This window comes from Nerophis ophidion, linkage group LG04 (genome assembly GCF_033978795.1).
Source record: "Nerophis ophidion isolate RoL-2023_Sa linkage group LG04, RoL_Noph_v1.0, whole genome shotgun sequence".
Taxonomy (NCBI): domain Eukaryota; kingdom Metazoa; phylum Chordata; class Actinopteri; order Syngnathiformes; family Syngnathidae; genus Nerophis; species Nerophis ophidion.
The window spans coordinates 56,732,991-56,797,389 of record NC_084614.1 but is presented as its reverse complement, the minus strand read 5'-3'; the positions used below and the strand labels follow the sequence as shown (position 1 = coordinate 56,797,389).

The window sequence follows — 64,399 nt, the reverse complement described above, 5'->3', positions numbered from 1 at the left end:
AATGGCCACAGGTGGTCTGGTGGTGACCGTGAAGGAGTCCACCATCGAAGTGGTCCGAGGTGATTTTGTCATCCTACCTTGTTCCTTCTTCACCTCCAGCCCACTTTCAAGACTCAACATCATCTGGACACTTGCTCCCTTCTCCAGTCCATACTCCCCCATTCAGGTACACTCACTACTACTACTACTAGTACTACTACTACTACTACTACTAATAGGCTCTTCTTAGCTGTAATGTCTGATGTTCAATGTGATCCAACCTTTCAGGTGATCGTGTTTGACCACGGCCAGATTATAGAAGACACTTCCCTCATTGGCAGGGTGGCTTTCACAGGTGTGTTGTGCATATTTCATAGTTATTTTCACAAGTGGTCTGAAAACTACGTTTGACGTTTCCAATGTTAGCTATTCCATTAAGTGGCGACATCATGGTGAATGACACGCGAGTATCAGATGCGGGCGTTTATCGCTGCATGGTCAACAATCCTCCCGAGACTGCAGATCCGGGCATAGGAGAACTGGTCCTCAGAGTTCTGGGTAAATCTATGCTGTACTGTATTGTAAACTGTACAACATTCACACTTCTTTGTGCAACACACTTTTATCATTTGACCAAATTACACATTGTATTCTTATTTTCATCATTCATGTATTACTAGCAATCATATGCATTGATAGTAAATATTTACCATTGATGACAAAAAGATCTCAATTTTTTTCAAATGAAAAAATTTATTTAATAAGAATTCTGTCATTTTTTGAAAAGATAAATTGTATTCTCTCAAGGAGAAAGGAAAAAGTCTTAATCTGCCATCAAAATAGTTTATTCGGTATATTAATATATATAATAACGTGTAAAAGTTATGATTGTGTCGCCTTCTTCATAGGAAAGAAGTTATGGTAATTAAAAAAGACAAGGGCTGTAAGATAATGTAAAAAAAATATTGTTGTGACGTTGAAAAAGAAAGAAATAATTTACTGTGAATATAAAGTTGGAATATTATGTCATATGGCTGTAATATTAAAAGAATGAATTAAAGTTGAGGAAAAAAATTGCAAAACCATGACAATAAAATGTTGATGAAAATAAAGTAATAATATGAGAGTAAAAGGTCAAGATTATGTGAATTAAGTTGACTTATGAGTATATATGAGGAAAAAGTTGTTTTAATATGAGAATAAAATTATGAGGGTGAAATTGTAATACAAAAATCAAGTTGTAATAGTAAGAGAAAATCTGTGAGGCAAAAGATGTAATATTTTAAGAATATGTTATATTATGGGCATGCAAATGTAATATTACAAGAATACAATGGTAACAATATTAAAGTTAAGTTGTAACATGAAAATAAAATGATCATATGATAACAAAATTGCAATATTGTAAGAATTAAATATTAGTATCAAAAAAACGGATAATTCAATCCAATCCAATCCACTTTCATTTTTTAGCACATTTAAACAACACAAACATTTCCGAAGTGCTGCACAAGAATATTAAAAACAATATTCAAATAGTATCCTTAGCTCCACCAATGACTGAATAAAAACAACAAAAAAATAAATATAAAAACTAATATGATTAGAAAAGATTTTAAAGGGTAAAACCAATCAAAACAATAAATAGAAATCAAAATTTCAAAACACAGAGGATTACACAAGTCACGTAGCGATAAAAGCCAGAGAATACAAGTGGGTCTTATTGTATTGTATAATATTCTAAGAATAAAGTTAGGATATTTTGAAAATGAAGCTGCAATATTTAAAAAAACAAGTTGAATTATGGCAAAGTAGTTTTTTGGTGGGAGGAATCATAAACTTAAAGAACTAAAGCAGTATTTTCATTGAGAAAAAAAAAAAGGGGTTCCCCTTGAGAAACAGTGTGAGAATGTACTTGCACTGCATGTATTACACGTACATGTGTGATATGTGCAGTACATGGCCTACTGTATGTCATGAAGGTGTACTGTGGGGTATACACTGTGGTGGTCTACCGAGCACTCCGGCTGACGTTTGATGTTGTTCGTCATCAGTGGCGCCCTCGCTGCCGGCGTGTGAGTGGGAAGGCGAGATGGTGGCGGGAGGAAGTGTCACCTTGTCGTGTTCTGTAGCAGAAGGGATTCCCAGTCCTGACATCCACTGGGATAAACTCAATCCTGAGGAGATTTCTCTTCCCATCAACATGGAAGGTCAGAAAACATTTGAAGCAGACGTAGGTCAAAGGTCGCATGGTTTCGTTCTTTCCTTTCTCAGACGATCTGTCCGGCTCCGTCCAAATCGTCAACGTGTCGTCTCAGACGTCGGGCTTGTATCGTTGCTCCGCCTCCAACGTCCTGGGGACCGAGAACTGCTACGTCAACCTGTCCGTCTACAGCGGTGAACATCTTTGATTTCCCATCATGCTCTCTGTCTCCTTTCCCAACACTTGGTGATTTGGGTTGTGGTTTTACGCTTAGCATTGGCCGGCAACTCCTCCGGGATCCTGCAGGGGGTGCTGTTGACTTTATCCATGGCTCTCATGCTGCTGGCCCTCCTGCTGCTCAGCTTGTGGCTTCACCGCACGGGTCACGACGGACGATGGAAGACCTCCGAAGAAGAGGAGGAGGAAGGTTACAATGAGATCCGCTACACTCCATCACTGATAAAGCGTTCCTTTGTTTGACCTGCTACGAAGACGCCATATTGGTTTAGAATAAACATTACTCTGACTTTCCTTCTTCTAACTCACACTGTAGCCATGGTCACAGGTATATATTATCAGGGGAATGGTGTGTTTGAATCTACCGTTATTACTGCCATCTAGTGGTGGAAGAATAATAAGCATCACAGTACTGTCTTACAAGCAAAAGTTAAATAGTATGAGACAAAAGCTTTTTTTTTTTTAGAAAGAAAGAAACATGAATTTGTGGTGCAAAATGTCTTTTACTCTTTAGTACAATTTTACAAAAATAAAATCCGTTTTATGAAAATGGAGTAATATTTTGATTATATTTTAAATACAACTTTTTCAAATCAATATTAACTAATCATGAGAAAGTTTTCATTTTTTATTTAAATCATTAGAAAAAAAAATCCTGAGTGAACTTTTAGTTTGAAAAACATTTTTTAAATAAACAAAATTAAAATCTTAGCCATATTTTAGCTTAATTATAAGACAAAAATGACAAAACACATTTCTTATATTTAGGACAGGAAAGTTAATTTATCACTTTTTTTTTATTTTTTAGAAAAAATCTTACAAGAATAAAACCTTGATTTTTTAAAGATAAAGCCTCAACATCTTTTTCCTGAAAAAAAAAAATTTACATATTTTTTTTATAAAACTAAGGTAAATTGACCTAACTACTAAAACTTTATAACAAAGAAGTCATAGGGTCAAAACTAACCTGAGAAAAAAAATCACAAACTTATTTTTTAGGGGAAAAAAAAGAAAGCAATCTATTAAGGAAAGTATTAAAATCAGAGAAACAAAGTATACATTTTAGGAGTAAAAGCAATTATGTTTTTTTTAGAACCATGTCATTAAGTTGTTTTGTATTACATTCACATTCCTTTTGGCTGGGTGTATATTTTAAAAAAATAAAACTGATTATATTGCTTGATTTAATTGCAGATTTCCTGGTGTAGTGGCTGAAAATGTTTAGAAGAAAAAATGAATTCAAACCAATTTGCAAACAAAAGCACAAAAACCTTTAATTTAAATAGGAGGGAAAAATCACTTAAAAAACTGTACAGAACATTGACTTAAATAAAATAAACCATTTCCAGAAGAACTCAAATAAAAGAAAGCAGATGTCTTGGTGCTAAAAAAAAAAAAAGGAAAACTAAATCTTCCCACCGCACAATTCAAATGTGGAGCTTTTCTCCAGTAACTCACCTCAAACTCTGACTTAGTGCCTTAAACGGAAAACAACCCAGGACTTCCAATTATAATAAAATAGATTTATTTTTTTGAAATATATATTTATATATGACACATGCTGTACATCATTGCAGAGATGATCAAATCCCTTTTTGAAGCTGATATTTAAACCGACGCTCTGACTTGTGCTTTGCTTTTTGCAAGCACACACAAAAAAGAAGATTTTACTGGCGACGAAGGTCAGGAGGGTTACTTGGAACTGAAGAGGGAGAATGAGGGCTGCCAGTGTTTGGACCCATTTAAGCCGAGATCAACATTTTGACTACTTTGGGATTTTTCTGTGATTCCTAGAGGACTGTGGGCCGCCAAAGTTATGCGAATTAAGATTTCAGTGGATCTGATGGCAGGAGACTACTTGGACTTAAGCAGTAAAATGTGGGATACCAGCAATAATGAATCTACTTGCTGCAATTTAAGAGACATTTAGCAGGAGAATGTGGGCTGCAAATATTGAAGCTTCGTGGGCTATCAATCAGCTATTTGGGATTTTGAAAACAAAATATAGTTCCTTGATAGTCCAGCTACTTTGGATTTTAAAATGAGAATGCGTGCGGTCAAAGTTCTGTCTATTTGGGATTTTAGCAGGAGAATATGGGCAGCCAACATTTAACAATTTTGGGATATTAACATGAACACTTGGTTCTCAAATGTTCCATCTTTTTGGTACTTCAGATGGAAAATAAGTGCCCAACATGGTTCCAGCGACCTGGGATTTAAGGGAGGTTTTAGCTGGAGAATGTGGGCAGCCAATGCTTAACTACTTGGCATTTTAGTAAATTACAGACATTCTACTTTGTGTTTCAAAGGGATTTTTGAAGGAGAATGTGGGCCATCAAAATTACACCAACAACACATTCTAGAGGAATTTTAACTGGAGTTCAGACTATTTTGGGAGAATACGTGTTCTATATTCCACAGATTGTTAGCGGGGAAAATACGGCCTTTGCCGCGTTCCAGCTACTTGGAGACTCTGGAAACTCAATGTTTGAGCTACTTGGGATTCTTGTGGGAGAATGCGGGCTTTCGACATTCCGCCTACTACAAATTTGACAGGAATTTTAGTGGAAGTTTGGACTATTTGGGTTTTTAGGAGAATAGAGAAAATATTTCAACTTAGAGAAAATATTAACTGAAGAATAGGGGCCCTGCACCGTTCTCGCTCCTTGAAATTCTAGTAAGAGACTTTGAACAAACAATGTTTGAGCTAAATGAGAGTATATGGGCCTTTTACAAATTTGACAGGGATTTTAGCGTAAATTTGGACTGTTTGGGATTTTACGACAATATGGGCCTTAATGTACTAATTCATGAATCATTTTAAATGGGAGAATACGGGCCCTGCTCTTACTTGGGATTCCTGTGGGAGACCGTGGGCCTTCAACATTTACCTTTTAGTGTAAGTTAGAATATTTCAGATTTTAGCAGTAAAAAAGCAACCTTTAGAGATAACTTGCTTTAAATTGTGCAACAAAAGAAAATCTTTCAAAGAGATGTTTTTTGGGGGAGATTGCTAATCATGTGATGGGCGGGGCTTATTAAAAGCCTGATTGGTGTACTACTGTGACATCTGCAACCAAAACAAGGATGTGGGAAGCAAAGCAAGCAACTTAAGGTGACTTCTCACAGTATTTCCAGTTAAGCACGCACGCACACACGGTGAGATGATGCAACAGGAACAAACTGAAAGTATCACACTAAATAAATCCCAATAAGACCAAAGTCCTCCAATAAATATTCCACTTTCTTTTCCAGTTTTCCAACTAAAACGCTGGATTTAAGTAGTAGTAGTAGAGTAGTAGGACTAGTACAAGTCACTTTGTCTGCTCGTTAGTATGGGGGCGGGGTCGCAGCAGTGAGCAGAAAGTATCCCCTCCCCTTCCCACGTGTTTGGATGTCTCTGAATGGCTAATCTTCAAGTTTAAAAACAACAAAAAAGGCTTCACTCGCGATTAGTCGCAGAGCGACCAAGCTGCGTCCAAAGATGGCAAACAAGCAGCGTGTGGCGGCTGGCGAGGAAGTGTCGCCGCCATGACGGTTGGTTGATCAACTTTCACTTTCTTGGCGTTTGAAAGTGGAGGGCGAGCGACTGAGTGGAGAGAGAGAGAGTGAACAAGGCTTCTTATGAAGCTCATCTTTTTATCTTCCACTTGAGACAAATCAACAATCCTCCAGCAAAATGGCAACAAAAAAGATCCCTTATGATTGCACTGGCCTACCTGGCCTGCAAGCGCGCGCGCACACGCACGCACACACACACACACACACACACACACACACACACACACACACACACACACACACGTGCAAAGTGCTCTCAGGCTGGTAGGGGAAAAAAAAGTAGTTTTGTTTACGTGGGCTGATTAAAACAAAACTCGGATGCGAAGATGGAGAGAATAAGTCCTGAAGGGGGCGCCATTCAGTGTGTGGGAGGGGGCTGAGGGCGTGTCCATCATCAGCGCAGGTGCTCAAGTAAAGGCAGCTCTGTGGATTGGTCAGGGGGGGTGACGGCGTCTCCTGCGTTCAGCAGGCAGGAATCCGCCGCTCGAGTCGCTCCGAGTGGATCTTGCGTGGGACTGGCGTCCTGTGGGAAGGCGGGCGGGGGCAGCTGTGAAAAGAAGACAAGTAAATATGAAGCAAAAGGACAGAATGATTGCAGCTGCAGAAGTGGGCGTGTCACCTGCGTGCGAATGGTGTGGACGCTTCCTGCGTCGCTCTCGGCCGCCGCCGGCCCGTTGAAGCCCTTCCTGCCAGAAAAACTCCACTTCCCGAAATGGCTCTCCAGGTGGAGAACGTTGCCCTGGGCGAGACCAGCCCGCTGGCCCGCTCTGTGACCCGAGTTCTCCAGGAAACTGGCGGCGCAAAAACGTTCGGGCACCGGCAGGGGGGGCGGAGCCACTGAGCCGCTGAAGGAGAGCAGGGAGTGCGACAGTTGTTGACCCAGCAGGCCTTGGATGGAAGATGGACGCTGGTGGGTGGGGTGGTGGTGGTGGGAGGACAGCAGCCCCGCCTCCATCCTGCCCTCTGATTGGCTGAGCAGGGCCAATGGGAGTGGTTGGGGGTGGTGAGGCCAGTTCTGGCTTGGACCGACTGGGTTGTCTGTACCTGGGAGACAAAATACTCAACTAAACAGCAGTTGTTTGACAAGCACTTCATAATTACCAATCTTTTTAATTACAAATGACGTTTTTTTATGTTTCATATGTTTGTCATTTGTTTTTACATTTTACTGAATTACATACAGAATGAAAACAACGCAGAATACCAATTTTCCTGTTTTACTTAAAGAACATCAATCTTTACATTTTATTACTAATTATAATAATTTATACACATATGTATATCACTTATGATAACTACATTGTATTACATTTTACATAATAGCAGTTTCACTATTTAGATCATATTTCTTCTGTTTACAATTCTGTTTTGTCACTTCACACACCCAATGTTTGTACAATTCCTTTGTAAAACAAATTATTTGTACAAAATCACGCAGAGTCATCTAGTGTGCTGAGGGGGCAGTACATCTAAGGACAGCTCCAGACTGGAGAAACTGATCAGGTGGGCCGGTTCTACAATCGGAATGAAACTGGATTCACTGGTGACGGTGGCAGAGAAGAGGACTGTGGACAAACTAGTGAGCATCCTGGATGATGCCAGTCACCCTCTGCATAGCGTTATCAGTAGCCAGAGGAGCCTGTTCAGTGCTAGACGGCTTCATCCCAAGACTCAAAAACTCCTTTGTCCCACATGCTATTAGACTGTACAACTCCTCTCTGGCGATGGGGGCGTGGGGTACTAGGATGACAGGGGATGCAAAACAATAACAGTGCAATACTTTTTCATAACATGCTCACTACTGCCTAGTTTATCTTGTTATATTCTTATTTTACTGTCATATTTTTATTCCCGTTGTTGCTTTTTATTTTTATTCTCAATGTAATATTTTTCTATTTTGTTTCCATTTATACCCCCATTATTTACTTTTTACTTTTTAAATTGATCTCAACTCTGTACACTGCTGCTGGAATTTTAATTTTCCTGAAGGAACTCTCCTGAAGGAATCAATAAAGTACTATCTATCTATCTATCTATCAAATTCCATCCATCCATCCATCATCTTCCGCTTATCCGAGGTCGGGTCGCGGGGGCAACAGCCTAAGCAGGGAAACCCAGACTTCCCTCTCCCCAGCCACTTCGTCTAGCTCTTCCCGGGGGATCCCGAGGCGTTCCCAGGCCAGCCGGGAGACATAGTCTTCCCAACGTGTCCTGGGTCTTCCCCGTGGCCTCCTACCGGTTGGAAGTGCCCTAAACACCTCCCTAGGGAGGCGTTCGGGTGGCATCCTGACCAGATGCCCGAACCACATCTGGCTCCTCTCGATGTGAAGGAGCAGCGGCTTTACTTTGAGTCCCTCCCGGATGACAGAGCTTCTCACCCTATCTCTAAGGGAGAGCCCCGCCACACGGCGGAGGAAACTCATTTCGGCCGCTTGTACCCGTGATCTTATCCTTTCGGTCATGACCCAAAGCTCATGACCATAGGTGAGGATGGGAACGTAGATCGACCGGTAAATTGAGAGCTTTGCCTTCCGGCTCAGCTCCTTCTTCACCACAACGGATCAGTACAACGTCCGCATTACTGAAGACGCCGCACCGATCCGCCTGTCGATCTCACGATCCACTCTTCCCCCACTCGTGAACAAGACTCCTAGGTATTTGAACTCCTCCACTTGGGGCAGGGTCTCCTCCCCAACCCGGAGATGGCATTCCACCCTTTTTCCGGGCGAGAACCATGGACTCGGACTTGGAGGTGCTGATTCTCATTCCGGTCGCTTCACACTCGGCTGCGAACCGATCCAGCGAGAGCTGAAGATCCCGGTCAGATGAAGCCATCAGGACCACATCATCTGCAAAAAGCAGAGACCTAATCCTGCGGTTACCAAACCGGAACCCCTCAACACCTTGACTGCGCCTAGAAATTCTGTCCATAAAAGTTATGAACAGAATCGGTGACAAAGGACAGCCTTGGCGGAGTCCAACCCTCACTGGAAATGTGTTCGACTTACTGCCGGCAATGCGGACCAAGCTCTGGCACTGATCGTACAGGGAACGGACCGCCACAATAAGACAGTCCGATACCCCATACTCTTTGAGCACTCCCCACAGGACTTCCCGAGGGACACGGTCGAATGCCTACTCCAAGTCCACAAAGCACATGTAGACTGGTTGGGCAAACTCCCATGCACCCTCAAGAACCCTGCCGAGAGTATAGAGCTGGTCCACAGTTCCACGACCAGGACGAAAACCACACTGTTCCTCCTGAAACCGAGGTTCGACTATCCGACGTACCCTCCTCTCCAGTACACCTGAATAAACCTTACCGGGAAGGCTGAGGAGTGTGATCCCACGATAGTTGGAACACACCCTCCGGTCCCCCTTCTTAAAGAGAGGAACCACCACCCCGGTCTGCCAATCCAGAGGTACCGCCCCCGATGTCCACGCGATGCTGCAAAGTCTTGTCAACCAAGTCAGCCCCACAGCATCCAGAGCCTTAAGGAACTCCGGGCGGATCTCGTCCACCCCTGGGGCCTTGCCACCGAGGAGCTTTTTAACTACCTCAGCGACCTCAGCCCCAGAAATAGGAGAGTCCACCACAGATTCCCCAGGCACTGCTTCCTCATAGGAAGACGTGTTGGTGGGATTGACGAGGTCTTCGAAGTATTCCTTCCACCTATCCACAACATCCGCAGTCGAGGTCAGCAGAACACCATCCGCACCATACAAGGTGTTGATAGTGCAATGCTTCCCCTTCCTGAGGCGGCGGACGGTGGTCCAGAATCGCTTCGAAGCCGTCCGGAAGTCGTTTTCCATGGCTTCCCCGAACTCTTCCCATGTCCGAGTTTTTGCCTCCGCGACCGCTGAAGCTGCACACCGCTTGGCCTGTCAGTACCTGTCCACTGCCTCCAGAGTCCTATGAGCCAAAAGGACCCGATAGGACTCCTTCTTCAGCTTGACGGCATCCCTCACCGCTGGTGTCCACCAAGGGGTTTTTTATCCATCAAATTAGTTTGAAAAAAACTTTTGATTTATATTCTGCTTTGATTAATCGTTTAATGAGTGTATATAATAGCAATGATACAATTCCCACCGCATGGAGTGCCCGGAACTTGAAATACAGTAGGGAAAGGATTCATATGACCCTATTCCTAGGTGGTCCTATGCAGTCTGCTTAAAATAATGGAAAGTGCCACTCTTCGTAGCAACTGACGCTGTGCTCAAAGTTGGAATTGCCACAAAACAGACTACTGCCATCTGGCGGCTAAAGTGGACAGTGCAGCCTCCCCAATTCGTCACGTTTCCTGTGTCAGGTAAACTGCGACAAATGGGGCTGAATGAATCCCCTTCTTTTGGGGCGGTATAGCTCAGTTGGTAGAGTGGCCGTGCCAGCAACTTGAGGGTTCTAGGTTCGATCCCCGCTTCCGCCATCCTAGTCACTGCCGTTGTGTCCTTGGGCAAGACACTTTACTCACCTGCTCCATGTGCCACCCACACTGGTTTAAAAACGTAACTTACACATTGGTTTTCACTATGTACAGCGCTTTGAGTCACTAGAAAAAGGCGCTATATAAATATAATTCACTTCACTGCACTGTACGTTGACATAGTTTCTGCATGACCGTTGTAAGAGTGGCGTACATTGGAGTGCTGGTGTGTGTGTTTTTAAGTTTTTGTCACTTAGAAAAAAAAAATGCACATATGTTAAGAGTACCATTTAATTTCTCAGAAAAAAGTGTGCCTGGCAGATCTTACCCAAGGAAGGTTGCAGCGTGGTGATGTGTGGCTGAGGAAGGCTGGAGGCTGGCGTGCTCTGTGTGGTGTGGATGGCGGCGTTGGTAGTTATGGATGTCGAGCCGCCGCCGCAGTCCGAGTCTTCGATGTTTCCTCCGCTGTTGCAACCAGCACCACATCCTTTCTGCATCCTGCAGAGAAACATAACTGTCACACTTGCCAGCCCCGGTTTGGTCGCGGTTGAAGACTTCGCACCTGTCCCAGCTGCTGATGAGCCAGTTGTAAATGTTGTGTGGGCTCACAGGCCCGCCCCACACCGAGCGCAGCTGAATGTGAGCGCCTGCGTAAGATGTCGTCAGGGGGGAGACGTAGATGGGGTATCCAATGGGCTGGTCGCAAGACGAGTTGATCATATTCCTCAGGGCCTGCTTGGCGTTCTGAATGCTGCCGCGCTCTGGGTTACGGTTACGCAGGAAGACCAGCTCCTGCTGTTGGCCCGCCCACAGCCCACGCACGCACTCTCTATTCACCTGTTGGGGGCGGGCACATGTGGTGAGAAAGCCTTAGATGACAAAAGACGAAGGAGGCGGGGTTACCTTGATGACCCGGAAGCTGAGGAACCTCTTGTTCAACATGATGATCTTGTACTCGTCGCTGCCGTCATCCATGATGTGCCGCAGCGCCAGCAGTGAGGGCATGTTTGCCAGGATGGCGCTGCGCCAAACCGGGTCGCCCTCGTGCGATATCAACATCTTCTCCTCGTTGGCGGTGATGGCGTCATACAGCACCGAGGGGTCCTCATACTCATCCGGGGATGTGAAATGGTCCTGGAAGAGGCGTGATAGGCGGGACATTACGGTCACCCCCTTGTGAAGAAGCTTCCTGCTGGTCAGAGGAGACGTACCTGATGCAATTTGAGGGACATCCGCACTCCGGGCGCCACCACTCGATTCAACAGATCCATATCTGCGAAGACCCACTCGTCGCGAGGAGACGTGATCCGAAAGTCTCCCTTGAAGAGCGCATGGAGGCCGTAGAGGAACGGCTCCAAGCTGAGCCAAACAAAATAAGTGATGGCAACAAAGTTGTGCACACGTGAAGCATAAACCAAGGGTTCTTAACCTTTTTGACCTTTGGTCCCAACTTTTCCAATAAAAAAGAGGCCCAGAGCCCACTTAAATATACCGGTAATCACACAAAAATATATTTACATACAATTATGTTATGCTAAAATAAATATAATTAATAATAAGTATTTTTCTTAACTAAAGAGTCAATACAATTTTAAAAGCAAATGAAAATACAGCTTCACAACTTCAGGCATACATTATGTGCTTAAGAAACTTCTCTATGACTTTAGCTCCAGACTTCTTCCGTTTGTTTGAGTCGTGTATAAACAGAGTATAGTATTGCCAACTCGGTTTCAGGCAATCTCCTTCATTGGTCAAATGAGCAATGCAATGAGTGCTACCAACTTTGAGCTAATGCTATGTGTTTGCGGCGCTTAGTCGTTAATTTTTTCGAAGTGTAAAAATGCCCTGTTGTGCAGCATGGGGCTGCTCCACGTTTGAAAAATTGTGGAAAGATTTTACGTCGCTTTCCCCACAACCTGGAAAGAAGACATGTATGGGAAGTGAAAGTTTGCCATCAACACTAAAGAGCCACCGATTACAGCATCTTATGCGAGGTAAACACACAAATCTAAATCTGTGTTTTGTTCAGAAGAGAACACACAGAAGCAAAGATAAATAATAACAGAAGAAATTAATACATTTAAAAGATGGTGCAGGAGCCAAATAGAGGGCCATACTTGAATTTATGTTTATTTTATTGTTTTTGAGTGATTCATGCGTGTATGTCAGTGTGCACCCTTTGCAGGTGGTGAAAAGTTCCCACGCAGGCCTATAAGGGGCAGGAGCGCGCTGGGCGCGTGATTTGGCAGTCGGGCACCAGCATACCGTCTTTGACCTCACCTGTCTGTAGACCTCACCTGTCTGTAGACCTCACCTGTCTGTAGACCTCGGCTTCATATAAGCTACCATTTATTTTGTTTCCCGAGTATTCTAACCCTTGATTATTGTAAATAAAACAATATTCAATTGCGCTGCTGGATCAGTTTGAATTAGTGGAGGGAAAGCGGGAAAAGGAAGAATACGTGACAAGGAAGGCTGTGTAAAAGGTGTGAGTCAGACAAGATGCCCGCGCCCCAAGTGGAACAAACATTTGAAACAAAGGGGTTATAGGAACAATCACTTTCAGTGTTTTATGCCACTACAAGTTGTCAAAGACGCGCTGTGAAAGTTGTCAAAGACGCGCTGTGAAATACAGCCGACAGGATTGCGCACCAAACAGGAAGCAAGGCCAACGCGCATGGTGCAGGAGAACAAAGGACTTCTTTCATAAGGTTTGTGATAAACCATCAAACTCATTCGTTAAAAGGACTCTATAGTAATATAAAGTGACTTTTTCTGGACATTATCATGCAAGAATTGTTTTTTTTTGGGACTGCGATCACCAAGTAATGATTTTTAAAGTTTGCATTACAAACATTTGGTGACGGGCTTGCGCGCGCGCTCCCGACGGCCCGTGAACGGACATTTAATTCCCAAAAAAGGAAAAAGATTATTTTTGGAACTTTTTATATTCACTTGGAAGTGCAAACGTTTTTTGTTTTACCAAGTGAATGATTTTTGTTGATTAAAAGAGGAAAATGTCAACTAATAATTCAGCCGAAGGAGGGGAAATGACGGCGATTGCGCAAGAGGCTTCTCGTGTGCGCGCCGCCAGAATAGGCAAAATGTCACACATAACAAGGCGAATGAACATTGTGCGCAATTTAATGGTGGATGCAGAGGCTTTAAAGGAAGTGAAAATAAATATGAGCAAGTTTAATGAGTTCTTAATGGAATTTAAATCTCTACACAAATCATATTCTGAAGCTTTAGAGCCAGATGACCAAAGGGATGATGACCAAACATGGTATCAGCCTAAAATTGCTCTAATAGATGCCTTTGAAGCTGAGGTGTCCCGATGGATATCAGATCTTGAAAATCGCTCAACGCACACCTGTGCTTCTCCACCTGAGGACATTGCTCTATTTAAAGACAGTGATTTAATAACTGGTCATTCTAAGGACAATTTAGGGGAGGCAGACAGCCTATATAAGCACAAACTAACTGGTCACCCAGGCATAATGTCAAGAAGGGAGGCATCAGTCAAGTCCTTCAGTTCAGGATGTTCGTCCAATAATTCCTCTTCATCATTGTGGATTAGAGCGGAGGCGGAAAAAGTTGCTTTGACAGCCAGGGCTGCAAGGTTGCAGGAAAAGCATAATATTGAAGAACAGGAGTTAATGTGCAGGAAAAAAAGAGAGGTTTTGGAGTTAAAAACAGAAATAGAGGCGGCTAATGCTAAAATTAACTACTTGAAGGAGGTAGAAGGTTTAGTGGTGCATGTTGCGGGGCAGAGAGCACCGGTTACAGGGGCAGCATTTGATCCATCAAGGTGTGGTTCACCTGTGGGAGGCCCAGTGGTTAGGCCCAAGGAAGGAGATCAGATGCAGTTCCCCCCTACTCTGTTCGACGCATCTATACCCCAAGTTCCACATGCCAGCCTCCAACCTCAGCAGGCCCCAATTCAGCATGCCAGCCTCCAACTCCAACCTCAGCAGGCCCCAATTCAGCATGCCAGCCTCCAACTCCAACCTCAGCAGGCCCCAATTCAGCATGCCAGCCTCCAACTCCAACCCCAACCTCAGCAGGCACCAGCTCAACAGCAGCAGGACCCAGTTCTACCTCTGCAGGCCCCAGGTCAGCCTGGCGGTCTCTATACCCAGCATTCCCCCGTTCACCAAGCTATGCCTGCCAGTTTCCAGTTCCAACCTCAACAAGCCAACCCCAGCTCAACGCTGAACAATCAGCTGATCAAAATTCTGGAAGCCCAAAATGAACTGACTAAGATGCTAGTGAAACAGCAGCTTCTGTCCACCCTCCCACAAGGAAGTGTTCCCTTCTTTGATGGAAACATCTTGGAGTACAAGTCATTCATCCATTCCTTTGAACACATGGTGGAAAGTAAAACAGACAATGACAGGGACAGGTTGCAGTTTCTCATACAGTACACAAAGGGCCATGCTCAAAAACTGATCAAAGGTTGTGAATATATGTCACCAGACAGGGGCTACCAGAAAGCCAAACGATTATTAAAAGAGAACTTTGGTCATGACTTTAAAATTGCCTGTGCATACCTAGATAAGGTCCAGACCTGGCCTCAAATTAAAGCAGAGGATTCCAAATCCTTGCAGGAGTACGCCATGTTCCTCAGGAGCAGCTGTAATGCCATGGAGGACACGGACTACATGGACAAACTGGACACAGTGGCCAATATGAGAAACATTGCGTTCAAGTTGCCCTTCAAGCTGAAGGAGAAATGGCGCAACAAAGCCTATGAGCAGCAGGAGGAGCACAACCGCAGGGTGAGTGTTTTAGACCTGGTTAGCTTTATAGAAAAGCAAGCTCGTGTGGCAGCCCATCCAGTCTTTGGAGAGCTAAGGGTACAGGAGCAGTCAGCCATAGGAAAGGCTAACGCTAGACCCTCTGTAAAGCCGCAACACTCAAAGTCAGCTGGTAGTAGTTTTGCCACGAGAATTGCTATTAGCCCAATGGAATCCAAGTCAGAGTCTGAGTCAGAGCCCATTTGTCCACTTTGTAAAAACAAACACCCATTAGAGTTGTGTAGACTGTTCATTAAGAAGAAGCATAGAGACAAGCTCAGTTTCCTAAAGAGCCAGGGCATGTGCTTTGTCTGTCTTTTAATAGGGCACATAAGTTCTGTTTGTCCAAGTCGTCAGACATGTCGACTGTGTAAAAAATCTCACCCAAGTGTCTTACATTATGATAGAAAAGACAAGGTATCAAAAGAGGTAGAAAAGCCCTCTAGAAATGTAAGTAGCGCAGGAGCAGAGCTTTGTGGCCATATAGGGGCCGGGGACCAAGAGAGTGTTCTGTCCATTGTCCCAGTCAAAGTTAAGACCGGGAAGGGCAGCCAGGTCCTATCAGTTTATGCTCTCCTTGACCCTGGATCCTCCGCTAGCTTCTGTTCTGAACAGCTTATGTCCAAGTTAAATATAAAAGGAATAAAGACCCATATCCTACTAAGGACCATGAATCAGGAAAGGTCTGTCCCAACTCACATGGTAGCTGGACTGGAAGTGTCTGCACTGGACAACAATAATTTCCTACCTCTTCCTGTTGTCTTCACACAGAAAGAAATGCCAGTCTCCACAAGCACCATCCCCAAACAGGAAGACATAGCACCATGGCCATATTTAGGCAACGTTATACTCCCGAGCATCAGTTCAAAGGTGGAGCTGTTAATAGGCACAAATGCTCCAAAACTGTTAGAACCATGGGAGGTTATAAATAGCCATGGTAGGGGTCCATATGCTGTGAGAACATTATTGGGATGGGTGGTTAATGGGCCATTTAGAGGTGAGAATAGTGAGGCAGTGAGTGCAACTGTTAACACAATATCAGTTGCAAATCTGGAGGAGCTTTCGATTTCCCAGTATAACCTGGAGTTCAGTGAGGTAGCATCAGAAGAGAAGACTGAGTTATCAGTAGAAGAAAAACAGTTTTTAGAGATAGCCAATGAGGCAGTCCTACAGGACGGACACTACAGCCTGAAATTACCCTTCAGAAAACCCACGGTCAACCTACCCAACAACCGCCCGAGTGCCAAACAGCGCCTCCACAGCCCGAAAAGAAAAAGGAAAAAGGAACTCCTCTCAGGTCAAACTGCCACCCGTTCACACAGTTACAATGTGAACAAGGAACTTAACATTTTCAGGACCACACTTGGTGGACAGAACACCATCTTTTGCGAGGCAGAGGCGAACCTCTCCACAGTCTCCCCAGATCCACAGAACTTACAGCCGCTGACCCCAAACCACATTCTCCTTCTAAAAACTCAACCCATCATTCCCCCGGGCACCTTCGAGAAAAATGATCTCTACGTCAGGCGCCGCTGGAAGCAGGTCCAGTATATGGCTGACCTTTTCTGGCACAGATGGACAAGGGAGTACTTGGCGCTTCTGCAAGAAAGACAGAAATGGACCCAAGTGAGGAACAACCTGCAGCCAGGAGATGTGGGCCTGGTGGTCGACCCCACAGCCCCAAGGGGCTACTGGCCATTGGGCAGAGTACTGGAGACTCGGCCAGATGGAGAAGGCCTGGTCCGGTCAGTCAAGCTCCAAACAAAGACTTCAGTCATCGAAAGGCCTATCACCAAGCTGTGCCGCATCCTGGAGGCTGAGGGCTGACTGGTCAGTCATGGAGACAAGACCACAAGAGAGCCAAAGGGACGTAATGTATATACTTTATTTTCTCTCAAGACTTTGCCTTTTGTTTATTATGGAATAGGCTCCTTTTTTTTGCATTAAATTAATGAATGTGATTGAGTCTGTAAAGATCAATCAGGGGCCGGTGTGTAGGAGCCAAATAGAGGGCCATACTTGAATTTATGTTTATTTTATTGTTTTTGAGTGATTCATGCGTGTATGTCAGTGTGCACCCTTTGCAGGTGGTGAAAAGTTCCCACGCAGGCCTATAAGGGGCAGGAGCGCGCTGGGCGCGTGATTTGGCAGTCGGGCACCAGCATACCGTCTTTGACCTCACCTGTCTGTAAACCTCACCTGTCTGTAGACCTCACCTGTCTGTAGACCTCGGCTTCATATAAGCTACCATTTATTTTGTTTCCCGAGTATTCTAACCCTTGATTATTGTAAATAAAACAATATTCAATTGCGCTGCTGGATCAGTTTGAATTAGTGGAGGGAAAGCGGGAAAAGGAAGAATACGTGACAAGGAAGGCTGTGTAAAAGGTGTGAGTCAGACAAGATGCCCGCGCCCCAAGTGGAACAAACATTTGAAACAAAGGGGTTATAGGAACAATCACTTTCAGTGTTTTATGCCACTACAGATGGTTTTACAAAAACAGACTCTTTCATTCTCAATAAAACTAAAATAATGCAATTGGGTAACAGCAGAAGGGAAAGTCAAACACAAACACAAATAGACAGACATTGAATGAATAAAACAAAACAGATTTTGGGGGTAATGGTAGATGAGAAAATGAACCGGAAATGTCATTAAAAATTTACAACATAAAGTCAATAATAAATAAAGCAAAATATGTTTTTGAACAAAAATCACTCCATATTGTCTACTGCTTGCCAGTGTTGCCATATCCGAGTTAATGTGCAAAAATATAGGGAAATAAGTAAAAAAGTACACTTCATTCACTTAACATGTTACAGAAAAGAAAGATCCGTTAGAATAATACACAATGAGTCATACATTGTGATTGCAAATACATGGGGGCAGCCACCACAGTTGTCATACTTCACACAAAAGTCATGATTTCTCAATGATTGTTAGTCCAAAGCTAATGAAAAGTTTAACAAAATTATGATAAGTTATGTTTTGTCATTTGGTATATTTTTTCACATGTATTGCACCGTCGGGTGTGTGTTAAGAGTGCCTGCAGCTCACAAAACACTACAGGAATGTGGCAACAGAGTGTGTCAATACCGCCACAAAATTATACTTTCATGAAATAAAAGCACGTTTTATTGTAGGTATATGAGCTGAATTATGATTACAACTATATACAGACGTATTACTTTGGTTTATTTCGTCAGAAAAACTAACGTCAAAATGACAGCAGTCATAGCGCTTGTTGTTTAGTTGGCCATACTCTTTTTTTACATGGATCTGGTTTGAGATTGTCATTATTGCCAAAAGTGGTGGAAAAGTGTGTTACAACTGAGTGGCCCATACGGACCACAGCTGTGAAACACATTTTTTTTCCGGCCCTGAGGTTAAGAAACACTGACATAAAGTATGAGTGGGTGGTCTCACCTTGCAGACATGCTGTGGGAGGCAGTGCCCAGCGCTCTTCTTCCCAGAATGCACAGCCCAAAACACAAACTGACTAACGGAGAATCTCTTTCACTTGGCACATGCTGCGAGGTACAGAAAGTAGCTCTTTAAGTGAAGCATGACGTGGTTGAGTACTACACATGTTATGTGTCGTACCGCTTGACGCCTGCTGTTGCAATACTGGATCCAGTCCAAGTACACCATGCAGAAGGAGGAGGGCGTGATGCCAGAGGCTCTGTGGTCATAGTCCTCGTCTATGTTCAGATTGAAGGTGGGGTCGCTGTCCACGTAATTGGGTCCAAGACACAGCCGCAAAGCATCCTGAATGGTCTCATTAGCCAACCACTCCTCCATCTTGGGTGACCGGCTCACATAGTAAATGATGCTCTATTCAACAATGCAAAAACATGTTTGTGTCATTTTGTTGAGGTTATGTTGCCTGGTAAATAATACATAGGAATTTCATGACTTGTACTTATATTGGCTCTTGTACTTGGTATTGCTAAAGTTGATATTTATACACAGCAGATCACTGTTGTCCTTGAACAAGACACTTCACCCTTGCTCCTGATGGGTCGTGGTTAGTGCCTTGCATGGCAGTTGCCGCTATCAGCGTGTGAATGTGGAAATAGTGTCAAAGCGCTTTGAGTACCATGAAGGTAGAAAAGCACTGTACAAGTATAACCCATTTACCTTTTTGTTTACATTCAGGAGTGTAAGCTTGCGATTTTTTCACGCACGTATAGTAAGTGTCCTCTACTGAACAATACTGCAGTCTAAAACATGACATTTTTCAATATAAACAAGAATCAATTAATTTTAGTGACATATTACTTACACATACAAAGTATCTAAGGCAGAAGTATTATTAAGTATACAGTAAGAAATGTGTCCGCATAATTTAACTTACTGCGTCACAAGCTTAATTTAATAAATTGTGACCACTAGGTGTTACCGAAAACAATTACCACTTTACTTCAAAAGTGTTATGAATAGCTTAGAAACAGAAAAAAGGGTGGGAACAAATAAACTCTGCTTCTTCCTATCTTTTTTCGGACATGTTGGATTGTGAAACTGTAAATATGTGACTTACTATATTGTACCTGTAGTGTATGCATGTTTGAAAGGAACTGAACTAAATTAATTGTTGCCTTCACTTTCCACACTTCCTTTAGTCAAGCAAGCTGGTAATGTTCAGTCATTTCGCTTTCTTTATGACTTTTATAATTAATCAAATGTCAATTATAGATTATCTCAGTGAGTCATACATAAAATGAAAGAAAGAGCATAAGTGGGCGTCTCACCTTGACATAGTACGTGATAAGGATCTTGCGGAGGTCAAACACTTGCAACATGGAGGCGGCGTTGTTGTCACTGATGCTGTAACCCTCCAGCACGTACTTGGTGGCCGCCACCTCCCAGGCGAGCCAGCGTTGTCCGAAAGCGGCGTTGAAGGAGAGCATGTGAGGCAAGTGGCCGGGCTCGCAGCAGCAGCATCCTTCATCTTCCTCCACGCCCTCCGTGATGGCCTCTACCTCCCTCTGCTGACAGTAGGTTCCTGTGAATGGTAAATGGTAAATGGGTTGTACTTGTATAGCGCTTTTCTACCCCTTTTTAAGGAGCCCAAAGCGCTTTGACAGTATTTCCACATTTACCCATTCACACACATTCAAACACTGATGGGCAGCAGAGAGGATGCCATTCATTCACTTTATTATAACAAGTCATATTTTCTTACATGGATGATTGGAACAAAATATTAGAAACACTTTGGTACCATTCAAACTAATTCTAATATAATATATTTGATATTAATAAATTACAATTTCCCATTTCATTTTAATCAACCCATGTCATCAAACTGGCCTCTTTATAGAATCAGAATCAGCTGATGCTCATATCAGCTCATTAATAACTGACATAACATGACCTGGTTTCTGTAAATAGCTGCTTTGGAGTGACAACACTTCATAAATACAAGCGACAACATTGCTGCTTGGCAGAGATTCAACTTGGTTGATCCCTGTAAGAGCTTCAGGCCAAATCATTTATTTTTACACTCCTCCAGTAATTTTTTCAGCTACTCCTTTACATGGCAAACACACCTCTGAATTCCAGACCCCGAAGCTGGAAGGTGACCAGGCCGTTGCCGATCTCGATGATGTGCACCAGAGCGTTGAGGTAGTCTGAGGCGAGGATGAAGCAGTCTCCGGTGTTGTAGTTTCCCCATCGGCCGAGCAGCAGGTCTCCGCAAAGGCTGTGCTGCAGAGAGCGCGTCAGGTGCTCGTAGAAAATGGAGTTCAGGTTGTTGTCGTCAGCACCTTGTAGGAAAGGAAGGCACCATGGCAATGGTTACACATATATGAACTACGTAGCCATGTAAATACAGTAGAACCTTGATTTACAAACCCCTCATTGTATTACATTTTTGATTCGCAAACTACGGACCGAATGAAAATATACTTTGGTGAATGAACCTTGCCTCAGTGTACGAACGTTTCAACCCACTCATTCTGTGCCCAACAGCACAGCCTAATCATTGTAGCGACCTAGCTGTTAAAGTTAAGGAGTTTTGTGATTTCAAACTGGGTGTGTGTGCGTGTGTGTTGGTAGGGCAGCTGAAAAAGAGGACAGTTAGGCTAGTTGTTATTAAATAGAAAGTTGATCTATCACTTTCTTGTTATGTTTGTTTGATATACAGTACTGTATAGTAATTTATAATGTGCTTAAAGTGTACAAACCTTTACTAAAATATGGAGTTTTATAGAGGCTGGAACACAATATTTATTTTTATATTGGGGAAATGTGTTTCAATATAAATTTGTTTCTACCTATGAACCTTGTTTAAGAAATAATGTAAATTGCGGTAGGGAAGGGAGGGAAGAGGGAGATTGATAATTTTGCAATGCAGTCTTCTGAAAATGATGGAAAGCGCCACTCTACATAGCCACTGACGCGGTGCTCAAAGTTGGAATTTCAACAAAACACATTTTAAGATAGTCAACATTACTGCCACCTGGCAGCTAAAGAGGATAGTGCACGCCCCAATTACGTCATGTTTCATGTGTCAGGTAAGCTGTGAAAAATGGGGCCATATGAGTCCCCTTCCTATTGTACATACAAGATGGCGGTAAATAAAAAAGTATACCTGGGTTACGGTCAAGCTGAGTGGCAAGTCTGGTGTTGGAGTGGTCCACTCGCTTGGTGCTGTTAACAATCAAGACTAGCATTAGCACTACTTGTGTGGAGTGTTGCAGTGTATTATCGCTGCACATTTATAAATAACTTACTTGTAGTCCCGCTCCCAGAACTTAACAGGTCGGGTGTATGAGGTAACAAACACAGCGCTACCTAGGACGGGGTTGAGAGGGGTGGAAAAGATGGCAGAAAAGATGGCCTGCAAAAACAGCACGGCAGAGTCTGTAGACAAATGGAGTTAAGGACATGTCATGATTGATATAACAAAACAGTCGCTGAGGTGTGTAACAGAATCGTTAAAGGATACGTGGCACAGCAAAGGGCTGAGCAAAGGCGTGGAAAGCCGAGCCCCATGTGATCTGCCAAGGAGCGATGTACGTCAAAACGAAGCGTAACTTATATAGCAGGTCCCACATCTGAGAAGTCAAAATAAGTAACATGATCACCGCACTACTCATAGCAATACAAATGTTGTGATATGACCGACGGCATGCGCCCTGACCTTGCTGAAAAGAATGGACATAAAGTAGTAGTCAATTAAAAAGGTCTCCGAAAAGTGTGGGTAGTCGAAGTGGAAAAAGAGGGTGGTGAAGCACAGCGTGACGTACTGCTGCGACGGGGCACAGAAGGACGACCGCAGCAACTTCATGCCAGCCACTGAGATGAAGAGCGCCCGGCTGCTGGAGAGGTCAAGGGGGACATGATTAGACATGCTCTAAAACTCACTTCATGGAGTATAACCCAATACTTTGACCCTTTCATAGCGAAATGAACACTACTAAATGAACATGCCCTACTCACAGAGATAACCACACCCTCTGCAGAACCTTGTTGCGACTTACTAGATGTCCAGCTCTTTATGGTCTTGACCCACAGCCCTTGCTTCTGTGGTGAGGGAGTTGAGCACGACGGCCGGGTAGATGAAGTACTTCTCCACACACTGAAGCCACGCATACAGCTTCTCAAACCACATCAACTGTGCAGCATCTGGCGACAAATAAAAGTAATATGTAAAAAAAACTAGGCCTGTGCCCATCGATCGTCCACCAACAGTATCTGGCCATTTTCGATTACCGCCTCAAACGCAGATCCCCTCTGGCTAATAAACTTATTTATTTTTAGTCCACCGGCAGACAAGCAAGCAGATAATTGTGGATCTCCATAAACAGTGTGGAGCCGCTCCGCTAAGCTAATAATCACCGCAATTACAGAAAATAAACGGCATTATTTAGTATGTTAAGTGTCTTTATCAAGTATTAAGTATTATCGCTGGAGCCTAAGCATGTTACAAACCAAGAGCCAGCATGCTAACAGCTAGCTAGAAACAACAGCAGAAACACTAAGTACTTAGTCAACTTTAGCAAGTGTAGATGGAAGCGTGTTACAGCAGAAAGTAAGCAGAGAATAGCAGGAAATGAACAAGTAGATTAATAAGAGTACAAAGATGAAAATATAACAACTATTTGCATGTGAGCATTGTCACAACCAGATGTACATAACACGAAAGAGGAGGGCGAATTGATCCATAAATTGGTAGTGTCAACACCAAGGGTACTATCAGCATTTGATCGATATGAGAGCGATTAAATCGATAAAAATTTCTAACAAAATTATTTTTTGTTAATTTTTACAAATTGAGATAATTCCCTGAAGGAGATTGAGACCAAAAAACAAATTATTTAAATGAGAAACAGATAGTAGTTTTTACTTTTGTTTAGTTATTGTGTAAGATTAGCTTTGATTTGCTTACACAATTGCATGTAAAAAAAAAAAAGAGAATAAAAAAACTAGTTTAAATATCGGGTTGATATTTTTAAAAGCGACCTATTACGCAAAACCAACTTTTCTTACCTATTGGTACCTGTGCTTGTGTATTTGGGATCTTCATAAGTCCCCAAAATTTGAAATCAAATCTTGTCAATTGTGACGTTTTTCCCCAATTGTAATGTCAGAAGGTATCACCATATATAGTAAAGTTTTACCAAAAGACCTTTGCGAGTCCACTTTTTCTGGGACAGACTGGCTCTTACATGCACATGCATCTTTTGCTGTTGCCATTTCTAATACAAACTTGCATAGAGTTTGAACTTATATCTGTCAGTAGACTTGATATAGGAGCGCTAAAAACTACAACATGGACAACAAGGAGAAGACGCAGTAGAAGTGGAGCCATGTAAATAGGACCGCTCACAAAATAGCGCTTCCTGAAGAGGTGGTCAAAAAGCGGCTTCAAAATGGTCTGTACAACAAAATATATGGAAAATGCTGACCAAAGAACCACCATTACATGCTGTGTGGACCACAACAAAAGTTTTATATAATATGATCCCTATAAACTGTCAATAGCGTTCACCATAAATACATTGAAAAAATAAAAAAGTTAATAGAAGTGATCGGTATCAGCTGATTTCACGCATGGTGGATCATTACCCGAAAGGGGAGCATTAATCCTTGATCAAAAAATCCCTAAAGAAACAACCAGTCATAATTGCTATTTTTAATTGTTATTATGAATAATAACAAAAGTAACTAATGACAATTAATACATCTGTAAAATCTAATGCCATTACAAAAGCTGTATCAAAATAAATTAAAAACATATTCCAGTGTAATGCAGTGCAGCACAGCAAAGATAATATATTTTTGTTAAATAAACATTGTGGTGCTGTTTCAAAAGTACAGATTTAAACTGATCCCACATAGTAAGCTCTGACATAGCTGCTGAAAATTTGAAGCTGTAAAAAATAGATTATCAGAATGTGGAATTCAAAATCCCTTAAAGATGATGGAGGTTAAACGCATTTTTCAGCACCACTTTAACCTGAGACCTTGCTGGTTTTCATTTAATCCACTGTGATGCTCACAGGGAGAAGCTGATAAAGCTCCTTATATTTTACAGTGACTTGAAAGTTAGCGGAAGAAGAGAGCAATGAGACACTCACCTCGGACCTCAAACTGACTGTACTCTTTGGACCGGAGAACAGGGTGAGCCAGGCAGAACCAAGGCAGCTGTTTGCGGAGCTGAGGCAGGAGATAGTGGGTAATGAAGCCAACCACTCCCGCTAGGATGTACAAGACAAAGCTGAGAGCAGGCTTCGGGGCGAGAGCACAAAAGAAGACTAAGTGAGCCTTTGCAACAAAATGTCTTGGAGAAAAAAGGGTCCAAAAACTTGTACTTACTTGTAGTGCAATGAAAACTGTGCTGGCACTGATGGCGAAGGTGATTACGGCCATGAGGGGACACATGACAAGGTCAGAATGAAGAATCTCTTTCTACAGTTGCGAAGGAAAAGGGTTTTAAGATGATGTTCAAATATTTCAAATAGCAAATGTGTCAGTTTTGATCATACCATTGAGTCACGCAGCTTCTCTGGCAAAGGGTCCTTGATCTCCACAGGGGGTTCTTCTGGTGAACGGTTCTCCAACTCGGGGAATAATTTGGATCGCACCAATGACCTGAAAATCAGAATATAAACTCAAATGTCAGACAGCGTCAAATATATAAACGTTTGGTTAGGTAATTAACCACAATTAACCCATCATTATCTGGAGTTAGACTGATTTAACATAACATGTTATCAATGAGCCGGCGTGTACACATTCCTTTCCGTGTTTGCTGCACTTCTGAAGTACAGAAATATATATGTAAATATATAAAAGTAGGCTTTGCTACACATCTTAAAATAAAGGATAAAGCTAGACATGGGCCGATAACAAATTTGGCTGGGCGATGTACTTAAAACATTTGTATGCATGTAAAACACTTAAAAACTTTAGTATATCAGTATGTGGAATTAAATTATGGAATGAAAAACTGTTCAAACTCAAAGTGTTTACAAAGTACAAAGAAGAAGAACTATAATAAACATTTTGAACTTATCGATAATTTTATTCACCTCACTATAAGGAGTACAACTTACTTAATTTTTTTATTTAAATTTTATTATTTATGCAGTATATTGTGAACAAATTAAAAACAGGAAGTGAACAAAAGTGTTGGAAATTGCTATGTAATGGAAAATGGGTAGAATTAAAAAAGCTCTGCTTCTTTCTACTCCTTTTCAAACATGTTAAAAAGAAACTGGAAATTGTGATGTATCATATTGTAATTGTAGGCATGTTCGAAATAAACACTGACCATAAACGATATATTGGCCCACAAATTATTGCCGAAAAACATTAGCATGCTCAGTATTATTCTAAGATCAATTTAAGCAGCAATCATAATCTATAATGATAATAATAATGCATGTAACCCTTTCAAACGCGATACACTATTATTTTTCATTATTAATTGTTATCGTAATAGAAAGGTCAAAACATTTTGGTTATTTGAAATAAGTAAACATTAATAAAATTGACTCTAAAACTCAATGTGCAAAAATTGCAATTAAATTAAATGAAGTAGTTATTTTCCGTCCGCCACTGTAAATTTCGAATACTGGGTTGTCCGTCCTTGTTAATGGACTCATCTTGCTCATTCGATTTGAAGCCAAAATATTCCCACAACAGGACATTTTCTTTACAATCATCTTTTTCTTCACAGTTTTTGTAACCTTGTGGTGCTTCTCACTGTGTGTGTAAGCTAGCAGTCCTGCCTCGACTCACAAAGACAAAGATTGTGAAAGACTGACAAGAGGATTCCCTTTGGTCATTTAATTCTGCTATTGACCAAGGCGCTCAGATGCCGAGAGCGACAAAAAGACTGAAACCTCTTCCAACCTGTCTGGACGCAAGAGACGGAAAAAATCCCCACACACGAACATGCGCAATTTATTGATGCCTGAGAAGTTATCAAGCTTATTTCAATTTATTGTTAAATCAATTGACTTATTGATTATGCGCCCAGGCCTAGCTATATTAAGTACTATCCTTCAGTAAGCTGCAGACGTGGGATCTAAAAGTTTGTTCATCCTTTTTCTTCAGCAAAGATAATGTTGCTTTTAACAAAATGACTGTCTATGTTAGTATTGCTAACGTTTGAGTCATCCTGTCCCACTCCTCAACGTTGTTGAATGTCATACATGGCATTAATTGGACACATGCAAAGTTACAATGTAAATGTAAAAAGTGTATTCAATACACAATAGGCTTCTTGGAACTCTGTTCATTAGCTATAAAACTACAGACACACACAAATGGCATGTTCCCAGTAGGTCTTATCAAAAGTTTTTTAAACTGTCTAAATTCAACGTTAGGAAATAATATAAAATATACTGACAACAGGATGGTGGGATCGCTGCTTTGACGGCTCAAGTGGTAGGACAAGGCCAGCAGCAAGCCGCAAAAGACAGAGAACAGTACTGGCACATGTGCGTCCCCCCATGGTGCCTTTGAGGTGAGAAAAACACAAAATCAGCTCTGGACCATGAAGTTTTTTCAACCACAGCAAAGTTTTTTTTATGTGGCACTTACATTGATGGCACCGAGGCAAAATCCATACAGCAGAGAGGCCACCAGCACGCTGCGTATGAGGCTGAACAGAGACGAGAGGGGGCTGGTGGTGGCTGAGAAGGGACAGAAAAATGAATCCAACATCGCATAAATATGCATTTAACAACCAACACAGAGAAGGCTGAAGAGACCCGATCTTACCTGTTCCACCAAAAACATGCATGTCGATCTGCTCCAACAAACACATGACAAAAGTATTGACCTGAGGTAGCCAGCCAAACAGGAAGATGACTGGGAAACACAAGGCCAACACTGCCAGGGTGATAAAAACACATTATGTGATGCATGTATTGTACAACCATTAAAATGTTAACCAAGGCAAATGTGCAGTTTTACCCAGGAGCATATCTCTGACGCAAAGCAGAAAGTGTGTAGAGAAGAAGGTGACGCCGTACAGGGAGACAGGTTGCACACTGCTAGAGCGGCCGGACAAGTCAAACACCCAAATCAACACGCAGCACAAGCAGAAGTAAACAGGCCGACTGTACACGATAATCCAGTTATGACCCTGTTCACAACAGAAAGAGTGTTGATTAAAGTCCCAAGGAATCAAAACAAACAAAGGTGAGCATAGTACTCACATGCATGGGAGAGGCTGCATCTGGTTGTACACTCTGAAACACAAAAAGGATGCTTAGAAGCTTTATGTATACAGTATGTCACATGGATTTTGTAGTAAATGTCTATGTGTGTGACATTTGTACCTTAAGTAAGGAGTATTGGCAGCTTGCAATGACCAGGCAGAACTGGAAGACCCAGATGTCCCTGAAAAAGCCCTGGAGCAGCAGTTGAAACCCCAAAAAGGCCACCAAACTGGCCAGCACAACAGCAAACACATTTTCTCCAACACGCCGATTCCTGACAACATGATAAAATAAGTCTTTATTAGGGCTGTCTACAGTAATGCATGTGATTGATAAAACATTTTTTATTGCGTTAGCAAAAATGAATGAAGATCAATCACAGTGTTTGATTTGACTGCCTAATTTTCTTCTTTGTTATTGTCAACGACCTATTTTCCCTTGACAAAATTAGGACGATAACGAATGAAAGCAAAAGCATACTAACTAAAACAATGACAAAATCATTTGACAATTTAGTCAACTAACTAAAACGAGATGAAAATGTCGACAGAGACAAAATCCAATCTTATTTAATTTTGTCCGGGTGGGACAAAATATTCAATCACAGTTGAATGTGGATGAGGGGCGGGTGGAAAAGCATGAAGGGTAGGGCTGGGCGATATTGGCTTATATTAATATCGCGATATTTTTATGCCATATTGCGATATACGATATATATATTACGATATTTTGCCTTGGCCTTAAATGAACACTTGATGCATATAATCACAGCAGTATGATGATTCTATGTGTCCACATTCAAACATTCTTCTTCATACTGCATTAATATATGCTACTTTTATACTTTCATGCAGAGAGGGAAATCCCAACTAAGTCAATTGACCAAAACTGTATTCATTAAATAGTCTTCATTCTCTCACGGGTGACTTTTTAAATGAAAGAACAAATTAATAGTGTTGCTACCTTTTTGTAATAACACTTCTGCTGCATACTTTGCATTGATTGATTGATACTTTTATTAGTAGATTGCACAGTACAGTACATATTCCCTACAATTGACCACTAAATGGTAACACCCCAATAAGTTTTTCAATAAGTTGGGGTCCACGTTAATCAATTCATGGTACAAATATATACTATCAGCATAATACAGTCATCACACAGGGTAATCATCATAGTATATACATTGAACAGCATATTGCTGTTGTCTGGTGAATATCTTCCCACATGGAGCCAAACCACCGCCAGATGATGGACCCCCTGCTCTTTATGTTGGGCATTTATTGTTCTTCCTCCAATTGTGATAAGTTTCGCACCATCTCTCTCTCTCTGATCGGTGAGAGCTATGACGCTGGACTTGCGAGAGTATGTGACGTATGTAAGAAGGCGGGCTTGTTTTCCGTATCTGTCAGAATGAGAGACGAGGAGGAGTGACAAACGGCAGTAATGTAATGCACGCAGCTAAAAGCAACTCGACCTGCCTCTGCTAACGTTAGCTCTCGGCGAGAGCGTATGACGCTAGACGCGCGACAGAATGTGACGTATGTAAGAAGGCGGGCTTATTTTACGTCTCTGTGAGAAAGACGGACAAGAAGGAGTGAGACACGCAAGTAATGTAATGCACGCAGCTTAAAGCAACGGTGTGAGAACATATAATCGAATATTACGATATAGTCATTTTCTATATCGCACAGAGACAAACCTGCGATATATCGTATATATCGATATACCGCCCAGCCCTAATGAAGGGTATCTAATCAGAACTACTGGTTTGTAAGTGTCTTGATTTTTCACTTGGGAAAGCAAGAATCAATACAAATGGCTGACGACTTTATGAAATTTTTTACTAAGAAAATTTCACTAATTACAAAAAAATTTAAAAATAACACAGCCCAGCTCCAACTTGGTTCTATTAACGCAGATACAAATGTATGTACGATGTATATTGCACTCCAAAATAATCTCTCTTTTACAAGAAATAACATTAGAGGAACTTCTGCAACTTGTAAATGGGACAAGACAAACATGTTTACTTAACCCACTTCCTGGAAATCTTATCAAGGAGCTGTTTGTAATATTAGGACCATCAGTGCTAAATATGATTAACTTTTCACTTTCCTCTGGTACTGTTCTCCTCGCATTCAAAAAAAGCGATTATTCATCCTCTGCTCAATAGACCTAACCTTGATCCTGACCTTATGGTGAACTACCGGCTGGTGTCCCAGCATCCCATTATTTGGAAAATCCTCCCCAAAAAATTTTGCACAGCAGCTAAATGAAAACTATTGGTATGTTAGACTTAGCCTTATCTTGGTTTAACTCCTATTTTACTGACAAGATGCAGTGCATCTTCCATAACAATGTGACCTAAGAGTATGTTAAGGTAATGTGCGGAGTTCCCCAGGGTTCGGTTCTTGGCCCTGCACTCTTCAGCATCTACATGCTGCCACTAGGTGACATCATACATAAATACAGTGTTAGCTTTCACTGTCATGCTGATGACACCCAACTCTACATGCCCCTAAAGCTGACAAACAAGCTGGATTGTAGTCACCTGGAGACATGTCTGAATGAAATTAAACAATGGAGTTCCGCTAACTTTTTGCAACTCAACGCAAAGAAAACGGAAATGCTGATTATCTGTCCTGCTAAACATCGGCACCTATTTAATAATACCACCTTAACATTTGACAACAAAACAATTACACAAAGCGACTCGGCTGCTAGACTTTTGGCAAGAACAAGAAAGTTTGATCATATTACGCCCATACTTGCTCACCTGCACTGACTTCCTGAGCACTCCAGATGCGACTTTCAGGTTTTACTACTTACGTATAAAACACTAAACGGTCTAGCTCCATCCTATCTTGCCGATTGTATTGTACAATATGTTCCAGGCAGATGTCAGCGTTTAAAGAATTCAGCCAGAGCCCAAAATAAGTCTGCGGGCTTCAGAGTGTTTTCTATTTGGGCTCCAATACTCTGAAATGCCCTACCAGTAACAATTAGAGATGCTACCTCAGTATAAGCTTTTAAATCCCATCTTAAAACTCATTTGTATACTCTAGCCTTTAAACAAACTCTTTTTTGGACCAGTTGATCTGCTGTCTCTCTTTTTCGCTCTGCCCGCCTCTCCTTTATCAGGTGACCACGGATCAGACTCCATGGAGGAAGCACTAGCTGTTCCAAATCGGGACCCAGGATGGACCATTCCTCTCTGCATCAGTTGGTGATGTCTCTGCGCTGCTGACTTGTCTCCATTCAAGATAATGCCCTGTTGGCCTGCCAATGGACTGGACTTTCACATGAAGTCGCGACCCAGGTGGACCACTTCTTATGCATCAGTTGGTGATGTCTCTTCACCCAGACGTGGCTCCATGCAAGAGGATCCCCTGCTGGCCCCACTTTGGACTGGACTCTCACATTATTAAACATATCCACTCAGCATCCATTGCACCGGTCACCCGGGAACGGGGGGGTTCCCATATCTGGAGTCCCTTCCAAGGTTTCTTGTCGTTTCCATTGGGTTTAGTTTTTTCTTGCCCCGATGTGGGATCTGAGCAGAAGATGTCATTGTGGCTTGTGCAGCCCTTTGAGACACTTGTGATTAAGGGCTGTATAACTTTGATTGATTAATACAATATGTCTTCGACGCCAGGAACAAAGAGAAAAGGCGACATATGGACTCACTTCACCTTTGCCGCGGTAGACAAAACATCATGTAAACCCAGTGGCTCGATTTTCTTCGGCAAAAATACAACCAAATTCAAGCGCCATCTGCAGACTTATCATCAGAACATATACACAACAGTAAGGAGGCTGAAGCTGTTACTCATACTGTACTAAATTAATGTTACTATTAAAGACTGTAGAGCAAAAGCAAAACTGCTTACTTCACCACATGTTGGAAAATAAATACTAAAAAACTAACTACTTTTGTAGCAGACAATGATGCCGCGAGCTAATAACTATACCTGTACAGTTCACTTCAATCTATGTTCAGCTAATGTTCTGTTTGGATATTAATTGCAAAACTTCACAACCCAAAAGACCAGATTTGTCATTTGTCAAGCTAACACACAAAGAAAGACAGCAATGTGAGACATATACCGGTATACTTTAGTTTGTCAACACTGGTTGCTGTATTTACACGGGACTGTTAGTTTTATGGTTGCTGTATTTATTTTCTTCAGTGATGCACTCCAAATTGCCAATATGTAAATAATGTAACACTATATTACAACAGTACCCATTACATTCTTAATTTTAAGATGAATGTGTCAAATACATGTTTGTTCCATTTCCATTATTTCCTGTTAAATAAATACCATTATTTTAATACAAGCGTACGCTATTCTACTGTCACACAGTTTTAAGCATATCAATGCTTTGCAGTTAGTTCATTAAACATTTAAAACATTTTTCCTGTATAACATTCAGACTACAAAATTGCATTCATTGTACCCAAACATTGGGGAATTTTCTTAAAAATTTTTTATATATGCAAGTAAATAAAAACCTGTGATTAATCATGATTAATCACTGTTCAAGAGTGTGATTAATCTGATTGAAAAAATGATCACTTGACAACCCTAGTTTTTATGTATTGACACTAATCATATTGCTGAACAAGGTGCCCAAAGGTAGCGGCGCTGGTCTGGCTCACCTGTCCAACAAGGCCATAAGAGCTAATCGATCATAGCGGACCCTCAACCACTTCCCAGGCAGCACCCAAAAGCGATAGTACTGTTTGGGTTTAGCTTTCTCCTCAATCATCTGTGTGTTTTCTTGGGATTCCTGCAAGGACTCATGATCCAGGTCAAACTGCAGACAGGTTGGGATGGGTTTGAAAAAAGTGCTAACATTGAGGATAAAATACAAGGACAATGAACACTAACCTCAGGCATTTCCAGAGGCACTCTTCGCACCTGCATGCCCTGTAGGACCACTGGTCTGGGTTGCAGCATGGACGACACTGGGGCTCCCTCCTGGACCTCTGTTGAGGTGAAGCTTGAGGACTGGGACTGCCTCTCCCTTTCCCTACAAGCAAGAGCTTCAGCTTTCAGCAGTGCTTTAGTTTATAGCTGAAAGATTAATTAAAAGCACTGTAACTTACTGAACTGGGTCTTCATAACCTCCTCCAGCAGGTCCAAAAGTGTAAGACCTTTTCACTCCTGATACACAGCAGAGAAAATCGTTTAATGCAATTTTCAGCAATTTTTCCCCTGCTCGAATTACTAAAAAGTTAACTATCCTCTCTCTTCCTTCTTAAAGGACAGACATGAGAGCTGCATTGATCTCTTCATTGCACAGAAATAGATAAGCTGCTTTTATTCAGGGAGCGTTGAACTTTATTCCCTGAAAGCAAAAGACGCACCGCTCTCATCAAAAAAGTAGTGCACGGCGCCCTCTGATGTGTCGTCAAAGGTGGAGGCCTCATGGATGCCGCTGCGGGGAAGCAGCAGTGATGAGGCAAACTGTAGGGCGGATGGGAGGGTGCGGGTCCGCGAGTGGGAGGAGGTCCGAGCCCTTTGTAGGTCCTGGAGGCTAATGGTAGCAGAACAAAATTGCAGTCTTTAGACTTTTTTACGGTTACACTTAAAAACACACATCAGATACTTTCTTTAAAAAGTGGGGCTGACCTGGGAGGGGACCCCATGGTGGAAGGAGGAGGTGTAGGGTTGGTCCCAGCATTGTGTCGCCTGCGGATAGCCTGGGTCCTCTTCACATTGCTGACAGAGTCGTGTTTGCCTCCTTCCTCCAGCGCCAGAGCTGAAGAGAACCCAATTGTTATGTTCAGTGCCAGGCAGAACACCAGTGGCTTAGGGCCTATATGTGCTTAAATGAAACATAGTGAACAACTGTATGGATTCTGGCAGTGTAGCGTTCTTCCACTCGACTAAGTCTGTAAGTGCGCGCCTTCATTCAACATGTGCGGTTTGGGTGGAGCGAGCCCTAAAGGTGCCCGTTCCCTGTCAAATCTGGCATTCTGCGTCTTCTCCCGTCGACTTAAGTACTTTTGTTCTCATGCTCTTTTGACGCAGTAATAAGTACAGCGCCCCAATAAGGTGCAGTTGAATTGCATGCAGTGTACACCGCACATAATAAAATGTTAAAGAAACTTCCAGAAAAATATCAAACCTATTCTGATCGCTTTAATTGAGAAACCTGGAAACATCCATTGAAGTGAGGATAAAAGGACCACTATCAAAAATCAAAACGCACATTGTTGTCTTGTGAGTGTGCCCACAGCGAAAGGGTACCGTGTGTATATCTGCCGTGTTTGGCCAACCTGGTACTAACCGATGTTCAATACATCCGGACAGTGATAATTGAACTATGTGACTATTAAATACAAAATGTATTATGTAGCATCTATCTATTGATTTTTTTGAGAGATATTATCAAAGTGTCACACTCCACCGCACAAGCACACACACAGCTGTCAATGCAAGGCCCTCTGAAGCGTCACGGTTTCCCAAACATTTGTACTAAACAGAACTCAAGTCAAACAAAATTTCAACTACGTATTATTATTCCCATCAAGCCAGGAAGAAGAAACTGGTGTAGTGTGCATATACACACTATATCACCATGACAACGTAAGTTCAGCTGGCAAGCACTGCTTGGATTGATATGGGCGGTTTAAACAAAGTGTTATCTTTTTCATGCATTCCAATGACATCAACGAGTGTTGATGGCAAAGCCCGCTTAGTAATGAACTCGCCTTCATTCCAAACTTAAGCACTTTTGCTTGACTTAGGTGTGTACGCAGGTTGGATGTGTGAATACCAATAAGAGAAAGGTGCGTAACTTAAAGCGCTAAAAAAACAGTTAACCGCAAATAGGAGAACAGGGCCCTTACTGTTCCAAACTCTTCTATGGCGATCGGAAGTGTAATATTTGTTCAAACATGACTTATCAGTTTTAAATTCTACATTTGGCAGTACTGACACCAAACAACCTGAGGTAATATATAGGTTACATCCGCTCACCTCCTCCCACCGCCCCCTCCTCAGTCAACTCCCCTCCTCGCCAACCCATCTGGTTGCCAGTCCAGGAGCCACCCAGGGAATCCAACCGATGATGATGAGGTCCTAGGAAGCTCTCCATGTGGATTGTGCGAGCCTCCAAGTCAGACTTGGACATGGTGAGAGTGCGTGGTGCAGGTGTGGAAGTAGAGGGCATGGTGTGTAGAGTAGAAGGCGGAGCTGTTGCGTTGTTTTGACTTGAACTTGCTCCGTCCATACTGAGCACCCTGGCGTGAGTCTTAGCGCTGGCTGTGCTCGACGAGCGCTGAGCAGCACGGGAATATGAAGGGCCACCGGGTTCGGTTAAATCCTCTTCCAGCGGAGTGGGCAGCTGAGCGGCCGCAGGCAGTGGTAATGCGGGGCCAGCATTAACGAGGTCTGGAGAGTAGCAGGAGGTGGAGGAACTGGAGTCGTCTTCATCTGAGCTATAGCGGCGCTGAGACCCCAGACTGGATGCTGCGCTCATATCGCTGCCATCGTCCTCGTCACTAGAATCCTCGAAGAGACTTTCACTGTAAGCCTTGGCGCCAAGTCGGTTGCGCACGGGGATGTAATCTCTGTGCTGTCTATGATTGTGGTGACGCCTGTAAGAACCACAGTCAAAACTACTACTTCCTGCGCCGGCCCGCCTTCGAGGAGCTTTCCGCCGGCCTGGCCTGTGGCCAACATTACTGCCACTGCCCCGCAGTAGCTTCAAGTCTTTGGGCCGCACAACCTGCTGGGCAGACTGATCTGACACAAGGAAGGGGGTGGAGGAAATGGGCAGAGCAGGCTCGGAGCACACTGAACCCAGAGCCAGCCCTGAGGGCACAGAAGTAGCTTGCCTAGGTGGAGGTAGGGGGGGAGCAGAGATGGTTCTGTCTAAGTCACAAACGTCTGAGTGGCCGCTACTCGAAGGGGAAGAGTTGTGGAAAATGGGGGCTTGTGGGATGTCAGAGGGTGCAGGTAGTAAATCGTCTCCTTCAACAAGTGTCCTGTCGAGGGCCTGGCTGGGGGAGACATCTTTGGAAGGTGAGCGTAGCAGCACACTGTCAGACAGGTTATCTGTGTCACTGCCATCCTGTCCTGCTGGGATCTCTGCAGCTTTGGGGACATTATCCCCCACTGCCAGCGTCGAGGTCTGTCCATCCGGGGGTTTGGGTTGGCTGAAAGATGGGCTTTCAAGCTGAGTGGAATCCGTCTTTTCACTGCGGTAGCTGCTTACGGTGCTCAGCGTCTCACGGTCAGTAGTGGTTCCACCTCCACTGAAGCAGCTGTCTGTAGATCCAGCAGCTAGAGCCACCCCACTGCGGCAACCTGGGTGCTCAGTCCCAGGCACAAAGACCACAGGATCAAGACCCAAACCCAAAAGATTTTCACTCAGCTCCTCATTTAAGCTAGTCTTTATAAGAGGACTAAGGGGGGTTTCCCCTAGACTCTCAGACTCAGCTGAGGGGCTGAGGGGAGAATAAGCTAACCCATTGTCCTTGGAAATCTTTTGAGGCGCCTCCACCTCCTGCAATGCTTCTTTATCGCCTCCGTCTTCTTGACTGGAAGGTGAAGGGGGTACAGACAGATATTCTCCTGGTTCTCCAAACCCGGAGGCTATTCCAGAGAGTCCCATAAGACCTGGGAAGTTACCTCCCAGGGCAGCAGCAATGCAGGACTGGACCATGCTCGGAGCCCCTGACAGAGAAATAGACCAAAATCAGATATAAAAGCAAGCTTTGTGCATTTATTTGGTTTTAGAGCAGCTTTACGTCCATGTAATATAAAGAACATTAAGCACTTATCAAATGAAAACGAATTGTGACTAAAAAAAGAGACTTACTGATGGTGTCCTGAGAACTTTGCCGCAGCATTTCGCGATGAGCGGAGGTAACGATCACGTTATTGCTTCTCTGTTCTCGCAATAACTCTTTCATATCTAAAGAAAACAAACATGGTTTAATTAAAGTACAAAAAATATAACATTACTTGAGGTATCCGTGAAAGGAAGAACACTGACCCTTTGTTCCCCCTGAATCCTCAAGCTGGGGTAAGAACTCCTGGACAATAAAAAAAACAAAAAAAAAACACAAAAAGCGACATTTTGCCGTAAATGATCAGTTCAAAAGGTGAAGTCAGAGGTAAACAGCTTTGGACGACATTGCTCACCGACACCTGGTTGAGTCCAAACAACGAGTGCTGAGAGCTACACCGCACTGGAGGCGTGGAGTTCACCTTCCGGAACACCGTCATCTCCACACCAGCATGGATATCCCTGTGAGGAAGACACACAATTAAAAACAAGGCCATCATTGGTAATGCTAATTACACTTTTGTCTAAAAGCACACAGTCCTCACCTGGGTTGATTCCCATCATTCGCACCAGAACCTTCGTCCCCTTCTTCTGTCCTTGGCGCATCGGCATAGAGCGAGGCCTGCTTCTTCTCAATAATCTCCCCGAGGTCGAACATGGTGTGAAGACGGTAGTTGACCACTTTGACGGCAGTAAAAAAGACCGCCACTGCAGCAGAGTACAAGCCTGCTACCACCAAGCTGGCTGGAAGAGCCTGTGGGGGAGTGAAACAACATTACATCAACAAATCAAAAATGTCTGTCGCATGTACACGTCTTATGTGATAACCCCACTAGTATATGTTTTAGGGGTGCGACGATTCGTCAACAATTTCAATAAAAAATTTGTCCTTGATAATAGTCAGTGATGTCATCGATCATGCAGAAGTCAGTGCGACCGGTAAACGACAGCGACAGGAAGAGAGAGGCCACTCGTAACAACACAGCGGGTGAAAACATGGGAAGTATGGGAAAATTTCACCGTAAAATTACCCCAAAAATTTGCTCAATTTTCAAAAGGGAACTTGATTGTCATGGCAGTAAGACTGTGCATTTAAAACGAAAACCTGTCAGATATTTGGAGGATGAGGTGTCCGACTGTCCTCAGTCAGGTAGTTAGCTTATTAGTCAACAACAGAGAGGCGAAGTTGTGTAAAAAATAGATTTAACTATTATTTTAACAAAAATTAGATACACCTCCAATGTTTCTCGTTGTATCCCATTAGGGCTGGGCGATATATCGATATACTCGATGTATCGCGGGTTTATCTCTGTTGGATATAGAAAATGACTGTATCGTGATATTCAAGTATACGTTTTCACGCAGTTGCATTTAGCTGATGGCATTACACTACAGGCTTTTCCCACTCTGTTGTCTCTCCTTCTCACAGACACACAAGCGCACCTTTTTACATACGTCACATACTGTCACGTCATACGTTACATACGTATACGCTCTCGCGGATGAAGCAGAGAGGTAGCAGCATGGGTAATGTTAGCTGTGATGCTAGCGGTAATACGAGAGATGGGTGCGAATCTGGTAACAAATGAAGGAAGACTTAATTCCCAAGAAAAACACCAGGGGGTCCATCGTCTGGCGGTGGTTTGGCTTCAAGTGGGAATATGTCGAACAGACAACAGTGCTTCAAATGGGAATATTTTGAACAGACAACCGTAATTTGTCAAGTGTGGTGCTAAAGCGTTGTTAATAAAAGTAGCACTACTGCTAATATGTAGCATCATTTGAAAAGTCACCTGCTAGACGATGAAGAGTGTTTACTCCGAATTTCAACAGAGACTATACGTTTAAGTTTTCATGGGATTTAGCGATTAGGAGTGACAGCTTGTTTGATAAACGTATAGCATGTTATTATTATAGCATATAATTATTTGAATGACTCTTACCATAATATGTTACGTTAACATACCAGGCACGTTCTCAGTTGGTTATTTATGCGTCATATAACGTACACGTATTCAGCCTGTTGTTCACTATTCTTTATTTTAAATTGCCTTTCAAATGTCTATTCTTGGTGTTGGGTTTTATCAAATAAATTTTCCCGAAAAATGCGACTTATATATATTTTTTTTCCTTTTTTTATTATGCATTATCGGCAGGTGGACTTATACTCCGGAGCGACTTATACTCCGAAAAATACGGTACTTTTTTTGGGTTAGCACTTTGACTGCCGTTGCTTTATATGGACAACAGTGTATTAGTATTATTTTGTAAAAGCTTAATGAGTAGCACATTTACACTATAAAACAGATATTTCTGAAAAAAGTTCATCTTTATTGTTAGTGTGCACATGCCTAAAATATCACAAGCTGAATTTAAAAATTGATGGCTAAATTACAGACACTAAAAAGATGTATACTGTGTAATCAGTAGGGGTGTAACGGTACACAAAAATTTCGGTTCGGTACGTACCTCGGTTTAGAGGTCACGGTTTGGTTCATTTTCGGTACATTAAGAAAACAACAAAATATACATTTTTTGGTTATTTATATACCAAATTTGTAAACAATGGCTTTATCCTTTTAACATTGGGAACACTATAACAATTCTACCCACGTAAATCCACATTAAACTGCCTCAAGTTGTTGCTTTGATTAAATAAAATGACAAAACCTTTCTTCTACATATAAAAAGTGCAACATTAAACAGTTTCAAGTCAACTTATCATGCTTAATTTATTACAGCATTTGGGAAGCCTGTAGTTGACTATTGTTATACACACATACACACACACACACGCACGCACACCCAGCAAAATGAGCTAACGTAACGCTAAAAGCTAATTCGCCTTCACCTCAACCCAGAACTATGAGCGAGCTGAGCTGCAGTTTAAGTTTCTAGAAGGTCAACGGGCTCATATTGATGTTTGTAATAGTTGTGACTGGGAAGTGTTTTTCATAATTTGGGGAATGTTCGATGTCAGCTGCTCACCTGCTAAACACTGACTCTGTGCTTTCTGAATACGCACTGCTGATTAGCTGTTACATCACTCTGAATACGCACTGCTGATTGGCTGTTACATCGCTCTGAATACGCACTGCTGATTGGCTTTGTATGTAACCAATCAGATGGTTGTGTGGGCGGGACAATGCTGGGTGCTCACTGCTCAGACAAAGGCAGAAAGCAGAGCAGCTTTTTAAGACTTTAGTTTACAAACTCGTTCGATACACCCTCGTACCGAACCGAAACCCCCGTACCGAAACGGTTCAATACAAATACACGTACCGTTACACCCCTAGTAATCAGACAAGACAACGAATTGTCAATGACCTGTCGATTATTGGCTTTATGTATTTTTTATATTAATTTTTGATGGTATCAGTAATAGCGAAAAGAATATGACAATAGAGAACTGAAAATGCAATTTATTACAACAAATGTATTTATCCTGGCTGCTCAGTACAAGAAGCCAACAGTCAGCAAAAACAGACGTCTATAATTAAAGCGTGTATGTATGCACTCTAAATGCTACACTTCCTACAGCAAGTAAGGGAGTATGTTTAAAAAAAAACACTTTTTATGACATTCTAAATACATTTTTCAACATTATGAGAGCCCTCTAGACATTAAATTACTCTTTAGTCAATGTTACACTCTTTTAATCCAATATAACAACGCTGCCTGAGGCTGAGCGAACCAGTGACAAAAATAATGAACAGTGTGCTCTAATTAGTTTGATCTCATCGAGGGGCCAACACTGCTGTAGCATTAATATTTTTAGTTAATTTAACTATGTTATGCTTAAAAATGCCTAATACAGGCCATAAACATTGTAGAATAGTGCTTTTTTTTTTTTTACCCGTGATGTGGTGAAGCCGCAAAATTGGACTTTATCTTTTTAACTTTATTATCTCCTAATGCAAAAATTATCACACTAACATATACTCCAAACAATTTTTGTCAGAATCAATATAAATACCGTATTTTTCACACCTTAGGGCACATTGGATTATAAGACGCATTAAAGGGGTCATATTATATTTTTTACCCTACATTTAAAGTACTTCCTTGTGGTCTATATAACATGCAATGGTGGTTCAAAATGTTGCATACATTATGTTTTACAGACCTTACCGTCTTCAAGCCGCTTTCTGACCATATCTTCAGAACGCAGCATTTTCTAAGCGCTCTTATATACGTGGCTCTACTTTGACTGCATCTGCTCCCTGTCATCCTTGTTGTACCGGTAGTTTTTAGCGCTTCCATAGCAAGTCTACTGATGGATATAAGTAAGAACTGTACACTACATTATATTAGAAATGACAACAGTGTAGGGTGTATGTCCCATAACAAGAGGATAGATGAAAAAAAGGAGCTTATTGACTACGGCGCAGACTGCGATGGCGGAAGCGCAAACATTCTCGGGACTTATGGAGATCCCAAATACACAAGGAAGTCATTGTGGCCTGTGCAGCCCTTTGAGACATTTGTGATTAAGGGCTATATCACTAAACTTTGATTGATTGACAACGGCAGGCACAAATAGGTAAGAAAGAACTCCAGATAATATGTCTCCTAATAGGTGCCATTTTGGGGTACTTCAAATGTACACACACCATGATAGTACGTCTGACTATGAGTAGCCATAATGCTTCGCGTTCTATCAAGCAGTGCGGCTTCATAGCTTACCAAAGTTGCACTAAAACATTTTGACAAATTTTTGAGTACCGTGTGTAATGTTCTATATCCTTAAGGAAACATAAATGTTTTGGTGTTGCTTGCTTACGGGTATTTTCTGCTAGAGGTGGGAATCTTTTGGCATCTCACAATTTGATTATGATTACGATTCAGGAGCTACGATTTGATTAAAAATTGATTATTGATGCATCATTCATTTATGTATATTGATGCAGTTTTACATTTCTTTTCATTTCACTGAATAAGCGTTTCAACATGTGCACCATTTAAAAATAGTACATTTGTAATAAGAAACAGTTAAATGAATTTCCATTACATTTATTATCCATCCATCCATCCATCCATTTTTTACCGCTTGTCACTCTTGGAGTCCTGAGGGGTGCTGGAATCTATGTTACATTAAATGTGTGCAAAACTGGCATAAGTGCGCTATAATAAAGGAGATGGTCGGATCTCTCAGTGAGGTAGCTCGTTTCAGTCAGCCAAATTTTAGAAACGGTCTGCATTAGATTATTTTCAATAAATACATCAAATATCGATTATTGACGTTTACTAATCGATTTTATAATCGCCCATGTCCACATTGCGATTAATCTACAAATCGATTATTTCCCCCACCTCTACCTGCTCCCGTCATTTATTGAACAGGTGTCAGTCATAGTGCAGTCCACACGTATCTCTTATGTGTGTCAGCCATCTACTGGTCACATTTATCATGAAACCATGAACCAAAAAAAATAGCTTCGAGGCCGGTAAACACAGCCTAGATTAGTGCGTACATTACATACAGGTTGTCCCCAGATTGCCAAGATACCTGTTGGGCTGTGGGCTCGGGTAGCGATGTGGTCAATATGACGTCATGACATTATTTACTATGATACATTTATTGTCTTTGAAAAGGCAAACAAATTTATACGTACATTTAAACAAATATGTTATTATTAATTATAGTATTAACATATATTTTTTCTCATATAATATGGTTTTGCTCTATTTTTCAATTGTTGCTACTTATTGTACTTTTTTTTTTTCTTTCCTAGAGATTTCTCCAATCCCCCTGGGCAAATTAAGGCCTTGGGGCCACAAGTGGCTCGTTAAGCTTTTCAATTTGGCCCATCAGACATTCCCAAATCATTTTTTTAGATCTTTAAGATGGAAACTGTAGCTGCCATAATGATGTGTAATGATGTTTTGAAATGACCACAAGTCTTGAACTATACAAAGTATTTCAATGGTTGGAATCTGCGATTTTGCATGATATACTAGTTATTATAGTAATCTAAGTCGCAGCAGCTCAGACAAGGCACCAACCAGCGTGGGTGGGGAGCATTTCCAAAGATTGTCAGCTTGAAATGCAGGTGTCAGGGACAGACGCGGAAGGACATTTTCACAACAAAGTTGTAAAGCTTAATGATCAGATCGTAGGTGGGTTTATTTTTTTACCCTTCACGTTCATTTTTCAGTGTTTGTTGCCTTTTTTTTGCGTTTCGCTTGATTGTAATACATGTCGATCGAGAGGGTGTGTGACCTTCATATGTAACTTGTCAATATTCAGTATTTTATCAATCATATTTAATATTGTAAATCCTGCATTCTTTATATTCATGTACATTCTGGGTGTCTCATTCAGTAAAAAAATGTAAAATTCCATTCCGTTTTTTTAAAGTGGTCTGTCATAACGTTTTTAGGTTTTCAATCAGACAATATTGTGAGGTTTTGTATTAGGGTGTTTAAAAATATATATACCGGCCCCCGGACACATTTTTTCTCTAAATTTGGCTACCGAATCATAATAATTGCCCATGCCTGTATTACACGCATGCACTTCTGAATGCACGTGCACAAGTTGTATCACAAGTCACAAATCTGGACGCGCTGGCTAAAATCTTACACGGCAGAAGTGTCGCAAAAGTCACATGTAAGAATACACACACTCGGATTGATATACAGAATTGGATTACACGAGCACAGGTAATAAACGTTCGCAAGTACTTTTGCTACAATAATAATTCCATAGATATCCTATGATGTAACTAAGGCAAAATACATCACTGAAGTCTCAAATTTCAGACGGCTCATTTGGAGCAAGTTTGAAAGAAGGCAAAATTGTTTTATAAATATCTTTGCCATGCCTCAATGGTTTGATTTAAAGTTTTCCTGATTTACAGGGATCTCAAACACACAAAAACAGGTATCAACAGGTAGGAAAAAATTATTTTGCATAATAAGAATCTCACCATGTACAACAGAAAGGGGAAGGCCAGCAGAAATATCCACAGGTAGAGATGGAAGCAGTTAGAGAAGGTGCTCTGATGAGGGTCCACATACCACCCCCCGGTAAGCGAGGCCCACACGCCCTGTCGTAATATCTGAAATGCTTGGGAGCCCATCTCTCCTCCTTCAGGGGGAACCCACAGCTGAAATAGTCGCTCCAACAAAACTGTGGAGTTGGATCCACAGTGTCTTGTGTCTATGATGGCAGTTCCATTGGTGATGGCAGATCAAGCGGGACTGTCTCATGGGGGACGAGAGTTCTGTGTCTCGAGTGTGTGTGCGCTTCAGTAAAGGTCAGGAGTCTCTGCACATCCTGGCACTTGCATGTGCTCCCTGCCTGCACAGACGATGCCACCCTTCGGCTTAATCCTTGACAGGTAATCAGGTGAGAGACTTTGTGGTACATTGGCAACCCTTGGAGTGTGTGAGAAAACACTCATCTGTAAAAGACAGAGCAGGACACGAGGATTATATATTTTGGGCAGGGCAACATTGAGTTCATAGTAAACTTTTGATTTGAGGGAAGACCTTGAATAGGTTTGAGCAAAGCACTAGGATACCTTATAAGTACACACTTGTCCATGCTTAACATCCATCCATTTTCTACCGATCGTCCCTTTAGGGGTCGCGGGTGGTGCTGGAGCCTATCTCAGCTGCATTCGGACGGAAGGCGGAGTACACCCTGGACAAGTCTCCACCTCATCACAGGGCCAACATAGATAGATAGACAGACAACATTCACACTCACATTCACATTCACATTCACACACTAGGGCCAATTTAGTGTTGCCAATCAACCTATCCCCAGGTACATATTTTTGGAGGTGTGAGGAAGCCGGAGTACCCGGGGGGAACCCATGCAGTCACGGGGATAAAATGCTAACTCCACACAGAAAAATCTCAAGCCCAGTATTGAACTCAGGACAACTCAGGACCTTCGTATTGTGATGCACATGCACTAACCCCTGTTCCACCATACTGCACAAAAAATCACAAAAATCAGGGATGGAGAGACATAAAGTTCTTCTCAAAGCGGCTATGTGAACATCTAAGGCAAAATAAATGGATTTTTAGTTCCTACAGCAAAAAAGTAATAGTAGTCTGGTCTGAGCAGAAACAAGGATCCCAACTTTCAATTAAAATTTTTTTCAATGACAAACGAGTCACAGCGTTAAATTTGAAAATTCCCAACTAAACTTTAACTTCTCTCTTACTTTCCATCCTGCACTTCCTTTCAAAATATTTCTATATTTACATTAAATCACTGAAAAATAATTTCTATTACCATATGTTACACTCGCGAATCAATACAAGCAACACTTTCCAACTTAAAGTCGCTAGTTTCGTGTTAAGTTTAACGGAGCCAAAAATCTACCAACAAAGTCAATTGGAAACACAAAAGTGGCACAAAAAGAGGTGTTGCATGGAGTACAAGCAGAGAAGTGCTATGCCTTAATGTTGCACAAAAGGTGAATTTTAGCCTGTTTGCATTCCCTCCCAAGATTGTGGGAGAATATTTTTTACAGTTTCTACACGTTTTCCCTGATCAGTCAATTATTTTTCAGGTGTTGCATGTTTTTCAAGACGAGTGGGGACCCTAAGAAAATGCCTCCAAGTATGCTGCAGAAAATTGTTTTTTTAGGGCGTACTGTATTTCATTCTCTAAGGGAAGGTTCACTGTGCTGCACTGGGACAAACCCTGAATGAAGCTCTCACAGCATATGGTGAATACAAATTAGTGTCTGGCGCCTTACATATGCAATTATGTGTGCCTTTTTTTATCCTGTGAAGCACTTAGTGAGCTTTCTCTATTAAAAGTGCGATAAAAACACATGTTAGTTACTAATCTAATGAAATCAAATACAAGTATCAGAAATAGTGCATTATGGGAAGCAGTTGTTCGGTATACATATTTAACTAAAATCAAAGACATGCACCTGGGGATAGGCTGATTGGGAACACTAAATTGGTTGTAGTGTGCGAATGGTGCTTGTCTGTCTGTGTTGGCCCTGCGATGTGTTGCGACTTCTGCCTGAGTTCACCTGGGATAGGCTCCCGCCCCCCACGATCTCGAGAAGGGTAAACATTAGAAAATGGATGTATGGATAGTCCAACATTTGTTTAAGTTTCAATTCCAGGTTGGTTGCATTCAGCACTCCTCTCTCAACTTCCCTCTTGCTTTTTTTTAGTTTTACAACAAACTTCTTTTTACACTTGCATTGAAGTTAAGAATACAAAAGGCATTCTATGCATTATGTTTTAATGCGAAGCGGCTCGGCTTTTATTTACTCAAATAAAACAAGGGAAGAAATAAAAAATTAAGGGATCACAATATCAGGGGCATATAACTGAGCATAACCTGCGCAGTGTCCGCCCTGAGATCGGTAGGTCGTGAGTTCAAACCCCGGCCAAGTCATACCAAAGACTATAAAAATAGAACCCCTTACATCCCTGCTTGGGTTGGAATTGGGGGTTCCATCCATCCATCCATCCAATTTTCTAACGCTTGTCCCTTTCGGGGTGGTGGGGGGTAATAATAAATAATAATAATGGATTAGATTTTATATCTCGCTTTTCTATTATTAGATACTCAAAGCGCTCACAGAGAAGTTGGAACCCATTGTTCATTCAGACCTGGTGGTGGTAAGCTACATTTGTAGCCATAGCTACCCTGGGGTAGGCTGACGGAAGCGAGGCTGCCAGTTTGCGCCTACGGCCCCTCCGACCACCACCTATCATTCATTCATCATTCATTCATCATTCATTCACCAGTGTGAGCGGCACCGGGGGCAAAGGTGAAGTGTCCTGCCCGAGGAAACAACAGCAGCGATTTGGATGTCGAGAGGCGGGGAGCAAACCTGTAACCCAAGGACGGCATGACGCAGTTGGAAGAGTGGCTGTGCCAGCAACCTGAGGGTTCCTGGTTCAATCCCCACCTTCCACCATCCTAGTCACGTCCGTTGTGTCATTGAGCAAGAAACTTCACCCTTGCTCCTGATGGTTCCTGGTTAGCGCCTTGCATGGCAGCTCCCGCTATCAGCGTGTGAATGTGTGTGTGAATGAGTGAATGTGGAAATAGTGTCAAAGCGCTTTGAGTTCCTTAAAAAAAAAAAGGTAGAAAAGCGCTATACAGGTATAACCAATTAACAAGTATAACCCATGAACTATTAACCCTCAGGTTTCTGACACGGCCGCTCTACCCACTACGCCAGTGGTTCTCAAATGGGGGTACTTGAAGGTATGCCAAGGGGTGCGTGAGATTTTTAAAAAATATTCTAAAAATAGCAACAATTCAAAAATCCTTAATAAATATATTTAGACAAAATATGAATGTAAGTTCATAAACTGTGAAAAGAAATGCAACAATGCAATATTCAGTGTTGACAGCCAGATTTTTTGTGGACATGTTCCATAAATATTGATGTTAAAGATTTCTTTTTTTGACCTACTCAGTGGCCTAGTGGTTAGAGTGTCCGCCCGGAGATCGGTAGGTTGCGAGTTCAAACCCCGGCCGAGTCATACCAAATACTATATAAAAATGGGACCCATTGCCTCCCTGCTTGGCACTCAGCATTAGGGTTGAAATTGGGGGTTAAATCACCATAAATGATTCCCGGGCGCGGCACCGCTGTTGCCCACTGCTCCCCTCACTTCCCAGGGAGTGATCAAGGGTATGGGTCAAATGCAGAGGACCACTTTCACCACATCTATTGTGTGTGTGACAATCATTGGTACTTTAACTTTTAACTTTAAGAAATGTTTAGAATTAAGTTCATGAATCCAGATGGATCTCTATTACAATCCCCAAAGAGGGCCCTTTTAGTTGATGATTACTTCCATGTGTAGAAAGATTTATTTATAATTGAATCACTTGTTTATTTTTCAACAAGTTTTTAGTTATTTTTATATCTTTTTTTCCAAATAGTTCAAGAAAGACCACTACAAAAGAGCAATATTTTGCACTGTTATACAATTTAATAAATCAGAAACTGATGATATAGTGCTGCATTTTACTTCTTTATCTCTTTTTTCAACCAAAAATGCTTTGCTCAGATTAGGGGGTACATGAATTAAAAAAAATGTTCACGGGGGTACATCACTGAAAAAAGGTTGAGAACTACTGCACTACGCCATACATCCTGGACAAGTTGCCACCTCATCACAGGGCCGGAGTTGGGGGTTGAATCATCAAAAATTATTACAGATGTACTCGATATATCGCGGGTTTGTCTCTGTGCAATATAAAAAATGACTATATTGTGATATCCGAGTATACTTTCTCACGCAGTTGTTTTTAGCTGTGGGCATTACAATACAGGCTCTTCCCACTCCTTCTTGTGTCTCCTTCTCACAGAGTGTAAGCGCACCTTCTTACATACGTCACATACTGTCACGTTATACGTCACATACGTATACGCCCCCCCCCCGCCCGGCAGATAGGTAGCAGAATGGGAAACGTTAGCTGTGATGCTAGCGAAGCCGTGCGAGTGGTAATATGAGAGAAAGAAGGCGCGAAGCTGGTAACAAATGAAGGAAGAATTAATTCCTAAAATAAACAGCACAGGGTCCATCGTCTGGCGGTGGTTCGGCTTGAAGCGAAATATGTCGAATAGACAACTTTAATTTGTCAAGTGTGGGGCACAAGCGTTGCTACCAAAGGTAACAATACTAATAATATGTAATATAATTTGAAAAGTCACCTACTAATAACTGTTTAATGAATACAGTTTTGGTCAATTGATTTAGTTGTGACTTCCTCCTCGGCATGAAAGTTTAAAATGAGTATATAATAATGCAGTATGAACAAGAATGTTTTAATGTAGACACATAGAATAATCATACTGCTGTGATTATATGTATAAAGTGTTAATTCAAGGCTAAGGCAAAATATCGAGATATATATCGTGTATTGCAGTATGGTCTAAAAATATCGAGATATTAAAAAAAGGCCATATCGCCCAACCCTATTACAGAGCGTAGCCATCGCTACTGCTCACTGCTCCCCTCACCTCCCAGGGGGTGGAACAAGGAGATGGGTCAAATGCAGAGGGTGATTTCACCATACCTAGTGTGTGTGTGTGTGTGTGTGTGTGTGTGTGTGTGTGTGTGTGTGTATGACTATCAGTGGAATAAGATTCCTCTACAGAATCTCCTCTCTGGTCAACAAAAGCACCTTGAAGATTCTAGCAGGAACTCTCATTCAACCCTTATTCTATTACGCTTGCACCTCCTGGTACCCCAGCACCTCCAAAAACCCTCAAATCAAGACTCCAAACATCCCAGAACAAGCTAGTCCAGTTACTTTTAGACCTCCACCCCAGATCACACCTCACTCTAACAGATTTCTCCAAAGTGGGCTGGTTCAGGGTGGAGGACAGAGTAAAACAACTTGCACTGAGCCTAGTCTATAAAATCCACTACACCTCCCTGATACCTAAGTACAGGTCAAACTACTTCCTTAACGTAAATGACCGCCATAACCACAACACCAGGGGGAGCTCCACAAACCACTTAAACCCAGATTCAGATCTAACAAAGGTCTTAACTCATTCTCTTTCTATGCCACATAAATGTGGAATGCACTCCCAACAGGTGTAAAAGTGAGTGCATCTCTATATTCCTTCAAAACCGCTCTAAAACAACACCTCCAGGCAACTTCAACCCTTTACTAATACCCTCCTCTATTCACATCCCATCTCCCCGGATTATAAATAACCTAATATAAATATTCAAAAGGTACTTCTAATGTATTTACTTGCTCTTATGCTATCTGAACTCACTATGTTCTCTGCTCGCTGTACATATCCTACCAAGTAAGACCTACACTGTTTCAATGTCCGTTTCTCTGTTGATGCAAAAACTTGATGACTGAAGTACTGATATCAACCAAAGCTCCTCATCCCACCCCCTGGATTGTAAATAATGTAAATAATTCAATGTATATACTATGATGATTAAACTGTGTGATGACTGTATTATGCTGATAGTATATATTTGTACCATGAATTGATTAACAAGTTAAAAAACTTATTCGGGTGTTACCATTTAGTGGTCAATTGTACGGAATATGTACTGAACTGTGCAATCTACTAATAAAAGTATCAATCAATCAAAGTTACTTTAACCTTTTATATATATACACAGTTGTGATCAAAATTATTCAACCCCCACACAATTTTGGTGTTTTAGCAAGTAGGACATTTATTCTGTATTTTGTTTATAGTCATATCAAATAAAGATGCATTAAATAGACACATACAACTTGAATTCCAACATTATATTTTGTAACATACCAAACAGTGTCATTTCTCTTAATATCTCATTGACAAAATTATTCAACCCCTTGAAGATCATAACTCTTAAGAACAGAATTTGAATAAGGTATTTTCAATCAGGTGTTGAAAACACCTGTAGATGTGATTAGAACCGCAACGAGCAACAATTAAACTGATTGAAAAAGACTGTGACGCTAAGCTTCTTGTAGATGGTCAATGGTGTATTTGCAACATGGTGAAGTCCAGGGAGTGGTCAAAGAAGTCAAGAGAGGAGGTAATTTTTCCTTATAAGAAAGGATATGGATATAAGAAAATAGCAAAGACATTACACATTCCAAGAGACACAGTTGGGAGCATAATTCGCAAGTTTAAAGGTAAAGGCACAGTGGAAACACTATCTGGGCGTGGTAGAAAGAGGATGCTGTGTGCAACTGCTGTCCGGTATTTGAAGCATAGTGGTGAAAAACCACCGGGTAACAGCTGAGGAACTACAACAGGACATTGCAGAGGGGGGAACGCAGGTTTCGTCCCAGACAATAAGGCGCGCACTACGAGATGAAGGCCTCCATGCCAGAACTCCCAGGCGCACCCCACTTCTGAATACCAGGTACAAGAAAAATAGACTCCATTATGCCAAGAATTATCAGGACAAACCCCAAAGGTTTTGGGAAACTGTTCTACGGAGTGATGAGACAAAACTGGAACTCTTTGGGCCTATGAATCAACGTTACGTCTCTAGGAGAAAAAATGAAGCTTACTAAGAGAAGAACACCTTGCCTACTGTTAAGCATGGTGGGGGGGTCAATCATGCTCTGGGGCTGTTTCTCTGCCTCAGGTACCGGGAATCTCCAGCGCGTTCAAGGCATTATGAATTATATTTCCTACCAGCTGCAAATGTCATGAAGTCAGTGACGAAGCTGAGGCTTGGGAGACGTTGGACCTTCCGATAGGACAAGGATCCCAAGCATACCTCCAAATAAACATCAGAGTGGTTGCAGAAAAAGGGCTGGAAGACTCTGGAGTGGCCTTCACAATCGCCAGACCTAAATCCTTTAGAAAACCTGTGGTGGAACTTGAAGAAGGCCGTTGCAGCACGCAAGCCCAAGAATATGAATGAACTGGAGGCCTCTGCCCAAGAGGAATGGGCTAAAATACCTGTAGATCGTTGCAAGAAGCTTGTGTCCGGTTATGTATCATGTTTCAAGGATGTAAATACTGCCAAAGGGTGTTTTACTAAGTACTAAAGATGCATGTAACTAGGGGGTTTAATAATTTTGTCAATGAGATATTAAGAAAATTGTCCTTTTTTGGTATTTTGTAAAATACAGTGTTACAATTTAAGTTGCATTTGTCTATTTGACACATCTTTATTTGATATGACTATGAACAAAATAAAAGTCCAACTTGCTAAAACACCAAAATTGTGTGTGGGTTGAGTAATTTTGATCACAACTGTATATATATATATATGTATATATATATGGGCAGTGCCACACTACTGCCAACTACTGAAGTATGTAAGATTATGCACACTTTCAATTCTCATCTCAAATGAGATGAGAATTATGTTTGAAGGCCTGTTTATGGTAGATGACATTTTTTCAACAAGCATTAGCAGGCTACCAGACAAGTTGGCCTAGCTTGTGACTATTGCATGTTGTGATCGAGGAAAAAGCTGCAGCCGATGGAAGCAACCACACTTGCAGTAATGTCGGTGTGTGTGTGGCCGTGATCGATAGTGGCAGAAAACACACCGGCTGACATGCAGTGTGTTCTCATTACATGGCTTAAAAGGCAGGAAGGTAGATGGCAAGCTAATGCTAGGCCTGCTGTAGCCACTCACTGTCAAGATGGTTAGCTGGGTAAAGAAGAAGTCAAAACATGACAAACACTATCTATAGTCCTTGCATTTGTTCAGCTTTAGCGCGGGATTGTGTTGAGTAATTGTACTCACGTTTAGATCCCAGAAGGGCGATCAGTTAGCTTCGCCTCATATCCTTCTTCCGCATCAGTCCTTGCAAAATCTCAGAGCGTTCCTTGCCAGGAAGCTAGCGGGCTAGGCGATGTTCAAAAGGAAGAAGATGTAGCCGGACTTTCCCCCAATCTCACTGACGGAAGGCTAACTTCTCCTTTCCCCAAAGGGTCTTCTTTGACATTTCGGGCGGACAGGCATGCTTCGTTAACGGGAGTCCCCGCTCATGGTGGCCGTCTTTGGTGCGACTGTGCCGGACAAATGTTTCCAGAAAGCGGCGCTAACTATGGAAGCTAATGCTACTGGTAGCCGACAACTAGTTGGCTCACGCGTACGCACGCACGCGCGCGCGCTCAAGTAAGTGTTCCGCGAGATATTCCCATGGCGCTGATTGGACGCGCCGGGTGACGTCACAGGAAAGGGCTCCACCCCTCACATTTAAAACGGACCAGCATGACAGCTTGATTTATGGACCGTCATTTCAGTTTATACATGGTGAGACAATGATTTTAGGAATGATGCAGAAAAAACAAAAACAAAAAAAACAGTAACTTAGATTTATGTCGCTCTTTTCTAAACACACAAAGCGCTCACAGAGAAGTGGGACTCAACATTCATTCAGACCTGGTGGTGGTAAGCTACATCAATAGCCACAGCTGCCCTGGGGTAGACTGACGGAAGCGTGGCTGCCAGTTTGCACCTACAGCCTCTCCGACCAGGGGCGCCGCTAGAGATTTTGGGCCCCATGAAAATAATCTTTACAGGGCCCCAAACACATAATTTCATATCATTTCATCATCATTAGGAGCCTCTCTGGGCCCCCATCCATCATGGGCCCCTAGAATCCGTCTCCTTTACCCCTCTTTTTCGGCGCCCCTGCCTCCGACCACCACCTATCATTCATGCATCATTTATTCACCAGTGTGAGCGGCACCGGGGGCAAAGGGTGAAGTGTCCTGCCCAAGGACACAACAGCAGCGATTTTTTTTGGATATCAATAGGTGGGAAGCGAACCTGCAACCCTCAGGTTTCTGGCCGGCCGCTCTACCCACTACGCCATGCCGCCCTAGAAAGTAACATAAACTTGATATTTTACATTTTTTTAATTAAGTTCGATTGAGGCTTCACGGTGGCAGAGGGGTTAGTGCGTCTACCTCACAATACGAAGGTCCTGCAGTCTTGGGTTCAATCCCAGGCTCGGGATCTTTCTGTGTGGAGTTTGCATGTCCTACCCGTGAATGCGTCGGTTCCCTCCGGGTACTCCGGCTTCCTCCCACTTCCAAAGACATGCACCGGGGGATAGGTTGATTGGCAACACTAAATTGGCCCTAGTGTGTGAATGTGAGTGTGAATGTTGTCTGTCTATCTATTTATGTTGGCCCTGTGATGAGGTGGCGACTTATCCAGGGTGTACTCCGCCTTCCGCCTGGTTGTAGCTGAGATAGGCGCCAGCGACCCCCGCGACCCCAAAAGGGAATAAGCAGTAGAAAATGGATGGATGGATGGAAGTTCGATTAAGGCTTCATGGTGGTAGAGGGGTTAGTACGTGTGCCTCACAATACGAAAGTCCTGAGTAGTCAGGGTTCAATCCCGGGTTTGGGATCTTTCTGTGTGGAGTTTGCATGTTCTCCCCGTGAATGCGTGGGGTCCCTCCGGGTACTCCGGCTTCCTCCCACTTCCAAAAACATGCAGCTGGGGATAGGTTGATTGGCAACACTAAATTGGCCGTAGTGCAGTGGTTCCTCACCTCGATCGAACTCTAGGGGTTCGGTGAATCGGGCTCAGGGGTTCGGCAGAGGTCAAGCCACACCCGACTCATCGTGTCAATAAAAACTTCTCCCTATCGGCGTATTACGGATACGGCAACAGCAGAAGTCACACTGATTTGCAGATGTGTAATTTGTTGTGAGTTCATGCACTGTGTTGGTTTTGTTGTTTGAACAAAGTGATGTTTATACACCGTTCATTTTGTGCACCAGTAAAAAAACATGGTAACACTTTAGTATGGGGAACATATTCACCATTAATTAGTTGGTTATTAACATGCAAATGAGTAACATATTGGCGCTTAATTAGTCATTATTAACTACTTATTAATGCTTTATTCGGCATGGCCTTATTATAACCCTAACCCTCTAACGCCGACCCTAACCAAATAACTCTGAATTAAGTCTTTGTTACTTAAAATATTTTCCCCTAGTGTCCAAAAACCTCAAATTAAGTCTTTGTTACTTAAAATATGTTCCCCATAATAAAGTGTTACCAAAAACATATAACTTTGTCTTGAATTGGAAAAAAAACACATTTTATTTTTCACTAACGAAGGGTTCGGTGAATGCGCATATGAAACTGGTGGGGTTCGGTACCTCCAACAAGGTTAAGAACCCATGCCCTAGTGTGTGAATGTGAGTGTGAATGTTTCTGTCTATCTGTGTTGGCCCTGCGATGAGGTGGCGACCTGTCCAGGGTGTACCCCGCCTTCCGCCCGGTTGTAGCTGAGATAGGCGCCAGCGCCCCCCGTGACCCTAAAAGGGAATAAGCAGTAGAAAATGGATGGAAGTTCGATTAAGGCTTCACGGTGGCAGAGGGGTTAGTGCGTCTGCCTCACAATACGAAGGTCCTGAGTAGTCAGGGTTCAATCCCGGGCTTGGGATCTTTCTGTGTGGAGTTTGCATGTTCTCCCCGTGAATGCGTGGGTTCCCTCCGGGTACTCCGGCTTCCTCCCACTTCCAAAAACATGCATCTGGGGATAGGTTGATTGGCAACACTAAATTGGTCCTACTGCAGGGGTGTCAAACTCATGTTAGATGGGGGGGCACATAAGGGAAAAATCTACTCCCAAGTCGGCCGGACTGGTAAAATCACGGCACGATAACTTAAAAATAAAGACAACTTTAGATTATGTTCTTTGTTTAAAAATAGAACAAGCACATTCTGAAATTGTACACATCATAATGTTAGTTTTTTTTCCACACTTACAGGTTGCAGTTAATAGTATTCTATCTTTATTTGTCGTTATTTATATTTTCTGAATAAATGATGTGATGATATTCATCAGTCAACTTGTTGTGAATTTTCAATTTATCAAGATAAAAAAGTATATCAAAATCAAATTACAGTATGTTATTTATGTAGTTTGATAATTTTCACATCATTTGGTTTATTTTATACATATGTAGCACAATCTACAAAGATTCAGGACACCCCTGCCCTAGTGTGTGAATGTGAGTGTGAATGTTGTCTGTCTATTTGTGTTGGCCCTGCGATGAGGTGGCGACTTGTCCAGGGTGTAAAGCGCCTTCCACCCAATTGTAGCTGAGATAGGCACCAGCGCCCCCCGTGACCCCAAAGGGGAATAAGCGGTAGAAAATGGATGGATGGATGGAAGTTCGATTGAACAAAACAATATATTTGTACATTTTAACAATATGAATATTCGATTGGCTATATTTCAGGGGTCTCAAACTCAATTTACCTGGGGGCCACTGGACGCAGAGTCTGGGTGAGGCTGGGCCGCAAGAAAATATTTCTTAAAAAAATGTTGCATACTCCTCAACATGTCTAGTTGTACAATGCCATCCATCCATCCATTTTCTACCGCTTATTCCCTTTCGGGGGCGCTGGCGCCTATCTCAGCTACAATCGGGCGGAAGGCGGGGTACACCCTGGACAAGTCGCCACCTCATCGCAGGGCCAACACAGATAGACAGACAACATTCAAACACTAGGGACCATTTTTAGTGTTGCCAATCAACCTATCCCCAGGTGCATGTCTTTGGAGGTGGACAATGAAGTTTCAAATTATATTCCTTGTGCACTGGAACTTTCTCTGCAAATAAGACACGTCGGGGTGCCTCTGTGCTCAACAAAGAAAAATTGCATCTCCCACTTCTCCTGGAATTTTCTTTGCACTCACTTACCTTTCTCTTCACTGCAGGCTTTGAAAAAGACATGTGGGGGTTGTGGAATATATTTGTATTTAGCCGACGCACGGAGAATAATGTTATTTCCGCAATGTGTGTCGTTCCGCTTTTCCTCCCTACAGCAAAACGGCGGTCGGCGGATAGTAGCGAGCGCAAAAAAGTGACGGCTCCCGGAGTGTTATCCGGCGTCATATAGAAATATATGTAGTGTTCATCGTGTGAGGTAATGTAAATTAAACAATAAAAAAACAAATAACGTTTTGAATTGGTCCATGTTATCGGGGGTATCGCTTTCACTCATTTGCCGCTTTTCCACTAACACTAACGCAGGGGTAGGCAACCCAGAACGTTGAAAGAGCCATTTTGGACCCAAATAACACAACGCTGTCAAGCCCCATTCATATAAACCTTGTGGGCCGCATTAACACTGAACTTTCATATTAAGGTGGGGGCCGCACGATAACGTCTTGCGGGCCGCAATTGACCCGCGTGCCGCGTGTCTGAAACCCCTGTTATATATATAAATATGTTGTGCTTCCTACTGTATGTTGCTAAAATAACAACAATTGCATTTTATATACTTATTAATGTTTTAGATATTTAATTTAATATGAAAATAGATTTACTAAAATGGACTCTCCCATGTTGCTAGGAAAACCTTTTAAAAATACAGACAGCCATCAGACTGTATAATGCATATGTTCCTTTTTTACTGTACTTGAATGTATAAGAGACTGTATTATTATTCACATGCATTATTCTCATGTGAATAATACTGAGTGAGCACACTGTGTCCATCACGTCTTCATGTGTCATGTCTTTTTTATTTTTTCGGACTATAATGTGCAACAATGTTATATGTAAATGTGTGTATATATATATATATATATATATATATATATATATATATATATATATATATATGTTTGCATATATGCATGTGTGAATATCCATCCATTTTCTACCGCTTATTCCCTTTCGGGGTCGCGGGGGGCGCTGGCGCCTATCTCAGCTACAATCGGGCGGAAGGCAGGGTACACCCTGGACAAGTCACCACCTCATCGCAGGGCCAACACAGATAGACAGACAACATTCACACTCACATTCACACACTAGGGCCAATTTAGTGTTGCCAATCAACCTATCCCCAGGTGCATGTCTTTGGAGGTGGGAGGAAGCCGGAGTACCCGGAGGGAACCCACGCATTCACGGGGAGAACATGCAAACTCCACACAGAAAGATCCCGAGCCTGGATTTGAACCCAGGACTGCAGGAACTTCGTATTGTGAGGCAGACGCACTAACCCCTCTGCCACCGTGAAGCCCATGTGTGAATATATATACATATATATAAATACATCTCTTATTTCTATCTTTTTTTTACTATTTATATTACCAAATTGTATATGCACCTTAGGGGATCTGCTCCAATTTCCTTGTTCTTTAAACCTGTTCACTGCATTAATGACAATACAACTCTATTCTATTCTACTGTATAATAGAAAGTATTTATATTATTCACATGTGAATAATGGTGAATAATAAACTGTATTTATATTATTCACATGTAAAAAAATACCCAAGTGTTTATTGTTTGTTATGAGCAAACTGTGGTGATGAATTTCCCCAAGGGATCAATAAAGTTCTTTCTATTCTATTCTATTCTATTCTATTCTTAAAATATTTAATTGAACATCATTTAATTATTGCCTTTGTATTTAATTTAAAATTTTTTATTGATGTGGCTGAAGTTTACTATTTTTGCTCTTCTCATGTTGCTGAGAAAAAAATTGTATTGCAATAACAAATATTTAATGTAACAATATTAAATTATTCATGAATGTGGCTGCAGTTCTTTGCTCCTTTGATATTGCAAAAATTACCCAAATTAAATGTTATTATTATTAATTTATTGTTCAATATTTAACTTGATTTAACAACATGTTTATTGGCTGGAATCTGATATGTTGCTTTCCCATGTTGCTAAAAGAACCAACATTTTAGGAACGCCCTTCACGCTTAACAATGTAATCTAAAAAAATAAATAAAAATGCAAATATCAACAACAAAATTAGCATGAATTCAAAATGTGGGTTTACTGGAAAATATTAAATATTGGCCCATGACCCCTTGACCTTTGACCACGCTCAATAAGAACCAATAGTTCAATACGTCCGACACGGAATGTTATTTGTTGCTTCGGTACTCTTGTCTTGCTCTGTATATTGTACAGTATTTTGTATTTTGTACTTCTATAGGGTTTTGTATATTGTACAGGATTGCTTATTATTTTTATTGGATAGTAGTCTGTTTATTTCAATTGTTAGTTTTTCCTTTTCACCTCTTATGTCATTTATTTCACCCCATATTTGTTCCCACTACCGCACCTTAAATTGGAGTCTTTAATCTCGTTATATGCAAATATAATGACAATAAAGTTCATTCTATTCTATTCTATTCTATTCTATTCTATTCTATTCTATTCTAATAGTCATGGTAGTATTACAATTTGTATATTATCATTATTTTTTTTAAATCTGTATTATTTCATTTCTAACTTGATATTCATTTATTGGGTTTGTAGTTAATTACAAAGAGGATTGAAACAGTTATAATTTAATACAGTGAATCATTTGGTTTACGTGAGCAAACTCTTTCACTCTTATTTTTTGTCAAAACATGCAGTCCTGATATGTAACCTAAAATATTATTTTTTTGTATTTACTTTATTAAATGTCTCCGTTAAAAAATATATCTACGAAACACTACAAAAAAAAAAAAAAAAAAAAGTTAGGATGTTTCGCCCAATCCCCACCAAATTCGGTACACATCAATGAAAAATATATTTTTTGAAAAAAATCTAAATATGTTTTAGGTTAGACAAACATGCCAACAAAAATAAGAAAGAGCTCTTTAAAAAAAACCAAAAAAAAAACTAGTTTCTTTGTGGATGTAATAAGATGTCTTTGATTCTCCACTTCCTTTTCTTCTCAGCAGGGGGTAGTCCAACAACACAAAATCGATCATTGCTGCTGAGTGCAAAGATTAATTTTGTTCACCCCCTCCCAAGCATGCAGACTTCCATCAGGAAGTAATAAGACAGCACTAATTAACTATCCCTCCACTTTTGAGTGTTTAGATGTTTCCCTCATGCTTTGTGTAATGTAAATCATCATATCCATGATTCATAAACTCCACTTATAACACATTAACAGGCAATGTTGTATCATATGCTCTTTGTAAATGACTCACTGTGAAAATGCATACAATATATTCCAATTAAAAATGGCTTTCAAAAGTCTTTGTTCCTGTAATGCATGCAGCTTTACTTTTTCACTCTTCAATCCAAAAGTGTTTTGTGCTTGTGCTAAAGAAAAGAAAAAAAACAAAGCCTTCACCACAGAATTTCAATTTAGTGTCAATATTGGACATTACAGCGTAAACAAGCCAGACTGAGACGCGGCCTGCAGGAGAGGAGAGCAGGAGGAAAAGAGAGGAAGAGAGGGTTATGGTGGTGATGATGATGATGATGATGATGATGATGATGATGATGAAACCCAAGTGCAAGAGACATGTGTGAACGGTATCATGACCTGCAACTTGTGTGTGAAGATGTTCTTCTGTGTTTAACGTCTCGCTGCAGTGAGCAAGACCAAAATAGTGTGAGTTTATTCAATGTATTTTTGTTCAGCCTGTAAAGAAAGCGCGTATAACCTCATGATGTATTGTGTTGTATGAGCACGATTTATGTTTTAATTAAATCTGCAATTGCTTTACTTATTCCCACCACAAATCACTTGTTTTAGTTCTTTCAAGGCCAATGCATACTTTAACATATCCACATTTCATCAAATTATCATTATTTCATTAGTTACTGCTAGTCTACTGCATATTCAGCGTAATGTGTCGGTCTGATTATTACTATTTTTAATGTATTTTATTTATCGTTGTCAAATTGAACGAGCTAATGAAATGTGGTTAATTACAAAAAATTATTGCATTAATCATGTACCAACAAATATTAATCAGCCAATTTATTTTCTACATATTTCTTCAAAATACACCCCAATGCGACTTGAGATAATACCGTTAAGAAATTTTGACGTATACATTTTCGTAAACCGTTTAAAAAATATTTTTCTATATGACATTCTGACAATAAATTGCATTTGTGACTACATATTGAGGTCTTTTTTTAAGTATATTTAAATTATGCAAGCAAGGAATTCACAATGATGATAAAGTGTGAATAATTTGATTAAAATAACAATGATTTGACAACACTAATAACATGTAATTCTAGTCTAGTTTAATTGAGGCGCTGTTTGACAGAGCACTTAATGACTAAACTATGTCTTATGTAACACACTAGCTTTGTGTGTGTTCAGCTAATGATAGCAATTTAGCAAAGTTTAGTCACTAACGTAAGCTATCATTAATGTACAGTATATTCTATCATTTTTGTTTAATATGATTAATAATTGTTAGTATAGATGTGAGTCTTACACAAACTCTTGATTTGATTTTTATTCTTGGGTTGTGGATTCTTTTCAGAGTCGGTTTTTGATTCTATACGATTCTCCCTGATTCAAAGCCATTTTTGCAATATATTATTTGGTGTAAAAATTACAATAAAACATTTTCAAAACATGTTAGAGTAGTTCCTCTTAACTACTGACATATCTTGTATGCTTTGCAGGGAATAAGATGGCGTAGAAAAATGTATAAGGTAGAGGTGGCTGGAGCCTTTTTCTATTTTTTTTAATCTATTTAAAAAAATAATTATTGTTTTTTAATCGGAATAAAGAGGAATCACAATTTTGATTTAAATTTAAAAAAAATTCCGCACCCCGTATTGTTAATGAGGGGTAAATAACGCCTCAGTGAGTGTATGGCACATTCACTACCTGTAGTCACCCTGCACTGATACTGTGTTGGTGCTTCATAATGTTCCTCTGCCGTCAGCTGGAATAAAAAAGTAATTAATTTTGACCAGCATATAAAATGAATAGCTGGCAAATAAAACATTTGTTTAACAAATAGCTGCAAAGATAAATGGGTTGTACTTGTACAGCGCTTTTCCACCTTCAAGGTACTCAAAGCACTTTGACACTACTTCCACATTCACCCATTCACACACACATTCACACACTGATGGAGGAAGCTGCCATGCAAGGCGCTAACCAGCACCCATCAGGAGCAAGGGTGAAGTGTCTTGCTTAGGACACAACGGACAAGAAGAGGTTGGTACTAGGTGGGGATTGAACCAGGGACCCTTGGGTTGCGCACGGCCACTCTTCCACTGCGCCACAACAGTACACAGAAAAAAACGAAAGAAAACATTTACCTTTTTGGCGCGATATGATCAAAATGATTTCACTCTTCGGAACTTTTCCAGGTTCTTTGTTCCATTTAGACCAATGACGGAAAGAGCAAACTGATATTCTTCCGACTTCACAGTCGGTGGCATTTTTTTCCTTAAAGTGACAGTTATATCCAAGTATGAAGGGACACAGTATCACTCCTTGTGTTTCATAATGCATCGATGCTTTCCGTATCACTTTACCCGTCACGAGTATTTGTGAAATATATCAAATAATTGGTTTTGTCAAACCACTTACGAAAACATAAGCTTGCCAGTGGTGTTCTTGTTATATTTTTTGGTTTGAATAATTAAAATTTGAGCAGCCCCTTTTAAAACATTTGCTAAACCGTTCCTTTATGTGAGACCTGGGCATATTAAGGCCTGAGGGCCACATGCGGCCCGTTAAGATTTTCAATATGGCCCGCCGGACATTCCCAAATATTTTTTTTAGATCTTTAAGATCAAAACTGTAGCTGCCATTATGATGTGCAGTGATATTTTCAAATCACTGTAAGTTTTGAACTATACAAAGTATTTCAATGGTTGGAATCTGCGATTTTGCATGATATACTAGTTTCTATGGTACTATGGTCTAAATCGCAGCAGCTTAGACAAGGCACTAAGCAGTGTGGGTGGAGAGCTTTTCCACAGAGTGTCAGCCTGAAATGCTGTCAGGGACAGACAAAGAAGGAGATTTTTACAACAAAGTTTTAAAGGCCTACTGAAATGAGATGTTCTTATTTAAACGGGGATAGCAGGTCCATTCTATGTCATACTTGATCATTTCGCGATATTGCCATATTTTTGCTGAAAGGATTTAGTAGAGAACATCCACAATAAAGTTCGCAACTTTTGGTGCTGATAAAAAAGCTTTGCCTTTACCGGAAGTCACAGATGATGACGTCACAAGGGTGAGGGCTCCTCACGTCCTTATAGTGTTTATAATGGGACCCTCCAGCTGCAAGAGCTATTCGGACCGATAAAACAACAATTTCCCCATTAATTTGAGCGAGGATGAAAGATTCGTGGATGATGATTTTGATAGCGAAGGACTACAAAAAAATAAAATAAAGTTGCTGGTGTTTTAGTGAGATTAAATAGTACCTGATAGTCGGAGAGGTTTGTCCACGGGTGTCTTGACGCCAGTGTCTGAGGGAAGTCGACAGCAGCTGCATGGACGGCGCAAGCTCGGCTGATCTCTGGTAAGAGGCGACTCTTTACCACAATTTTCTCACCGAAACCTGCTGGTTGACAAGTGGTCGGGAACCATGTTCGCTTGACCGCTCTGATCCATAGTAAAGCTTCACCTCCGGGAATTTTAAACAAGGAAACACCGTGTTTGTGTGGCTAAAGACTAAAGCTTCCCAACTCCATCTTTCTACTTTGACTTCTCCATTATTAATTGAACAAATTGTAAAAGATTCAGCAACACAGATGTCCAGAATACTGTGTAATTGCGCCATGAAAAGAGACGACTTTTAGCCGCAAATGGTGCTGTGCTAATATGTCCCCTGCAACCCGGGACGTCACGCGCACGTGTCATCATTCCGCGATGTTTTCAACAAGAAACTCCGCGGGAAATTTAAATTTGTAATTTAGTAAACTAAAAAGGCCGTAACGGCATGTGTTACAATGTTAATATTTCATCATTGATATATAAACTATCAGACTGCGTGGTCGTTAGTAGTGGGTTTCAGTAGGCCTCTAAAGCTTAGTGATATATCAGATAGTAGGTGTTTTTTTGTTTTTTTTACTCTTCGCGATCATATTTCGCTGTTTGTTGCATTTTTGTTGCGTTTCGCTTGATTGTAAAACATGTCGATCAAGAGGGAGTGTGACGTTCATATGTTGTCAATATTCAGTTTTTTATCGTTCATAGTAAATATTTCAAATTCCACATTGTTTATATTCATGTACATTTTGGTTGTCTCATTCAGTAAAAAAAAAAAAAAATTACATTCTGTTTTTTTTAATGCGGTTTGCTATAACGTTTTAGCTTTCAATCAAACATTATTGTGAGGTTTTGTATTAGTTTACTAAAAATAGATAGATTTGGCCCCCCCGAGTCAAAATAATTGCCCAGCCCTGCTTTATGTTGTTTTGTAACATGTCAAGTTGTGCAAGTTTAATAAAATACGAAATATAAATAAAACCATTATCATTATTTTGTCCAAGAAGCAGCACACATTACACAAGTGTGTACAAAGTATATCATCAAGTGTATTTTTTTTTTTGTATCTTTATGCACGTTCTGTACACATATTGAGATCCATTGCACATGAACATTATACAATAGCCATGAGTGAGGAATGGAATATTTTCCGAGCACATAGCCGCTCACGTCGAATGGCACTTTTCATAAAAAAGTAACAGGGAACCACAGAGCATGAATAATACGTCAGTGTAGACAGACCTCAACAGAGGAGATGGTTTTATATTATTAGATCCATTTAGTAACAGATTCAGCACATATAAAATGCACAATGCAATAAAACACCCCCCCCCCCCCCCCCCCAAAAAAAAAACAAAACAAAACATTGGTTTGTCCTCTCTTTGTGTTTTCTCAGCTTAATCAGAGCCATTAATAATGCAGGGGACACGAGATGTTTGCAGCTATCAAAGGAGAGTGTGCTTTTTGTCTGACTCAAAGGCAACCTAAGATGAAAGGTGTTGGGAAGGAGCAGTGACACGGTACATCGAAGTCTCAGAGAAATATCAATACAGTTCACACATCATCAATTGTTCATCTCATGGAATAGTCTTTAAGTCACTGATAGAAAAGAAAACAATACATGTTTGGCTGCTTTACAAGGAATATCTATGTCTCCACGATATGTTTACATTTCATGTGTGCTTTTGGATCATTGCTTGACAGTTTTTGAAGGAGTGAAAGCTGTCACTTCCCCGACAAGCCAGGATGGGAAAATGTTCTCCCGCACAGCCCCCGAATTTGTGGCGTTTTGTGAAAGCTGTGAGGAGGGAACTGGGGCGGGAAAGCAACACGGTCGCCGATTCTTCTCCGTACCTTCGCATCCGTGATGCCTCTTGAGTGCACGAGCCTCTATATATATATACATACACGCAATGTTAACACAGATACACCTGCCACACACACCCCTAATTGGAATGAAACGACACACATAAAAAAAAAAAAAATGGTTTCCATCCGTCTGAGTGTAGTAGAGTTCACGGTTTTCC

The 64,399-nt window shown here is 41.5% G+C and overlaps 2 protein-coding genes across 8 annotated transcripts in view; one reads left to right on the top strand and one right to left on the bottom strand.

Annotated features, from left to right (window-relative positions):
* The window catches only part of zgc:165604 (uncharacterized protein LOC792578 homolog), a 13,009-nt gene extending 10,296 nt beyond the window's left edge, over positions 1-2,713 (top strand). For 4 of the 5 annotated variants that reach the window (XM_061898528.1, XM_061898530.1, XM_061898529.1 and 1 more), the window contains 6 exons: positions 12-166; positions 268-334; positions 406-537; positions 2,034-2,189; positions 2,254-2,376; positions 2,457-2,713. In XM_061898528.1, coding sequence (XP_061754512.1) covers positions 12-166; positions 268-334; positions 406-537; positions 2,034-2,189; positions 2,254-2,376; positions 2,457-2,662 — 839 coding nt within the window. In that variant the 3' untranslated portion in view covers positions 2,663-2,713. The remainder of the gene's footprint in view (positions 1-11; positions 167-267; positions 335-405; positions 538-2,033; positions 2,190-2,253; positions 2,377-2,456) is intronic. The other variant, XM_061898532.1, reaches the window with a different exon arrangement.
* A 954-nt stretch (positions 2,714-3,667) lies between these two features.
* LOC133551611 (pecanex-like protein 3) lies at positions 3,668-52,276 on the bottom strand. Of its 3 annotated transcripts, none has more exons than XM_061898525.1 (36): positions 51,897-52,276; positions 43,631-44,107; positions 37,244-37,452; positions 37,055-37,160; positions 36,906-36,945; positions 36,729-36,824; positions 34,883-36,583; positions 33,530-33,659; positions 33,265-33,434; positions 33,004-33,061; positions 32,786-32,927; positions 32,554-32,711; positions 28,008-28,161; positions 27,885-27,917; positions 27,640-27,811; positions 27,445-27,555; positions 27,265-27,356; positions 27,071-27,180; positions 25,200-25,305; positions 25,030-25,122; positions 24,792-24,942; positions 22,692-22,836; positions 22,352-22,526; positions 22,157-22,265; positions 21,942-22,071; positions 21,800-21,858; positions 20,757-20,972; positions 19,956-20,209; positions 18,808-19,038; positions 18,631-18,734; positions 11,616-11,763; positions 11,308-11,538; positions 10,967-11,241; positions 10,733-10,902; positions 6,600-7,024; positions 3,668-6,527 (listed from the first exon to the last, which is right to left on the bottom strand). In XM_061898525.1, the coding sequence occupies exons 2-36, from the start codon at positions 43,781-43,783 to the stop codon at positions 6,375-6,377; spliced, it is 6,810 nt and encodes a 2,269-aa protein (XP_061754509.1). In that variant the 5' UTR covers positions 43,784-44,107; positions 51,897-52,276; the 3' UTR covers positions 3,668-6,374. The 3 variants fall into 3 exon arrangements, with proteins under 3 accessions (XP_061754509.1, XP_061754508.1, XP_061754507.1); XM_061898524.1 differs by having other exon boundaries at positions 22,352-22,529; positions 51,897-52,275; XM_061898523.1 differs by having other exon boundaries at positions 3,668-7,024; positions 22,352-22,529.
* Positions 52,277-64,399: the final 12,123 nt, after the last annotated feature.

Excerpts from the sequence above, each read along its gene's own strand:
- LOC133551611 (XM_061898523.1), bottom strand. The coding sequence starts at position 43,783 with ATGGGCTCCCAAGCATTTCAGATATTACGACAGGGCGTGTGGGCCTCG. Across the intron at positions 33,435-33,529 it reads ACCATGGGGTCCCCTCCCAG|CCTCCAGGACCTACAAAGGG; the intron begins GTCAGCCCCACT and ends TGCTACCATTAG. Across the intron at positions 19,039-19,955 it reads TTATCACGTACTATGTCAAG|AGCATCATTTACTATGTGAG; the intron begins GTGAGACGCCCA and ends ATTGTTGAATAG.